The 72089-nt window shown below is 42.1% G+C and overlaps 2 non-coding genes across 2 annotated transcripts; both read left to right on the forward strand.

Annotated features, from left to right (window-relative positions):
- The first annotated feature begins 28956 nt into the window (after positions 1 to 28956).
- Trnav-aac (transfer RNA valine (anticodon AAC)) lies at positions 28957 to 29029 on the forward strand. The gene has a single exon. It is a non-coding gene; the product is annotated as a tRNA-Val (tRNA).
- Positions 29030 to 44957: 15928 nt separating this feature from the next.
- On the forward strand, positions 44958 to 45030 carry Trnav-aac (transfer RNA valine (anticodon AAC)). The gene has a single exon. It is a non-coding gene; the product is annotated as a tRNA-Val (tRNA).
- The last annotated feature ends 27059 nt before the right edge of the window (positions 45031 to 72089 follow it).

Here is a 72089-nt window from a genome sequence, read left to right on the forward strand (position 1 = left end):
AGCTTCGTAAGAAATAGCTGGAAAGTGTAGCTAGACGTAGCAAATAAAACATTTTTGATTTTCACTGTGGTCTCCATATCGCAACCGATTCAACGTTGAAGAAAAAAAAAAGAAATAGCACTTTTACCCTTAAAATGATTTACCATATTTAAAATGTGATTCATCGAAGCTGATCTAATGCCCACAAGCGTCAATGTAGTCCCTGAAAATGAGACTTGTAGCTCTGAAACGGATTGTACTTATGCAGGAAAATGACGTTGTGTGACTAAAGAACGCATACCAATAACAATATAACTGTTTTAGCAGCTACAGTCACGAACAGCCCACGACGAAATATTAGTTGATAATATATGCTGTATGAGACCTTTTATCATGCAATTACCAAAAAGTTGTTTGTCATTCAAATGACTTTCACAGGTAAACAATACAGCTACTGAATAAATATTAGATGCTTAGGATCAGCATGGGAAAGGATGGAAGGCTTAACGCACCTACAGTTTACAGGAAATTTAAGGTTAGCAGAATTAGGATGAAGATGTCAATCGTTGAAGATACCAGATTCAGTGAATTAGGATTGACAGAAGAGAGGTTTAGCAGTCTCCATAGCAAAAGACCAAGCTTTTCGATAACAGATCTTATTACGAGGTGTTCCATCATTCTGGAGCTGGGGGGGGGGGGGACATCAGAAACGAGGGGAACACCTAGTGTGGCTCTGAAAAAAGTGATGTAGTCCTATTATGAAAATATATATTAGATTAACTCTAATTTATCCACATTGCAGTGGAATTGGTTGATGCTTCCATTTTTTTATTTACACAGCTTGACAAGTTTTCTGATTCAATACTTTTTTTTATTTCCAATAATAATTTGGCACAATGCATTTCTGCTGTATCTACAGACGCCCATGTATTATTAACGTACCGTTTTCTGTAACGTGGTAACAGCACTGGAACATGAAGACGGCAGTGATGTGCTGAAAGGTTGTAACTGAAGCAGAAAACGTGTGAAATTTTGTAAGTATATTTAAATGACTTAATATATGATATCAGTAACTATTCTAAGACTGTATTCGACCGCTTTTGTTGTTGGTGATGGTATTTCGAAGTATCTGTTAGAAACTGAAATAAAGACTAGAGAAAAGAATGTTTGTTACCATGACCGGCAAATTTTTCCAAGTTCAGATGTTTTAGACTTGTAGTACACCACGTTTGTGAAATATTCAAGATTGTCCATCATTCGATCAAATGTTGCGATCATTTTTTGGACTAGAGAGGAAAAGCAACACCTAGATTGCTGCCGAATTGAGGAAACTGTGGAGAGGGGGAGGGAGGGAGGGAGGGAGAGAGGGAGAGGGAGAGAGAGAGAGAGAGAGAGAGAGAGAGAGAGAGAGAGAGAGTCTGTTCGAAGAAGAGATGTATGACTTCTGACCGGTTTTGTATTTTGAAGGGGCCTGGTTCAAATTCCCGTTTGCCTTGGACAGAACGGTTTTCGGTTTTCGCCGCTTACCTTAAAATCTTGCAACGCTGGTATGGTTCCTTCCTCCTTCTCGTCTGGTCAACGTGAAATTTTAACAACATATTTTACCCAACTAAGCCAACGGCCTTGCCGCAGTAGTAACACCGGTCGGGCTGGGGGGCTGTCGGGCTGGATGGGTGACCATCCAGTCTGCCGAGCACTGTTGGCAAGCGGGGTGCACTCAGCTCTTGTGAGGTAAACTGAGGAGCTACTTGATCGAGAAGTAGCGGTTCCGGTTTTATAAACTGACATACGGCCGGGAGAGCGGTGTGCAGACCACATGCCCCTCCGTATCCGCATACAGTGAAACCTGTGGGCTGAGGATGACACGGCAGCCGGTCGGTACTGTTGGGCCTTCCAAGGCCTATTCAGACGGAGTATAGTTAATTTATACCCAACTAGAAGAATATATCACAACAGCTACGTACACGTCGACTAAAGTCATCCACATATGTGTTCATAGACTCTTTTTTTTTTCCTTATCTATCTCGTGCCATGTAGTTGAAGAAAGAAGGCGGATGTTTCGGGAGTAATGAATCTCATTGTTCAGCTCGTGCAGTATGGATGTAGATGAACAGAGAGCTCTCATAAAGGAGCCATTTTGTACAGACACACATATTGGAGTTGCGCCCGTGCAGAAGAGCGGTTGAAGTGGAGCCGCACTTCTGTGAATGGAATTGCAGTTCATTCCAACGAAGGGCGCAAGTACCACACTTCCTGCATGCTCCGCGAAAAGATTGCGGTTACTGCTCCAGGACTTGGCCTCTTGCACTTTCTGCGCAACCGTCATTTCCACAAATAACGTGGAAGCCCCAACTAGGTCAGAGATCTCTCTTCGCTCTTTACTTCACTGTCCTCAATTGTTTCTTCTTGCAGCACACTGCTTCACTGCTTCTGCCATCTACATTAATAGTCTATCTTCTAAATGTGTACGTAATATATCTCTTATTTTTAATATTATCTTAGCTATTATTTATGATTTTGATTTTCTACACGAAAATGAGTTTTTCATTTAGCGATACACCACTTCAATTTTAACAATGGAAATATTAACTGGTACATTCTCAAGGGGTCTCGACGCGTAGCAGTGTAATTAATTACAATAGTTTAGTCCAAACGGAGTTAGGAACTTGAAAACTCTTACTTGTAAAGGTCTTGAATCACAACCCATAGAAAATGTTGACTCTTACTTTCGCGTTCGCTGCACGCCTGTTATTTTACGTACAATTAAAAACAATTACGTATGCGGAAGACGCTCCCGGTGAGAGATTAAATAAGATATAGGCCTACTGGTATTTTTAATTTTTGTTGTCCTCTTGTCTTCAGTTTGTGTAATACTACGCTGATGATTTTCACGTTAGGTCCGTTTAATTACAACAGAATTCAGCGAATTATTTTTTTTCGTGTCATACACGTTTCGCTTTTATTTTTTGCAAGCCATCATCAGTGCCTGAAATATTTACATATTTGTGTTCATACTGTTTTAACGATTAGACGACGTACTTTGAGATGAAATAGCTCTGGCCCTTTCTGATTTTCTACGACGTAATACAAGTTTAAATTTAGCCTTCACCGTGACTACACTTTACATTCTTGGGGGTGCAGGGAAAATGGCCCATGATGCTCGAAGGCAACATAGAAATCATCCGAGTCATCAACCATCTAACGAAATCACCGTCCCTACCAAAGGGCTTACATTTCATAAAATAGCTATGCATTCGCCATGTTTGAGGGAAACTGAACTACCATGTTTTGTTGGGTAAAAGGTGTCAGTTGGTAAGTCATACACCCTAGAAAATTTTATCTCCTTGGCTTCTGAAAATAGTTCCTCGATTTAAATAATTATTGACTGCGTTAACATCTGTCAGTGTGGCATACTCACCATGTTTGCATGTAGCTCCCAAAACTGGGTATTGTAAAACGATTTGCCAACATCGCTTCTGGTTGGTCATGTAAACACTCGAAAATCGAGTCTGGAAATCCTGCTCTATCTGCCGGTTTTCCACTTCCACAATCGATTTTCGCTACCATGAAAAGCAGAACCGTTTTTGAGATGTGCTTGGGTTGTCAGGTTACGTCCTGTTTACAAAAACTGTCGGCTAATGTGGACGGAGGAATTTTCTGTACAGTGAAGGAGATGTAAAAATATTGGATTGAGCACGAAGCTGTCTACATCTCTACTACTTAACAAAAGAGAAGCAGCGATTGTGCTGACTAAATCGGACTCTGGAACAGTTTTTTTTCCGGACGCCATATTTATGTGAGCTAGTAAATAGTATTCATGCCTTAACATGTAAACAAGACAGCGAAAAACTGTCTCCGAAGTTCAGTTTTAGTCTTCCGAAATATGTGGCGCATATAAACGTAGTGACAAGCTGATAGCCTTTACCCTAGAGAACATAGCAGTTCAATTTGCCTCAAGCATAGCGGACGTATAGGAACGTGTGGCCACTCTATAAAATTTAATGTCGTTGATCGTTACCAACGTTCTTTCATCATAGACATCGACATAATCTTTGTTAGCAGTGGAAGTTCCGTGGCCTTGTGACGTGTCTATAACATAAGTCGGCCAGGTAAATGAAATACGCACCAGCCTACTGAGATCCGACAGTGACAATGACGATGAAGGCGGAAGCCATCGAAAGCTCGTCACTTAATTCAAACCTGACGCGGCAAGAACTCCGAGGAGCATTTATTCAGCCCGAGAGCTCTGCGCTGGGAAAACGAAGAAGGAATTTGTGTTAACGCAACACATCCTAACCACTTTTATTTTGCTAGTGATGTTGCGCTGTTCGTCTCCCTGCAGTTAAACTTCAACAACGAACTGAAGAACGCACCAGATGTAGTTTGTAAGCCGATCTGAAAATCGGTCAAAGTAATGCTAATATGAGACTACAAAGAAAATAAAATTGTACAAATAAGTAATTCATAGAATCATTTGATGAAGTTTTGTATATGCTTCATGTGAAAAAATGGAATGTACGATGTAAACAGAATAACATGTCTTGAAGTAGTATTTGTAGATCTAAAAAGAACGTCACAAACTTAAGTTTTCGATTTCTGTGAAATGGAAATTTTAGAATTGCTGTGTGCAACCAGTGAGACAAGGAATCTGAATGAGACAACCCTTCAGCAACTCAGTGAGCAATGGAGAAACGTATGTTAGAAATTTCTGTGTGAGACAGGAAAATAAAATAATGTATCAGGGAACGGAATGGATTAGGAGCCTTATTTACGAGGGTAATGAAAAATAAAATGGAGGTGGGTAGCGTGTGTGGCCACGTAAATAGAAGGTTAGATGGAGAGATTATGATGTTTATCATGATAATGATCTGTTTGAGGTTACTCAGTAGTTAAGGTAACTTTCGTTTATTGTTCCGTTCCTGTTGCACAATTTCTTACTTAAATTACATGTTTCGATTACTCAAGATCACCGTCAGATACAAAGAAGTAATACAAAATATGTATCATCTAATATTTTAAATAAATAAAAAAGAAAAAAATTGTACACATATGCAGAATTTAGCAAAGTAATTGTGTCAGCAACTCGGAACCACCTATCAGAGAACAGTGTTCTGCAATTGCTGCCAATGTTTTAGATAGATACATGATGGTGGCGGCGGAGGGGGGGGGGGGGGCTGAATGGAGTAAGGCTTATAGGGGAAGGGGAAATGCAACAGGGGTGCAGGAGAAATGGTGGAGATGTCGTGCGTTTAACAAGAGGGGTGGTGCTAAAATTATAGAACGTGTAATTATGTCGTGCGTTTAACAAGAGGGGTGGTGCTAAAATTATAGAACGTGTAATTAAGAAAAATTTTCGTTAAAATACTAATAGTCCAGAACAGCGGGTACGTAAAAGGAGTCGCGCGGTTAGAGGCCCCATATCAAGGATTGCGTGGCCCTTCCCGCCGGAGGTTCGAGTTCTCCCTAGGGCTTGTGTGTGTGTGTGTGTGTGTGTGTGTGTGTGTGTGTGTGTTTTCTTAGCATAGATTAGTTTAAGTAGTATGTATGTCTAGGGATCCATGGCCCCAGCAGTTTGGTCCCTTAGGAATTCTTTGTGAACGGCCCTGTTCCTTGGGGTTGGAAGGTCACTAGACGGTGCCGCATCCAGAGCCATAATAGCTAGGAGCGCCGAAGCCTCCAGCTCAAGCAGGTTTCAGGGTAGGACCGCCATCCTGGACCCCGTAATATAGTCTGTAGAGGAACTGTAGCAAGAACGAACCTGCCAAATTTCACCTTAGCTCCTTTCCTGCATATAGAAAGGGCGTTCGACAAAGTGTGGCACAAGGGACTATATTACAAACCGCATCAAATGAGGATACCGGGCCAACTGACCATACTTCCGTCGAATGTCCTAGACAATAGGCCCTATAAAGTATTCCTAAATGTAACCCCATCTGAAGCATTTTACCAGAAGCAGGCTTACGTTGGAGACCGATCGCATAGCTACTGTTAAAACAGTGTATATATCTCTGACAGTATGAAATAAAGGGCTGGCACTCCAGGCAGATGATACAGCCTACTGGAGCCACGAAAAGTCTGTAGAGGAAAACAACATGCAGATATCGGAAGAAAAAATACAACCCAAGGACACCGCCATCTGTTTAGAAACAGCTGCGGACAAAACCGCCACATGGATCCCATACATACGAAATATGAAAGAAAAAGCTAATAACAGGTGCAGCCTAATCCGATTGTGATTTCCCTAAATCGTTAAGGGAAATGCCGGGATGGTTCCTTTGAAAGGGCACGGCCGATTTCCTTCCCCCATTCTTCCCTAACCCGAGCTTGTGCTCCATCTCTAATGACCTCGTTGTCTACGGGACGTTAAAAACACACTATCCTAACCTAATACGCTTCATAAGGGGCAGAAAGAACGGAGCTAACGACGATACACTGATTTACACTTACAAAGGATTCGTAAGACCTGTCCTACAACACCCAGCTCAGTCTGGATAGCAAGGAGATACAATACACAAAAATTAGTATCGCTCGAGAGAAAAATTCACCGAATACCAGGAATGTTCAACAGAAGAAAGAACAACTATCAAGTCTATCGGAGCACAAAAGTTTCTTCCACAAGAGAACGATGCAAAATAGGAACAAAAAGGACTACAAACAAAAGACTTACGACAGACTGACAGATACCACACCAACGGAGCTCAATTGCTCGCAGTACAGACATGCATGTCACCCAAGAAATATAACTCGATCGTAGAACAAAATAATACCCATAACCTAACAGGAATAATCGGTGTCTTACCAGAAGAAGAAGAAGAATAAAATGGAACAAAGGAAGGAGCACAGCCAACTACAAACACTACACATCGACCTTTGTTGAGATATTAGAGAGGTTTCCCTCAGCATTTGGACAAATGTCAGGGTTATCACGTCCTCTCCACAGAAAACGGAACTTAGGAATAATAAGAAAGGAAACCTCAAATTATCAAGTAAATTTAACCCCAACGGTTTAACATAAACTAAGCTAAGGCACCAAAGGACATTTGGCTTTCCATGATCCCGCCCTCTCTCATCCTGGGAGAGGGTGAAAAATGAAACAAATAAGTCAGCTGCAGCTACAGCTTCGATACGAGCAGATGCAGATTCGTCTCCTTCGCGGACAGCCAGCGAGGAGGAACCACACATCTTTACTGACAAGTATCCTCTTATGTAGTCACAAAATACTCGTTAGACTCTTTAGTATCAGTCTGTCATCACCGGACTGTCATTCTTTTCTGTGCCCCGAGTCAATGTGAGGGATTTCCCCCTTTGAACTGCAAGTTACTCCTCCTCCGATTAAAAGAACAAAAAAATTTCCTGATATGGTCAGCAGAATTTACGTAACGAAGAAACGTACGTCTCGTGATTAGGCTAATGGATTCAATCAGGAACGAACTTCTGAATCAAACGAATGCTACACAGTAACTATAATTTTTCAAAAAATAATGCAGTCAAACAAGGAAACATCACCGACCTGACCTCATAATTTATGGAGAAAATGCACACTTGCACGATATCACCCACTGGAACCGACCCCGCGCACAAAATTTGGGCCATAATTCTGACAGTGCTCAATTATGACCTTCTGAAAGTACAGCCTTTAAATTTTCCGTGCGCATCCGTTGTATGTAACTCGCTCCACCCCACTGCAGGCGTCTAAGGCCCGAGTGCAAAATGCAGTAATGTACAGTGGCGTGGGTAAGAGGAGTGCGTAATGTTCTGATTTGTTAACATTCTTTGTTTACTACGTCAAAATGAGCGGTTTCTGACCTGAGACCTCTTTGCCCTGAACATTTCTATGTTGGTATTCACAAGTGAATGACAAGTATTAGTGTGTCATTAAAGAAGTAGTGCAGTACTATTTAATTATTAGTATTACTGTTGAGCGATATTCTCTTTGGAATTTGAACTAGTACTGTTATAGCAAAGAATATTCACAGGAAACTTGAAAGTGACCGGGCCAAACATCTCACGAAATAAGCATCAAACGGAAAAACTACAAAGAAAGAAATTCGTCTAGCTTGAAGGGGGAAACTAGATGGCGCTATGGTTGGCCCGCCAGATGGCGCTGTCATAGGTCAAACGGGTTTTTTAAATAGGAACTCCCATTTTTATTACATATTCGTGTAATACGTAAAGAAATATGAATGCTTTAGTTGGGCCACTTTTTTCGCTTTGTGATAGATGGCGCTGTAATAGTCACAAACGTATAAGTACGTGGTATCATGTAACTTTCCGCCCGTACGGACGGTATTTGCTTCGTGATACATTACCCGTGTTAAAATGGACCGTTTACCAATTGTGGAAAAAGTCGATATCGTGTTGATGTATCGCTGATGTTGTGGTCTTCAGTCCTGAGACTGGTTTGATGCAGCTCTCAATGCTACTGTATCCTCTGCAATTTTCTTTATCTCCCAGTACCTACTGCTACCTACATCCCTCTGAATCTACTTAACGTATTCATATCTTGGTCTCCCTCTACGATTTTTACCCTCCACGCTCCCCTCCAATGCTAAATTTGTGATCCCTTGATGCCTCAGAACATGTCCTAACAACCGGTCCCTTCTTCTCGTCAAGTTGTGCCACAAACTCCTCTTCTCCCCAATTCTATTCAATACCTCCTCATTAGTTATGTGATCTACCCATCTAATCTTCAGCATTCTTCCGTAGCACCATATTTCGAAAGCTTCTATTCTCCTCCTGTCCGAACTATTTATCGTCCATGTTTCACTTCCATACAGGGCTACACTCCATACAAATATTTTCAGAAATGTCTTCCTGACACTTAAATCTATATTCGATGTTAACAAATTTCTCTTCTTCAGAAACGCTTTCCTTGTCATTGCCATTCTGCATTTTATATATTCTCAACTTCGACCATCATCAGTTATTTTCTTCTCCAAATAGCAAAACTCCTATACTACTTTAAGTGTCTCATTTCCTAATCTAATTCCCCCAGCACGACCCCACTTAATTCGACTACATTCCATTATCTTCGTTTTACTTTTGTTGATGTTCATCTTATATCCTCCTTTCAAGACACTGTTCATTCCATTCAACTGCTCTTCCAAGTCCTTTGCTGTCTCTGACAGAATTACAATGTCATCGGCGAACCTCAAAGCCTTTATTTCTTCTCAAAGGATTTTAATACCAACTCCGAATTTTTCTTTCGTTTCCTTTACTGCTTGCTCAATATACAGATTGAATAACATTGGGGAGATGCTACAACACTGTCTCACTCCCTTCCCATCCACTGCTTCCCTTTCATGCCCCTCGACCCTTATAACAGCCATCTGGTTTCTGTACAAATTGTAAATAGCCTTTTGCTCCCTGTATTTTACCCCTGCCACCTTTAGAATTTGAAAGAGAGTATTCCACTCAACATTGTCAAAAGCTTTCTCTTAATCTACTATGGCTATAAACGTAGGTTTCCTTTCCTTAATCTTCCTTCTAAGATACGTCGCAAGGTCAGTATTGCCTCACGTGTTCCAATATTTCTACGGAATCCAAACGGATCTTTCCCGATGACGGCTTCTACCAGTTTTCCATTCGTCTGTAAAGAATTCATGTTAGTATTTTGCAGCTGTGACTTATTAAACTAATAGTTCGGTAATTTTCACATCTGCCAACACCTGCTTTCTTTGGGATTGGAATTATTATATTCGTCTTGAAGTCTGAGGGTATTTCGCCTGTGTCGTACATCTTGCTCACCACATGGTAGAGTTTTGTCAGGGCTGGCTCTGCCAAGGCCGTCAGTAGTTCTAATGGAATATTATCTACCCCCAGGGCCTTGTTTCGGCTCAGGTCTTTCAGTACTCTGTCAAACTCTTCACGCAGTATCATATCTCCCATTTCATCTTCATCTACTTCCTCTTCCATTTCTATAATATTGTCCTCAAGTGCATCGCCCTTGTATAGACCCTCTATATACTCCTTCCATCTTTCTGCTTCCCCTTCTTTGTTTAGAACTGCGTTTCCATCTGAGCTCTTGATATTCATACAAGTGGCTCTCTTTTCTCCAAACGTCTCTTTAATTTTCCTGTAGGCAGTATCTATCATACCCCTACTGAGATAAGCCTCTACATCCTTGCATTTGTCCTCTAGCCATCCCTGCTTAGCCATTTTGCACTTCCTGTCGATCTCATTTTTGAGACGTTTGTATTCCCTTTTGCCTGCTTCATTTACTGGATTTATATTTCCTCCTTTCATCAATTAAATTCAATATTTCTTCTGTTGCCCAAGGATTTCTACTAGCCCTCGTCTTTTTACCTACTTGATCCTCTGCTGCCTTCCCTACTTCATCCCTCAGAGCTACCCATTCTTATTCTATTGTATTTCTTTCCCCCATTCCTGTCAATTGTTCCCTTATGCTCTCCCCGAAACTCTGTACAACCTCTGGTTTAGTCTGTTTATTCAGGTCCCATCTCCTTAAATTCCCACCTTTTTGCAGATTCTTCAATTTTAATCTGCAGTTAATAACCCATAGATTGTGGTCAGAGTCCACATCTGCCCCTTTAAATGTCATACAATTTAAAACCTGGTTCCTAAATCTCTGTCTTACCAGTATATAATCTATCTGATAGCCTTTTAGTATCTCCAGGATCCTTCCATGTATACAACCTTCTTTTATGATTCTTGAACCAAGCGTTAGCTATGATTAAGTTATGCTCTGTGCAAAATTCTACCAGACGGCTCCCTCTTTCATTTCTTAGCCCCAATCCATATTCACCTACTATGTTTCCTTCTTTCCTTTTTCCTACACTCGAATTCCAGTCACCCATGACTATTAAATTTTCGTCTCCCTTCACTGCGTGAATAATTTCTTTTATCTCATCATACATTTCTTCAATTTCTTCGTCATCTTCAGAGCTAGTTGGCATATAAACTTGTACTCCTGTAGTAGGTGTGGGCTTCGTATCTATCTTGGCCACAATAATGCGTTCACTATGCTGTTTGTAGTAGCTTACCCGCACGCCTATTTTTTTTATTCAGTATTAAACCTACTCCTGCGTTACCCTATTTGATTTTGTATTTATAACCCTGTATTCGCCTGACCAAAAGTCTTGTTCCTCCTGCCACCGAACCTCGCTAATTCCCACTATATCTAACTTTAACCTATCCATTTCCTTTTTTAAATGTTCCAACTTGCCTGCTAGATTAAGGGATCTGACAGTCCACGCTCCGATCCGTAGAACGCCAGTTTTCTTTCTCCTGATAATAACGTCCACTTGAGTAGTCCCAGCCCGGAGATCCGAATGGGGGACTATTTTACCTCCGGATTGTGATCAAAATGCCCAACGGGCGCGTGCTATGTATGCTGCTCGGTATCCTGGACGACATCATCCATGTGTCCGGACCGTTCGCCGGATAGTTACGTTATTTAAGGAAACAGGAAGTGTTCAGCCACATGTGAAACGTCAACCACGACCTGCAACAAATGATGATGCCGAAGTAGGTGTTTTAGCTGCTGTCGCGGCTAATCCGCACATCAGTAGCAGACAAATTGCGCGAGAATCGGGAATCTCAAAAACGTCGGTTTTGGGAATGCTACATAAAAATTTGTAGCAACCGTAGCATATTTCTTTTCTCCAGGAATTGCATGGCGACGACTTTGAACGTCGTGTACAGTTCTGCCATTGGGCACAAGAGAAATTACGGGACGATTACAGATTTTTTGCACACGTACTATTTAGCAACGAAGCGTCATTCACCAACAGCGGTATCGTTAATCGGCATAATATGCACTACTGGGCAACGGAAAATCCACGATGGCTGCGACAAGTGGATCATCAGCGAGTTAATGTATGGTGCAGAATTATGGGAGGAAGAATTAGGATTTTATCGATGGCAATCTAAATGGTGCAATGTATACTGATTTCCTACGTAATGTTTTACCGATGTTACTAAAAGCTGTTTTACTGCATGACAGAATGGCAATGTACTTCCAACATGATGGATGTCCGGCACATAGCTCGCGTGCGGTTGAAGCGGTACTGAATAGCATATTTCATGACAGGTGGACTGGTCGTCGAAGCACTATACCATGACCCGCACGTTCACCGGATTTCTTTCTGTGGGGACAGTTGAAGGATATTTGGTATCGTGATCCAGCGACAACGCCTGACAACATGCGTCAGCGCATTGTCAATGCATGTGCGAACATTACGGAAGGCGAACTGCTCGCTGTTGAGAGGAATGTCGTTAAATGTATTGCCAAATGCATTGAGGTTGACGGACATCATTTTGAACATTTATTGCATTAATGTGTTAGATACAGGTAATCACGATGTAAAAGCATGCGTTCTCAGAAATGGTAAGTTCACAAAGGTACATGTATCACATTGGAACAACCGAAATAAAGTGTTCAAACGTACCTACGTTCTGTATTTTAATTTAAAAAACCTACCTGATACCTACTGTTCGTCTATAATTGTGAGCCATATGTTTGTGACTATTACGGAAACAATAGTGAACGTATATGTGCATGAGGTTGACACCTTATGTACTCATATTAATTATTGCTTTTTCGCGTTGAATAACAGGTGTTCTCGGCCAAGATTTCAAGACACGTTGGTTACACATGTACCCTTCCCCCCCTTCTCTTCCCTTGTCTTCAACATTCCGCGAATAGCAGAGATTTGGTTGTTTCTTCCCTGTACAGTACTTCGCGCTCTGGCATTAGGCGGCTGCAGCGGGGCGGAGCGAATGACGAACAACCGGTCCTCGCGAACGTTTAAAAGTTGTACTTCCAGGTTATACGGTAATTGCATAGTGTCACGATTACGGCCCAAATTTTCGTGCGGGTTAGATTGCTGGTGCTGACATCTTGAAAGTGTGGTTTTTTTTATCTTAAAATATGAGGTCAAATTAGTGATATTTCCTTACACAGAGCTGTGTTATGTTTCCTGTGTCTCAGTTGTTCAATCCTCGTTTTAGATGCGAATAACAATATTAGTTTTTACTATCTCGGGATACGAACAATAAAGTCACAAGTGCTTTGTCTAATGTTGTGTGTTTCGACGTTAAGTTTTGACATGTTCTCCCAGAGAACTGAACCAGACTCCATCGACTACACATCGACCTTTGCGCAGCATGTTACTGTTTTGTGAGTTGAGTCGTTAGTCATCTAACGCTGGGGAAAGCCCGTCCCACACCGTCCATCTGTCACCGCGTGAGCCATTCGGAAACGTCACAGTGCTGACGATACGATCCATAAGTGTGAGTGACGCCAGAGGAGACGAAACCACTCAGTGTGAATGACGTGACGCTAAACTCTGTTTACTTTCCTTTTTACTAAGTGTGAAACGCTTGTGCGGCAGTAGGCCTACCTGTCAGTGAACGAGGACAGTTCGAAGTGAAAAGATAGGGTACAGGAAGAAGTAGAGTCTTACAAAATTTTTAATTGGAAAACTTTTTTGTGTTTCTGTGGCGAAATGGTAACATTTGCCGTTTTTCGAACTCTTAGCGAGGAAGCAGTACTGTACGATGGATATAAGCATTCACAGAAAGGAGTTTGGGTAAGCATGTTAGGAGGTACCATTGTTCTTGCAATTGGAGATAGAGGCCGGAATAACTCTCTACCAGGCCAAAGATCCCATTAGCCAGTATGCGGATTTACTCTGCGTCGCTTTCAGCTCCCTGACGCTTTTCAAGATGTGTAATCAAACTGAAACACACGAAAGAGAGAAACCCTACCTCCTAAACCTTATCGTTTCCTCTTTCACCACAATTTTATGCTGATTGCAGTATTGAGCTGTTATACACGGTCAAGTCACATTAATATGACAGTATGTCAAAGGCCTGAGTAACCAGCTTTTCCAGCTCGGATCGCTGCGAGACGTGCATAAAGAGTGTCAATAAGGTTCTAGAAGGTAACGACAGGAATGTGGAACCATGCCGACTGCACCGTTGCGGCCAGCTGCGCCAGGTTTCTCAGTAGAGGATTCAGCGCGAGAACTGCCCGATCAAGGTGGTCCCACAGATGGCGGTCAACTTTAAACACGACTTCGTCAGTCCATTCACGCTTCGCAAAACCAAACGAGTTGGTGGCGCACTGACCAACAGCATAGTTTCAAAATTTCGCGCCCCGTATTAAATTATAATCTTGTTTTGTTTTTATTTTGTTGTTGCGTAATTACGTCATAGATATTTGTATGACATCGTAAAACACAATGGAATAATTCACAAAAGAAATGTTGTTGTTGTTTGTGGTCTTCAGTCCTGAGACTGGTTTGATGCAGCTCTCCACGCTACTCTATCCTGTGCAAGTTCCTTCATCTCGCAGTACCTACTGCAACCTACATCATCCTGAATCTGCTTAGCGTATTCATCTCTTGGTCTCCCTCTAAATAAACGTTTCCGGAATTACTTTTAATGAAAATGTTGGTATTCCTGTTTCATTGACAAACAACCCCTTGTATAAGAAGTGATCGTTTTGCTCCTCCCACGAGTCACAATGTACAGAAACGGCTACATTTTTACGTAAGGTCGCCAAACTTTATCCAGAAACTGACAGTAGGTTTCTTTTGTGAGCTTTTCAGTTTTTGTGGCTGTTGCGTGCACGCTCTGACGTCATTCCATTAATTGATTTGCACCTTGATTGACTCCAAGGCCACGTTTATCAACAACGTCTTGGAGACAGAAGGGGACTGTTGGTAGTAGTTTTCTGGAATGTGTTAATCCGCATCAGTTGTGATTATAAAATCTATTTTTAATAAGCCCCATACACACTCTTAAACCCATACAAATAGTCTTGCAAATTTGTGCTTGTGAATTTTTAAAAGCTATGAAAATACTTGTAGAAATTAAAACGAAAAACATGGGATTGCAACAGATAATAGTAAGGAGATGAACTATTCATGCATCAGTTACGTATTGAGTGCGTTCCACGTTTTTCGTTTTAATTTCTACGAGTATTTTCATAGCTATTGAAAATTCGTAAGCACACATTTTCAGGATTATCTGTATAAGATTAGGAACCTGTATGGTTCTAGGAGAAATTATTTCATACTTTTTAGTCCGTTTTAAAAATGTAAGATATTTAACAGTTTTTTCTTAAATAATTATATTCTGCTTATTAGTCTTGTGCCTGCTCAATCTATTTGTCAAACACTTTGATGAGATTGCAACAGAGACATAAGGTAACTTTCAGGATTATTTCGATTTCATTTCACCTGTCTCAACCAATACAGTGCTTCCTCCTACGATTATCTCAGAGAAATGTCTCGAACGTAAAAATTAGAGAGAATTGAACTCACACCGGCGTTTAGTAACAACCGTTCTTACCACGAAACATTCACAACTGGTACAGGAAAAGTGGGAAATGGTATACAAAGTACTGCCCGCTACATACCAGACCTGAAAACGGGTTAAAATTTCGTTGTCATCGAGTTCACATCTAAGTTGAGAGTTTCAAGTCTCTAGCTCACTGGGCAATGATAGTGGTAAACAAAGTACCCTCCGCCGCTCACCAGGCAAGAAAGCTAGTTAATACTGCATTGTCATCAAGTCATGAGCTATGCTGAAAATTTCACATCTCTAGATCATAAGGAAATTAGTTTAAAATCAATTGCAACAAAAGAAAGGGAACTAATAAAAACATGGTAATACACGTAACATTGGATTTCAATACGGAGCGTAAAACTTCGAAGCTGTGCCTTTGGCTACATCGTTACCAGGGCACTTGATTTAATGCCGCGCGTGTAGACCGATAACCGTCACTTTTTCGGAATCTCTTGCGCGTTGGCACCTAAGTCAAACTAGGTGTCCCTTTAATCATCTTGTGGTATTGGAGTTGTTCTTATTTCCGTGCTTGCTATGAAAATAGGACGAAGAATTTCGCCTTATGCAAGACACCTTTTTAGTTTTGTTTTACCCAGAAATGATTCAGCACTTTTTGTGCTATCTTCAGTGGGTTATTTTTTATTTTCTTCATGTAAAATTGTTGTTACGTATTAACTTTTAGCGAAACTTTTGGTACATATATTTACAATTCTGAATAAATAATTCCTGTAAATAAAATACATCATTTGTTCATAGTTTAAAGTTGAGATATGTATTAACGACCTGGTGCACTGTGTGTTTTTTATAACATTATGTCTGAAGTTCTGGTTACAGCTTAACTCTCAAAAGAGTAGATGTATACATTAGTTTACATACAAAATTTTTATTTTTCTGTTTATTATGCATTTACAAAAGGAAATGAGTACATATGACGTTTGCATTTACAAACGGAAAAGAGTACATATCACGTTTTTTATGTGTAACTTACGGCTTTGATGTTGTAGTGTTTTCTCGTAAGTTGTTGGCGAGGTGAATAGGCTGATTTTGTAACCTATGGTCGCTTGACTGTGCACTTTCTCCGATTTTTCAAAACATGGGCAGAATTTTCGCCGCTATTACGTGTTGTCGTAGCTGTGCAGTATTCATTTGTTTCGTAATGTGTTTTGCTGGGTGAGGAGCGCAAGTTTGAAGTGTATTTGGCGATTTGGCGTTTGTGGTGTTTGGTTTGTGTGAGTGTGTGCATGTGTATATGTGTGTTCTCAGGACAGGGGAGGAGGGAGGGAGAGAATATTTTTTCTGTCATAAGTAGTTTTGATGTGACTGTTATTTGTATAGTTCTTCAATTGTGATAAAGAGGGTTTTATTGCACAGTGATGTGTATCCATTTAGTACTTTCTTTCCTTGGGCTATTGATTTTTGGATGTGGTAGTTTTCTTCTATAGTTAATTTTTGGTATAAGGATGTGTAAGTGTCCTTTTATTTTCATCCTTTTATCGCCCTGCCAAGTTTCGACTGTATCTGAGTTTGAGCTATGACGGGTTCCCCTTGCAAGACGTTCTCACGGAAGACTGTACAGTGAACAAAAGGGGAAGGTGCTGACTTAGTTGTACAATGGAACATTAGCAAATCCTGTATGATCCGTTCCTGAGTAGTCTGAAAAACTTTAGCGTCAACAGGGAACCTGTTACTTGAAAGAGGAAAAACGACATTGGAGGCTGAGGCTTTCATTATAAATAGACAAGACCAGACTTTAAGGACGAAAATGTATGAAAGAGTAATTACGAAACTGACTCGTGATGACAGGTGTCAAGTGTTGTGGAGTCCACTCCAACCACTGATAACACACTCGTAATATCAGATAGTCTACTCGTTACAAAGAATGAATACCTTAAGAGAGACAGCCACGTGTGAGAACTTGAAAGTTTCATCAGTGGCAAAATAAATTGTAAATAGTTGCTCTATGACAGGTTAGGAAGTAAAATGCACGTTTTGTTAAAAACTTATGCTGTACTGAATGCATTTTCTATAAATAGTAAAAAGACTTAAGGAATGCTTGTCCTATAGTAGTAAAGATATTTAGTGCAATGCTGTCGGAAAACGTGTACTGCGTTTGGTTTCTTAAAACAGAACAAGGGAGTGATACAAGAATTGGACATGAGACGATAGTAAGGATCGAAACCTAGCCAATGGCTGAGCAGTCTCGTGCGCCATCATCCACACTATGAGAACAACTGACACTAACTGCATCTGGTCGCTCGCTTGAATTCGTGTAAGCAAGGGCCTGATTGGCTAACTTCAATGCTAATTAACTCCGTAACGACGCAACGTACCGAATTTTTTTTCTTAACAATTGCTTCTGAGAACAGCCTACCCTGCAACACATTTAAAGCTTTTCAGACACTTTCTCAATACCCTTTGTACTCGTAGGTACAACATTGTGCTACAGTGTTTACGGGATATTAAAACAAATCTTTTTTATGGGCCGAAAATGTCAAAAGTGCACCGTTACCCCGATGGAGGCACGTGAAAGTTTTGACACTAGACTTGTTCAGAATTGTCTAAAACGTTCAAAACAACCACCTATTTCACGAGTAACGGCTACACCTTCAGCGAAACAGCAAACCAGTTCTTCTGTCTATCGGCTCTCGTTCACCAAATGCTTCATCTACCCCTTTCCCTCCCTCCCTCCCTCCCCCCACCCCGAAAAAAAGAAACCCACAGGAGCGTTTCACGAAATGTTTAAAATTCGAAATGATATGGCAACTACCCACCTTGAAACAGTCCTGCATACAGATGCCCTGCTTCACTAGTATTATAAATAATATGCATGTTATCTGTCTCGGTTAGAGTGTAATCAGCCATCAAGAACATGTCACAATATCAGTTACAGATTTTCATGTAAACAAAACATAACAAACAATAATAATGTTCTTTATCTACGGACATGAACACTGCCAACAGCAATGAGAACTTACCCTTCCTAGCAGTAGGATATAACTGTGTTGCATATCAGATTCTAGTGTCGATGTATTTTACACGAAGCCGTCAGCACAATTGTGAACATTGACCTAAAAAAAAGTTTAGCGTCAAACTATTCAAGGATCCCTATCAAGGAAACCGAGCATCTGTGTCATTCTTGTCGAGTGGAAAGGTGTTTCTTTCATCTTCTCCAAACCCTCTAAAATTCAGCATACATTGTTTTCTTACACCCTGCATGTGTCTATCTCGCCATCGTCTGAGGACTTTTGCCCGGTCATTAGCGACGTGGTTCGCCCGTTTTTATCTGCAACGATCGTTTACTGAATCACTGGAATCCATAAACCATTTGCCTTGAGGGTCTCTTCTTTCTTATTACAATTATTGTCATGTTTACGAATTTCTATGGATTCTCTGAATAAGCGAGCGTGGTATCTCTTTATCGGGAAAACCTTTATGTCGGCAAATTTTACTGTGTGGTCGGTCTCGCACAGCGCATGCTCCGCCACGGCCGATTTCTCCACCTGTCACAACTTGCAGTGCCCCTTATATTCGTCGATGGTGGTACTGATCCTCCTCCCCCCCCCCCCCCCCCCCCCATGAACCATGGACCTTGCCGTTGGTGGGGAGGCTTGCGTGCCTCAGCGATACAGATAGCCGTACTATACGTGCAACCACAAGGAAGGGATATCTGTTGACAGGCCAGATAAACGTGTGGTTCCTCAAGAGAGGCAGCAGCCTTTTCAGTAGTTGCAGGGGCAACAGTCTGGATGATGGACTGATCTGGCCTTGTAACACTAACCAAAACAGCCTTGCTGTGCTGGTACTGCGAACGGCTGAAAGCAAGGGGAAACTACGGCCGTAATTTTTCCCGATAGCATGCAGCTTTACTGTATGGTTAAATGATGATAGCGTCCTCTTGGGTAAAATATTCCGGAGGTAAAATAGTCCCACATTCGGATCTCTGGGCTGGGGCTACCCAAGAGGACGTCGTTATCAGGAGAAAGAAAACTGGCATTCGACGGATCGGAGGGTGGAATGTCAGATCCCTTAATTGGGCAGGTAGGTTAGAAAGCTTAAAAAAGAAAATGGGTAGGTTAAAGTTGGATATAGTAGGAATTAGTGAAGTTCTGTGGCAGGAGGAACAAGACTTCTGGTCAGGCGAATACAGGGTTATAAATACAAAATCAAATAGGGTAATCAGGAGAAGGTTTAATAATGAATAAAAAATAGGCGTGTGAGTAAGCTACTAAAAACAGCATACTGAACGTATTATAGTGGCCAAGATAGACACGAAGCCCATGCCTACTACAGTAGTACAAGTTTATATGCCAACTAGCTCTGCAGATGACGAAGAAATCGAAGAAATGTATTATGACATAAAAGAAATTATTCAAGTAGTGAAGGGAGGTGACTGGAATTCGAGTGTAGGAAAAGGGAGAGAAGTAAGGGAGAGAAGGAAACATAGTAGGTGAATATGGATTGGGGCTAAGAAATGAAAGAGGAAGCCGTCTGATAGAATTTTGCACAGAGCATAACTTAATCATAGCTAACGCTTGGTTCAAGAATCATAAAAGAAGGTTGTATACATGGAAGAATCCTGGAGATACTAAAAGGTATCAGATAGATTATATACTGGTAGGACAGAGATTTAGGAACCAGGTTGTAACTTGGAAGACATTTCCAGGGGCAGATGTGGACTCTGACTACAATCTATTGGTTATGAACTGCATATTAAAATTGAAGAAACTGCAAAAAGGTGGGAATTTAAGGAGATGGGAACTGGATAAACTGACTAAACCAGAGGTTGTACATAGTTTTAGGGAGTGCATAAGGGAACAACTGACAGGAATGGGGGAAAGAAATACAGTAGTGACGAATGGGTAGCTCTGAGCAATGAGGTAGTGAAGGTAGCAGATGATGAAGTAGGTAAAAAGACGAGGGCTAGTAGAAATCCTGGGGTAACAGAAGAAATATTGAATTTAATTGATGAAAGGAGAAAATATAAAAATGCAGTAAATGAAGCAGGCAAAAAAGAATACAAACGTCACAAAAATGAGATCGACAGGAAGCAAAATGGCTAAGCAGGCATGGCTAGAGGACAAATGTAAGGATGTAGAGGCTTATCTCACTAGGGGTAAGATAGATACTGCCTACAGGAAAATTAAAGAGACCTTTGGAGAAAAGAGAACCACTTGTATGAATATCAAGAGCCCAGATGGAAACCCAGTTCTAAGCAAAGAGGGGAAAGCAGAAAGGTGGAAGGAGTATATAGAGGGACTTTACAAGGGCAATGTACTTGAGGAGAAGATAATGGAAATGGAAGAGGATGTAGATGAAGATGAAATGGGAGAGCGCACTGAAAGACCTGAGTCGAAACAAGGCCTCAGGAGTAGACAATATCCCATTAGAAGTACTGACGGCCTTGGCAGAGCCAGCCCTGACAAAACTCTACCATGTGGTGAGCAAGATGTACGACACAGGCGAAATACCCTCAGACTTCAAGAAGAATATAATAATTCCAATCCCAAAGAAAGCAGGTGTTGACAGATGTGAAAATTACCGAACTATCAGTTTAATAAGCCACAGCTGCAAAATACTAACGCGAATTCTTTACAGTCGAATGGAAAAACTGGTAGAAGCCGACCTCGGGGAAAATCAATTTGGATTCCGTAGAAATGTTGGGACACGTGAGGCAATACTGACCTTACGACTTATCTTAGGAGAAAGATTAAGGAAAGGCAAACCTACGTTTCTAGCATTTGTAGACTTAGAGAAAGCTTTTGACAATGTTGACTGGAAAACTCTCTTTAAAATTCTGCAGGTGGCAGGGGTAAAATACAGGGAGCGAAAGTCTATTTACAATTTTTACAGAAACCAGATGGCAGTTATAAGAGTCGAGGGGGCATGAAAGGGAAGCAGTGGTTGGGAATGGAGTGAGACAGGGTGGTAGCCTCTCCCGGAGGTTATTCAATCTGTATATTGAGCAAGCAGTAAAGGAAACAAAAGAAAACTTTGGAATAGGTATTAAAATCCAGGGAGAAGAAATACAAACTTTGAGGTTCGCCGATGACATTGTAATTCTGTCAGAGACAGCAAAGGACTTGGAAGAGCAGTTGAACGGAATGGATAGTGTCTTGAAAGGAGGATATAAGATGAACATCAACAAAAGTAAAACTAGGATAATGGAATGTAGTCAAATTAAATCGGGTGATGCTGAGGAAATTAGATTAGGAAATGAGACACTTAAAGTAGTATAGGAGTTTTGCTATTTGGGGAGCAAAATAACTCATGATGGTCGAAGTAGAGGATGTAAAATGTAGACTGGCAATGGCAAGGAAAGCGTTTCTAAAGAAGAGAAATTTGTTAACATCGAGTATAGATTTAAGTGTCAGGAAGACATTTCTGAAAGTATTTGTATGGAGTGTAGCCATGTATGGAAGTGAAACATGGACAATAAATAGTTTGGACAAGAAGAGAATAGAAGCTTTCGATATGTGGTGCTACAGAAGAATGTTTAAGATTAGGTGGGTAGATCACGTAACTAAAGAGGAGGTATTGAATAGGATTGGGGAGAAGAGAAGTTTCTAGCACAACGTGACTAGAAGAAGGGATCGGTTGGTAGGACATGTCCTGATGTATCAAGGGATCACAAATTTGTCATTGGAGGGCAGCGTGGAGGGTAAAAATCGTAGATGGAGACCAAGAGATGAATACATTAAGCAGATGCAGAAGGATGTAGGTTGCAGTAGGTACTCGGAGGTGAAGGAACTTGCACAGCATAGCTTAGCATGGAGTGCTGCATCAAACCAGTCTCAGGACTGAAGGCCACAACAACTGGTACCGATGGATCGTCCAATCATTTCAGCATAGACTTTCCCACATGTACGCGATACTCAGGATATTCCCGATATTGCAAGTAGGCCCCAGTTGTCCTTTGCCGATAAGAGACTCCCTTTGATCTTCTTTGTTGGTTTGTAAATACTCTGTATGCTATGTTTGCGCAATATATGGCCGATTGTGTCCGTCATCACAGGGATGTATGGATGTGTTAAGTTTCGTGACACTTCTTATACAAATGGTGGAGTACCCACCAATGTGTGCTGATTTTCGATACACATTGTGGCTGAGGTTCTCACTATTCCTTGGAGTCAATTCATCTAGAAACAACAGCTGTTTGTCCCTTCCTATGTCTATAGAAATGTTTATGATGGCATGAAGATTTCTCACATGCCTTTAGAAGTCACCGAGCTGTTCCTCACCACGAGTCCACTAGATAAAGGTGCCGTCGATGTAACTGTACAACTGTAAAACTAGGTTTACAAGGTGTCAGGTCCAGCGACTGTCTTTCGAAATGCTCCATGAAGAAACTGACAACTACTGTACTAAGCGGACCACACTCACTGATGCCTTACAATTGTTCGTAGAATCGCCATTCCACGTAAAGTAACTCATGTTAACACGTGCAGAAAAACTCTTGATGTTGTCCAGTGGAGAAGTGGAACTGTAATTCTGCAGTGTGTCACTGAGTGGAACTCCGGTAAACAAAGAAAAAACATCAAAGACGACCAGGATGTCATTCAGAGCGAGTTTTACTTTCTTCAGCTTCTCACTGAAATGTCCTGAGTCTCTACCACGTGCTGCTACAGCAGAGAGGTCAAATATTTCGCCAGTTTATACATCGGTGAGCTAGGATCCCTTAAGATCTGTCCTATTGGTACATAAAATTTATCCGTACAGCAGAGGTGGTAGCGTTTCTGTGTTGCGCAAACTTCTCTGCACTTCCACGAAGAGATGACGCTTTGCCTAAGCGATTCGTATTGTGTGTGATCTGCTGCATAGGAAATGCTACAAAATAACCGGGGTTATCCCAAAGCAAGCAGACCATCTACGTAGCAGAATAACAGATGCAATGTTACACAATTTCTGCATAAAAGAATAACAGATGCAATATTACACAATAATATGCTTTTATTTTGACATTAACAAACTAGTAAGTTACTACTTGTACAAATTTTGCTCACTCAACTTCGAATCCGATAAGCCGTAATGCTTACAGAGCTGTCAGACAACTTGCTGTCTCCTTTTCAGTCTGGTGTTTTGTCATCACAGAAGATGACGACGTAAATCTTATTGCTTAGGGAAGCCTGTGGCAAAGTTTCCAAAGTAAAGAGCAGAATTCTCTGTTACAAGCTAAATCCTTCTTTAAAACTAACTTTTTCACTGCAACTACTATTTCATTTCTCCAAACTCTATATTTGCAGTTTTGTTCAATAAAATTAAGGACGGAGATTATGACGCACCAGTTATCAAAAGTGTGATATTTTTAATTTATAAACACAACTTGTTTCGGGAAGATATGATCCTATTATAAACACCCACAAAAAAGGAAGACATGAATCATTCTTTCATATTATGTCAGATAGTAACGTGCACGTAATAGATAAATTATTATGTTCCACATACAGTATTGTGTACATTAAAGTAAAATTGTAAATGATATATGGCATTGATCATAGAATGAAGGCTTTCACGGCAGGTGTTGTCATCACTTAAAATTTCCGGGCTGAGATGTCGTGGTCCATACATAGAACTCTCCCCTGATGTTTCGCCTTCGACTGCGGAAGGCATCCTCCGAGGACAATCGGCGAACTGCGACGAGAGCGCGAGTGAGTGCTATATAAGACATCCAGAGGGCGCCGCTGTCAATCACGTGACGTCGGCTGGGCTATGATGTCTGATATTGCCAACTTTCTCAATTGAAATTAATTGATTGTCACGCTGTTGCTCCAATGTTGACATCCATATCTTATCCAGCTCAATGCCTTCATCTTTTCTATTGAAATTATTGTAGTGTTTGGCAATCTCTATCTCTGTACATTCGCGCATAATAATGCGACGTCGTTGCTACGACAGTCGTCTCACTAAACTTTATTTCATAATCACCTTCCTTAAACACATGTTCCGCTACAGCCGATTTATCAATATGTCCGAGGCGGCAGTTCCTTTTATGTTCACCCAGACGGGTGTTGACGCTTCTTTTTCTTGTGCCTATATAGACCTTTCCACAACGGCACGGAATTTTATAGACGCCTGGTGTAGCTAGAGGATGTCGTTTATCTTTTGCGAATTTTAAACATTCTTTTATTTTCGTGGTGGGTCTGAAGACAGTTTCCACATCGTACATGCTTAAAATTTTTCCAATGCGGTCAGTGACCTGACTGATGAATGGTAAGGACACTTTCCCCTTGGGTTGGTGTCGATTCTCGTCCGTCCTGGTTGTCAGTCTAGGGCATAGTGAACGGTCTATCTCTCTGTTCGAATAACCATTCTTCTTGAAGATCACTAAGATGTTCAATCTCATCATCCAAGTCAGCTGCTTCACATATTTTAAAAATGACCAATCAGATGGTGAAAGCGTCTTCCGTCTCTTCAGACGATAAGAAGCAACTCTTTAAATCAGAAGCTTACTCGCCCAGACTCTGTGGGTTACCCAAGGTACATAAACCGCTGGTACCTTTGTGACCTATACTCAGCGCAATAGGCTCTCCCATCCATGAATTAGCTGGACACCTTGCCTCGTTGCTATAACCTCAAGTTGGTGGAACAGACAGTCATGTCAAAAATTCAGATCACTTCATCGATATTATTATTAAGGAAATTCGTGTGGGCCCTTATGGTATCCTGGTCAGTTTTGATGTGGTGTCGTTGTTTACCATGATCCCGGTGAATGAAGCGATCACATGTATAGCGGATATTGTTCCTAGCGATATGTTGACATTATTCAGACATTGCCTTACAACAACTTATTTTTAATATAATAATGTTTTTTATGAACAGATTTATGGGATGGCTACGTGAAGTCCTCTTAGTCCAGCTGTGGCTAACTTGTTCATGGAGAACTTTTAACTACGGGCGCTGCAAACAGCTAGAAAAAGGCCAGCCAGATAGTATCGTTATGTACACGATATATTTGTTATATGGACCCACGGGGAAGAGGAACTAGATGCTTTCCAGTTACATCTGAATAGTATTAATCCAAGAATTTAATTCACTGTGGAAAAGGAAATCGATAGTCACCTGATCTTCTTAGATGCGACCGTAATCAAACGAGAGGACTGATTATTGACTCATAAGGTTTTCAGGAAGGACAGACAAACTGATCGTTATCTGCAGAAAGATTCTAACCACCACCAAAGACATAAAGGAGGATGATTAATACATGAATAGACAGGTCACACAAAATATGTGAACCAGTTCACTTAGATGATGAGATTGAACATCTTAGATTGATCTTCAAGAAGAATGGGTATTCCAACACAGAGATAGACCGTTCACTATGCCCTAGACTGACAACCAGGACGGACGAGGATCGATAACAACCCAAGGGGAAAGTGTTCTTACTATTTATCAGTGAGGTCACTGGCCGCATTGGAAACATTTTAAGCAAGTACGATGTGGAAACTGTCTTCAGACCCACCACGAAAATAAAAGAATGTTTAAGATTCGCAAAAGATAAACGACATCCTCTAGCTACACCAGGCGTCTATAAAATTCCGTGCCGTTGTGGAAAGGTCTATATAGGCACAAGAAACAGAAGCGTCAACACCCGTCTGGGTGAACATAAAAGGAACTGCCGCCTCGGACATATTGATAAATCGGCTGTAGCGGAACATGTGTTTAAGGAAGGTGATTATGAAATAAAGTTTAGTGAGACGACTGTCGTAGCAACGACGTCGCATTATTATGCGCGAATGTACAGAGATAGAGATTGCCAAACCCTGCAATAATTTCAATAGAAAAGATGAAGGCATTGAGCTGGATAAGATATGGATGTCAACACTGGAGCAACAGAGTGACAATCAATTAATTTCAATTGAGAAAGTTGGCAATATCAGAGCTCATAGCCCAGCCGACGTCACGTGACTGACAGCGGCGCCCTCTGGATGTCATGTATCACTCACTCGCGCTCTCGTCGCAGTTCGCCGATTGTCCTCGGAGGATGTCTTCCGCAGTCGAAGGCGAAACATCAGGGGAGAGTTCTATGTATGGACCACGGCATCTCAGCTCGGAAGTGTTAAGTGATGATACATGGCACTGTCATCTGCGATTTCCGACGCATTGGATTCAACTGTCTGTCCGGAAGTGTGTTCATTCACGCACAATGGCCCCTCTCCTTGTGGATATGCGAGAGTGGTATTATGCCATTACACACAGTAAAAATGCGCAAATCCATCATCGAACATAACAGATTCCTCCGTATACAATTCCTGTACAACAATATTAATTATTGCAACAAGTTTATTTAAATATTTAGATTTGCAGGCAGTGAAAACGATGAATTGTTGTTAATAAGTTTCATTCATAATAACTATTTCTATGTGTATCGAACTGGCTTGCTATCAGTATCGTAGCTCCCCCATTGAGCATTGAAAATGACACTACCGAGCCGAAAGAAGGGTTCAAGCGCTGAGAGTTAGGGTAATTAGCTTTTTTCATTTGCAAAAAAGTGCACCCATAAAACTGGTTTATGGTGCTTATCGTGCGGATGTAGCAGCAGAAAGAGACAACATACCGTCTCTTCAGCAGTTTTATTACTGCGGATATCCTGTGATAAACGGCTTTCGGGTGTTAACGGAGGCCGTATAGACTCCTCAGAAAAAATTCAGTTGATGCAAGCTATACTTTATCAGCGCTTGCAACAAATGAAACATCGTGTACGGAAAAGTCTCTAGTGACGGCCCTTGTACCAGTTTATGCCAATATTTATGGGTAAAAGACTCTTCCCAGTTCAGATTGCAGAATTTTCCTTTCCAAACTTGAGACGTACTAAACACAGACCTTCAGAGAAACATGAAGCTAATTTTGCATGAAGATCATAGCTTTAACTTTTTGACTGACTTTCCAGAATACTAGCAAGAATCGCACAACCTGATGGCGATTAGAATACGTATGTGGTAACAGTGGCAATGTTATGTACAGTATAGACGCTCAGTGGTGGCTCGTAAGTATACATTCTGGGTGTTCACAAATTTTTAAATTCAGATCAATAGGAGAGTGTAAAATTAATAGCATCTATTGTATAACATTCTATTGTATAACATTTATGCTCAACAACATATTTATATAACTTCAGCCACTGTCAATAATAATAATAACAATAATAATCATTATATGCATAACATGTGGAATTTTGTTGATTTGTACATAATTATGTACAGTTTATGGCAAGAACCAAATAAAGTTTCCGTTTCGCATTTTTGTGTAAGATGGAGTTTTCGTGTTTTTTTTTTTATTTTGTCAGGCAAATGTACAAGATCCCTAACAAATGTATTAGTTAAAGAATGAATTTCCAGGCAAAAAGCAGATATTCTTATGTTGCACTCACACAACTTACGCTTATTATACACTTTTCTGTTAACTGTTAGCTTGTAGTCACGCTTATTTCATTTTGTCACTTACTCAGACAATGGATCTGCCCTTGGTGGCCCTAATTCCTTTGCAGCAAACTTTTCCTGGTAATTTTCTTTTCTGCAAGCACTTAAATCAGATTCAACATAGTTTAGGTTGACAATGCACAGGAAAACCGATTCATGTACAGTAGACAACCAACTCCAAATACGAACCGCCGATTGCGGAAATGATTAAATTCAAGTAGTACTATCTACCGACAAGGTCACTTAACTAGAATACAAATGAGGCGCTCAGAGCCAAAAGCACACAGTCTTCGAGCCCACATTTAAGTGAATGTCAGAGAAACCAATGTTCATAAACACATACAATGTGGGCCTACGGTACAGATAACCCTGACTCACCACAGGATCAACAGATGTCAGACGCATGAATAAATGCTATAGTCTCACAATCGACGATGATGTGCTTCATGTTCTTAGCGCCTCAAATGGATTACTACACTATAAAATGCAAAACCTAGTGTATTATACCTCACTTAGAATACCACAAAATAGATTATTCTATCCTATAGCTATAAAATATACTGATGTCCGATCTAATTTTGCTATATAGAGAGTGAATTGGCGTATCTGAGGAATGTACTACCGTTTAGTGGGAGAATGGTAACCTGTGCACGCCGCGAACCATGCACATTGTTTATCAAAGCAGCATGTATTTGGCCCCTAAGACAATTACGTCATGCCAAGTACGCATGCGCAAAAGCTCCTTAAAACGTACAGAACTGCTGTGCTCGCGACCCAGATGCCAAGTTTCACCGAATCTAGAGGAGCAATATAGTACAGCGCGGTAGATTTAGTGCCGTGTATTTCAGATTACCGCATCTACATTACATTTAACAGCATTCAAAGAAAAATAACCAATAAATTCGCAAGGTGTCAAAAGTTATGGTGCTTACTGCTCTTACACAACAGCCATCACTGTAGATACTGTAGTAACAGACTTTCTGTAGCTCGCAGGCACACTGATAAATTTAACAATATCCTTTCAAAATATGGGGCACAGATAGTAACACTGAATCTTACTTATCATAACCAAATCTGAACAAAACATTGCCCACCGGACTGTTAAAATGTTGTATGCTTTGCAGTCCGTAAGACAGGTTTCGCCGCTTGCGTCCAGTCACAGCTGGCTGGGTCTCACTGGCTACAGAGTGGGTCAACGTCCAGCGGGGTTTCATCAGCATACTTCCAGCACCCGCTCCGACAGCAGGTTTCCGTGGTGTAGTGGTTATCACATCCGCCTAACACGCGGAAGGTCCCCGGTTCGATCCCGGGCGGAAACATTATTTTCTTCCTTAGTTTTCCAACTATTTTCCGAGCAGAGGTCGCATTTAATGAGACAGTTATGTAAGAAGCCCCCCCCATGAACCATGGACCTTGCCGTTGGTGGGGAGGCTTGCGTGCCTCAGCGATACAGATGGCCGTACCGTAGGTGCAACCACAATGGAGGGGTATCTGTTGAGAGGCCAGACAAACGTGTGGTTCCTGAAGAGGGGCAGCAGCCTTTTCAGTAGTTGCAGGGGCAACAGTCTGGATGATTGACTGATCTGGCCTTGCAACATTAACCAAAACGGCCTTGCTGTGCTGGTACTGCGAACGGCTGAAAGCAAGGGGAAACTACAGCCGTAATTTTTCCCGAGGACATGCAGCTTTAAAGGAGAAAATATAAAAATGCAGTAAATGAAGCAGGCAAAAAGGAATACAAACGTCTCAAAAATGAGATCGACAGGAAGTGCAAAATGGCTAAACAGGGATGGCTAGAGGACAAATGTAAGGATGTAGAAGCTTATCTCACTAGGGGTAAGATAGATACTGCCTACAGGAAAATTAAAGAGACCTTTGGAGAGAAGAGAACCACGTGTATGAATATCAAGAGCTCAGATGGCAGCCCAGTTCTAAGCAAAGAAGGGAAGGCAGAAAGGTGGAAGGAGTATATAGAAGGTTTATACAAGGGCGATGTACTTGAGGACAATATTATGGAAATAGAAGAGGATGTAGATGAAGACGAAATGGGAGATACAATACTGCGTGAAGAGTTTGACAGAGCACTGAAAGACCTGAGTCGAAACAAGGCCCCCGGAGTAGACAACATTCCATTAGAACTACTGACGGCCTTGGGAGAGCCAGTCATGACAAAACTCTACCAGCTGGTGAGCAAGATGTATGAGACAGGCGAAATACCCTCAGACTTCAAGAAGAATATAATAATTCCAATCCCAAAGAAAGCAGGTGCTGACAGATGTGAAAATTACCGAACTATCAGTTTAATAAGCCACGGCTGCAAAATACTAACGCGAATTCTTTACAGACGAATGGAAAAACTGGTAGATGCAGACCTCGGGGAGGATCAGTTTGGATTCCGTCGAAATGTTGGAACACGTGAGGCAATACTGACCTTACGACTTATCTTAGAAGAAAGATTAAGAAAAGGCAAACCTACGTTTCTAGCATTTGTAGACTTAGAGAAAGCTTTTGACAATGTTGACTGGAATACTCTTTTTCAAATTCTAAAGGTGGCAGGGGTAAAATACAGGGAGCGAAAGGCTATTTATAATTTGTACAGAAACCAGATGGCAGTAATAAGAGTCGAGGGGCATGAAAGGGAAGCAGTGGTTGGGAAAGGAGTGAGACAGGGTTGTAGCCTCTCCCCAATGTTATTCAATCTGTATATTGAGCAAGCAGTAAAGGAAACAAAAGAAAAATTTGGAGTAGGTATTAAAATTCATGGAGACGAAGTAAAAACTTTGAGGTTCGCCGATGACATTGTAATTCTGTCAGAGACGGCAAAGGACTCGGAAGAGCAGTTGAACGGAATGGACAGTGTCTTGAAAGGAGGATATAAGATGAACATTAACAAAAGCAAAACGAGGATAATGGAATGTAGTCGAATTAAGTCGGGTGATGCTGAGGGAATTAGATTAGGAAATGAGACACTTAAAGTAGTAGATGAGTTTTGCTATTTAGGAAGTAAAATAACTGATGATGGTCGAAGTAGAGAGGATATAAAATGTAGACTGGCAATGGCAAGGAAAGCGTTTCTGAAGAAGAGAAATTTGTTAACATCGAATATAGATTTATGTATCAGGAAGTCGTTTCTGAAAGTATTTGTTTGGAGTGTAGCCATGTATGGAAGTGAAACATGGACGATAACTAGTTTGGACAAGAAGAGAATAGAAGCTTTCGAAATGTGGTGCTACAGAAGAATACTGAAGATAAGGTGGATAGATCACGTAACTAATGAGGAGGTATTGAATAGGATTGGGGAGAAGAGAAGTTTGTGGCACAACTTGACTAGAAGAAGGGATCGGTTGGTAGGACATGTTTTGAGGCATCAAGGGATCACAAATTTAGCATTGGAGGGCAGCGTGGAGGGTAAAAATCGTAGAGGGAGACCGAGAGATCAGTACACTAAGCAGATTCAGAAGGATGTAGGTTGCAGTAGGTACTGGGAGACGAAGCAGCTTGCACAGGATAGAGTAGCATGGAGAGCTGCATCAAACCAGTCTCAGGACTGAAGACAACAACAACAACAACACGTAAGAAGCTTTGAATGTGGAACAAGTATTCAGTGAACCGTCGGAGATCGCACATGCAATCAGAGGACCAATGTATTGATTGCTGCGGCGGCGAAACCCTTAACTACTTATGGACGAGGTCTCGTACATATGGACTGGCTAAAATATATGGTTCTTTGGAATTTCAATACATTTTTAGTTTTATTGGGCTTTCTACTATAAATGTGCATGCTTCGGCATTGATAGTGTTAAATCTGAAACTTCACTTTGATAGCAATTATCGCCGGAAGAATTGAAACGGAATTCTGGTATTCAAATACATATACCGGTAAGCAAACAAGTGATCTTGATGTTTCAATTAAATCTTTTTCATTTAAACCTGAAGAAACACACAGAACACAAGAACAAAGCAAGATTTAGTGTTTATGGTGGAATACACTGTGACACAAACTGAAATATGGAGACTTACATAGTTCACACATTACCCTCACCGGAATCATATGCTCAGAGTGATTTCCTGATTTACCTTCATGAAAATCCTTTATAACAACACAATATACAAAAATAATAGGACAAAAGTGTAATCTCAGTCATCGTCAAAATTTAGTTATCATCAACTGCAGATTCGTCAAGGACTTTAATCACTTGCAAATTTTGAACACAATATCAACACTAAAGCATACAAAACGCTTGAAACGGGGGGAACTTGAACGTCAGCTAATACCCGTGAAACAAGAGACGATAACGAAGATCCAAAAACGACGAATGTTTCCATCACTGCCTGGTGAAAACTGCGAACCCAAATTCTGGCGTTCCCCGAGGTAGTGTTATAGGTCCTTTGCTGTTCCTTATCTATTTAAACGATGTGGGAGACAATCTGAGCAGCCGTATTCGCCTGTTTGCAGATGACGCTGTCGTTTATCAACTAAAAAAGTCATCAGAAGATCAAAACAAACTGCAAAACGATTTAGAAGAGATATCGGAATGGTGATAAAAGTGGCAGATGACCTTAAATAACGAAAAGTGTGAGGTCATCCACATGAGTGCTAAAAGGAACGCGTTAAACTTCTGTTACACGATTAATCTGTCTAATCCAAAAGCCGTAAATTCAACTAAATACCTAGGTATTACAATTACGAACAATTTAAATTGGAAGGAACACACAGAAAATGTTTGGGGGGAAGGCTAACCAAAGACTGCGTTTTATTGGCAGGACTCTTAGAAAATGTAATAGACCTACTAAGGAGACTGCCTACACTACGCTTTTCCTTCCACTTTTAGAATACTGTTGCGCGGTGTGGGATCCTTACCAGATAGGACTGACTGAGTACATCGGAAAAATTCAAAGGAAGGCAGCACGTTTTGTATTATCGCGAAATATGGGAGATAGTGTCACAGAAATGATACAGGATTTGGGATGAACATCATTAAAAGAAAGGCCTTTTTCGTTGCGACGGATTCTTCTCACGGAATTCCAATCACCAACTTTCTCCTCCGAATGCGAAAATATTTTGTTGACACCGACTTACGTAGGGTAGGAACGATCACCATGATAAAATAAGGGAAATCAGTGCACGCACGAAAAGATATAGGTGTTCATTCTTCCCGCGCGCTGTACTTGATTGGAATAGTAGAGAATTGTGAAGGTGGTTCGATGAACCCTCTGCCAGGCACTTAAATGTGATTTGCAGAGTATCGATGTAGATGTACGGTTGGCACCGTGGTAAATCATCATATTTGGCGTGACGTAATATTACATCCACTGCACATTCGCATTACCCAGAAGAGCTGTAATACTACGTCAGCCGCGCGCTAGGGTTGAGAGTGAAGCAAGGTGATCTGCGTACTATCAGTTGAGGAAAGTGTTCTGGCTCTAGTTGACCTGAAAACAATTTACGCAGTGCTACTTCTTCATAAAGCCAGCAAACGGCCTGAACAGTTTCACGGCGGTATCTATCGACCAGTTCCGTCCAGACCGTAAGCAAGCCACAATTAATGTCGGATACGTGGCGTTAAGTGCATAACAGCTCTGTGTCGTACTCTACGAGAAGAAACTAATCAACAATTAAATACATTGAAACCGAGAAATTTCCAAACTAAAAAAGGGGGAGCACATCCGAGAAAATATAAATGAACTCATTGTGCCATACAGTGAGGGAAAGACGGTACAAAATAATGGATCAGACGGTACCAACTAATGAGAAACTCCTGAACAGGGAACTCTGACAACCCGCCAGAAATGGAACTAACTGAGCAGTATATAACGCAATTGTCTGTGCATGGCGCTCGCGATGCTCACAATCCCTGATCTAAATCAAAAAGCCACGCTGGGAAGGCAGAATTACATGGTTATTTCCGATGACGACTCAAGCCGTCGTTCCAAAAGACATACAGACAAATCAGAGTATGTTGTACAATTGTGCAAAACAGGTCAGAAGATCCCAGGACCACTTGCAAAACTCCTTACAGGCACCACTAGATTCCATCTTTAAGAACGCTGCCTCTCCCTGCCCCCATAAACATTGAGACGTGAAATCCAGTGTTCAAAACGCCTTAACGATTACAAAATTTAACAACCACGTTGATTTTCACGTATGTTTTCTATTACGCAAATAAACTCCCTTCACTTGGCTTAGCATCAGGTAGTTATGCTTATTTTAGCTGTTTAAGCTTTTATTAAAATACTTGTGTACCCATTTATTATTTTTAATTTTTATTTTATCACACAGCAGTGTTTTCCATGCGGTAAATAGAAAAAAATTATAATATGTAAATAATGTTGCAGAAGAAGTGCTAGTTTCGACAATTTGTGCATATTTGCACAAACTGTACCTTGCAATGACAAAGTAAGAATTAAATCGTGCGCGTCAATACTTGAAACGAAAAATGGTCCATATAAACAATATGACGCCGAAAAACTTAAGTACAGTTATTGAAATACAACGACAACAAATCAATGGCAATAATGGAAGACTAAAACTGTATAAGTAATATCCGTATCCTGTGTGAACTGATCAAAATGTATTGCGCTGGCCGGTTGGAGTGGCCGAGAGGTTCTAGACGCTACAGTTTCACCCGGGAACCCTTTCAGAAACAAAACAAATCAAAGAGAGCTCCAGAAGCAAAGCACTGCAGAGCGAGCCGGAATTCAAAAACCACTCATCAGTGACGTAAATGCCCGTAAAAGGTATAGGTAGGCTGTTTAGGTTTTTATGTTGGTAACGCCACGTAGCGCTCTGTATGAAAATCACTGGCTGTGCTGTGTGCAGTCTGTGGCTGGTTTGCATTGTTGGAATATTTGTTATTGTAGTGTTGGGCAGTTGGATGTGAACAGCGCGTAGCGTTGCGCAGTTGGAGGTGAGCCGTCAGCAGTGGTAAATGTGGGGAGGGAGATGGCAGAGTTTTGAGAGAGGACGATTTGGATGTGTGTCCGTCAGAAAAAGGAAATTTGTAAGACTGGATGTCATGAACTGATATGACTTTTGAACACTAATAAGGTAAATACATTGTTTGTTCTCCATCGAACTCCTTTATTTGCTAACTATGCCTAACAGTAGTTAGTGCCTTCAGTAGTCAGAATCTTTTATTTAGCTGGCAGTATTGGCGCTCGCGTAGTTTGTGTAACGAAGATTTTTGTGAGGTAAGTGATTCATGAAAGGTACAGCTTATTGTTAGTCAGGGCCATTCTTTTGTAGGAAATTATTGAAAGTCAGACTGCGTTGCATTAATAAAAAAAATATTGGGTGTCAGTTTAATGTTGATCAGAATAAGTAAAGAGAGAAATGTCTGAGTACGTTCAGTTTTGCTCAGCTGTTTGAAAATCAAATAACATAAGAGGTTTACCAGCACAGTAATTTATAAATTTTTCTAAGGGACGTTTCACAAGGAAACGGTGTCGAAGCCACAAAACCTCTATTATGTAGCAATGGAAGAATGTCATGTGATCAGATGAATCTTGTTGTACATTGTTTCCATATTCTGGCCGCGTTTACGTTCCAAGGGTGAGACAAGGCGCGCGTTTCGATGATGATTTGGGCAGCCGTTCCGTAGTATTCTATGGGCCCCATGGTTACTCTGCAAGATCGTATTACAGCCAAATATCATGTGACATTTTAGCTGATCAGGTGCGTCTCATGGTACAATGTGTTCCATAAGGACAGGGCCCCCGTTGACACAGCTCGCATAATCAAGGACTAATTTTACCCATATTTTGCAGCTTCAACCGTGACTGTTTTCAATACACTGGAAGTAAGGATTAAAAAACACCTTCAGTTCACAAAGTTTCATGTTTTATTAAATACACGATGCATTTCGGACCTGTGGGTCTATCGACAGGCGTAGCTTGTCTTAATACATGATTTATTTTTGCTCCTGAGTGAGGTGAAACACACATTCAAGTCATTAAAAGGTTTCAGGTGAGGTTACGAATTTTGTAAGTTAAAAGCCGAAAATATGTGCAAAATAGTGGCAGAGGAATAAAACTATTAACCCTCAACTTTTTTAAGTGTTCCAAAATAATTAAAACAGAAGCCTTCCTTCCCCTACCCCCATTAAAAGAGAGATAAATCGTGGTGTAATGCCTTACACGAAGCGTATTTTTTTTTTCCACAATCGACTTTGCGTTAGATTTCCACTACTCGTTAAGTTGCTAATTATAGGAGCCGAGTTGTGGAGAAGAAGGGAGTGGGGGGGGGGGGGGGGTCGAAACAGATTAATGGTCGCCGAAAGTGCAAAAGATTACCAGTACCAGATATGATACTTTAAGTGTTTATATCCCACGCAGAGAATTTATTCAAGTAATGAATAAATGTCGAAATCGTGCAATAAATGTGACACACAGAATACCGCACGTTATTATAAACCGATAATTTCATGCCTTTTTATGTTTTCATGTCTAGACAAAAATGCGCAGATCACTACTGTCAAGAACTGAGCCATTAAATTTTCTCATTTCCCATTTTCTTGTGACTCCAAATGCATCAAAAACCGAACAAATTATTCTCAGATAATTTGTTTGTTGATTTTTCTGTAAAATTAAACATTTTGATACTGACCTCAATCATGTTTGATCTTATACAATTGTATTTAAATTTACAAAATCTGCAGTCGTTAGCAATCGTATGTGTAAGCCCACTGTAACGTTTTGTTAGCTGAAGTCTCCTCTACCTGTAAGAAACTTAACAGAGATTTTTATTGTATTTTAGCTCGGAAAATCGTATCTGACTGCATATAATTTGACAGTCCCAAGCAATATACGTATTCTGCAGAGCATCCCTTTTAAAAAAGTGACTTCTACAATGTTACCAACAGGAGAGCCTAAATTCCTGCAGTGTGAGAACGGAATCGTTGTTTGTTCTACCCGAAGCTGATAGATTGGTTTTTTCCTAATCCACTCAAAGTGAACTCTATCGGAGATTCACAGTGCAAGCTGAGTATTGTGGTGGTAGTATACTAGGCTGGTTTAAGGAACAGCAGGCGGTTTCCAGCACATACCCAGTCTGGAATTACGTTGTAGAATGTACTGGCGGAAAGCAGGGTTTCTAGAGGGTTTCTCGTATCGGAGTAGTAAACGGCCATTAAGGATTCCTGAATTCTGCTGTCGGCTGGCTGAAAGCCCTAAATTGGTAATAAGTTTAGAAGAGCCTTGAAGCTCGAAAAATCGATTATTTGGTCTCCTGGATGTAGGAGTTAGTTGCTCTCTGAAGCAAATGTGCTGTTTCGACTAAATTACTGATTTATGAGCTCTGACAGCAGTGATAGAAAATTTGCTAGTGCGTTCCAAGGTTCATGAGGTTTCACAGCCAATTTAAGACTCCGCAGTATGTCCAGGAATGTTGTGTTACAAGACATAAGATAAAGACAAAAAATCCCCTCCGATAGCGCAATATTTGTTTTGGTGCCACTCGAGTTAAGGACTTCGAGGAACTTCCTCTGGATTTCGTATGGGTACTCCGTTTCGTGCGGTTCTATGGGCTAGACTGTTAGGAAACAGCCACTGTAGGCACTATTGGACGTATGAAAAATCGCGCTAGCAAACGAACAGAGCAGCCTACCATATTCCACATTTATGTCTGTGTGTGACATTTGCAATCAATCGTTATGGAGATGACGCAAACTCATGCGTATTTGTTTGTTTAAGGTCGTACGCGACATACATATTTAATTAGAGAGCCATAAAAATCAAGAGTTTTTTACATGGTGAATAGACTCCGGTTTCTTCACAAGAAATGTTAGTCATACGGAGAGGCTTTGTATTTCATAACGTTTCTTCTCTAAGCATAAAACATCACGTACAGTGTCCACCTCCATAATTTTTATCCGTACTTCATTTGTGGTGGAATGTTCTTTGGTGGCATTTCTATATAGCATTAAAGTATCCGGCAATGAGCTTCCCAGTCGCCGAAAAATTTCCAAATCTATTGGAGAACGGATAGGAGACTTTGAGTCATGCAGAAAAACTTTCATGGCCCGACCGACGAACAAGATACTATCCCCTGATGCACTGTACCACCAGTCGTAAGAACTTGGGGAGTCTGCCTTTGGTTGACAGGACAGTCCACTCCTGGTTGCAAAAGGAATAAATTGTTAGTACTCTGGTCTTCATGAAGTTTCCTGACGTAGATGGTGGTTACATCCATGTATACAATCTATGTTGTTTGTTGTGGTCTTCAGTCCAGAGACTGGTTTGATGCAGCCCTCCATGCTACTTTATCCTGTGGAAGCTTCTTCATCTACAAGTAACTATTGAGCACACATCCTTCCGAATCTGCCAAGTGTATTCATATCACGGTCTCCCTCTACGATTTTCACCCTCCACACTGCTCTCCAGTACAAAATTGGTGATCCCTTGATTCCTGAAAATATGTTCTACAAACCGATCCCTTCTTCTAGTCACAAATCCTCTTTCCCTCAAGTCTATTAAGTATCTCCTCATTACTAACGTGATCTGCCCATCTAATCTTCAGTATCCTTAAGTAGCACCACATTTCGAAAGCTTCTATTCTCTTCTTGTCCGAACTAGCTATCGTACGTGTTTCACTTCCATACATGGCTACACTTCATACAAATACTTTCAGAAAATACTTTCTGACACTTAAATCTATATTCGATGTTAACAAATTTCTCTTCTTCAGAAACGCTTTCCTTGCCATTGCCAGTCTACATTTTATATCCTCTCTACTTCGACCATCATCACTTATTTTGCTCCCCAAATAGCAAAACTCCTTTACTACTTTAAGTGTCTCATTTCCTAATATAATTCCCTCAGCATCACCCGACTTAATTCGACTACATTCCATTATCCTCGTTTTGCTTTTGTTGATGTTCATCTTATACCCTCCTTTCAAGACACTGTCCATTCCGTTCAACTGCTCTTCCAAGTCCTTTGGTGTCTCTGACAGAATTACAATGTCATCGGCGAACCTCAAAATTTTTATTTCTTCTCCATGAACTTTAATACCTACTCCGAATTTTCCTTTTGTTTCCTTTACTGCTTGTTCAATATACAGATTGAATAACATCGGGGAGAGGCTACAACCCTGTGTTACTCCCTTCCCAACCACTGCTTCCCTTTCATGCCCCTCGACTCTAATAACTGCCATCTGGTTTCTGTACAAATTGTAAGTAGACTTTCACTCCTGTATGTTTCCCCTGCCATCTGCAGAATTTGAAAGAGAGTATTCCCGTCAACATTGTGAAATGCTTTCTCTAAGTTTACAATTACTAGAAACGTTGGTTTGCCTTTCCTTAACGTATGTTCTAAGATAAGTCGTAGGGTCAGTATTGCCTCACGTGTTCCAACACTTCTAACCCAAACTGATCCTCCCTGGGGTCGGCTTCTACAAGTTTGTCCATTCTTCTCTAAGAAATCGTGTTAGTATTTTGCAGTCGTGACTTATTAAACTGATAGTTCGGTAATTTCCAGACCTGCCTTCTTTGGGACTGAAGTTGTTATATCCTTCTTGAAGTCTGAGGGTATTTCGCCTTTCTCATACATCTTGCTCACCAGATGGTGGAGTTTTGACAGGACTGGCTCTCCCAAGTCTGTCAGTAGTTCTAATGGACTGCTGTCTACTCCAGGGGCCTTGTTTCGACTTAGGTCTTTCAGTGTCCTGTCAAATTTTTCACGCAGTATCGTATCTCCCATTTCATCTTCATCTACATGTTCTTCCATTTCCGTAATATTGTCCTCAAGTACATCGTTCCTCTTTTCTCCAAAGGTCTCTCTAATTTTCCTGTACACGGTTTCTACTTTACGCCTAGTGATATATGCATCTACATCCTTACATTTGACCACTAGCCATCCCTGCTTAGCCATTTTGCACTTCCTGTCGATTTTATTTTTGAGACGTTTGTATTCCTTTTTGCCTACTTCATTTACTGCATTTTTATATTCTCTCCGTTTATCAGTAACGTTCAATATCTCCTCTGTTACCCAAGGATTTCTAGTAGCCTTCCTCTTTTCACCCACTTGATCCTCTGCTGCCTTTACTACTACAACCTCTGGTTCAGTCAGTTTATCCAGATCCTATCTCCTTAAATTCCCACCTTTTCGAAGTTTCTTCAGTTTTAATCTACAGTTCATAACCAACAGATTATAGTCAGGGTCCACATCTGCCGCTGGAAATGCCTTACAATTTAAAACTTGGTTCCTAAATCTGACTTAACCATTATATAATCTTTGTGAAACCTTCCACTGTCTCCAGATCTCTTCTATGTTCATGCTTTTTAAACCAAGTGTTAGCTATGATTATGTTATGCTCTGTGCAAAATTCTACCAGGCGGCTTCCTCTTTTATGCCAAACCCCTATTCTATATTTACCTACAACTTTTCCTTCTCTTCCTTTTCTTACTATCAAATTCCAATCCCCCATGACTATTAAATTTTCATCTCCCTTCACTATCTGATTAATTTCTTTTATCTAATCATACATTTCTTCAATTTCTTCGTCGTCTGTGGTGCTAATTGGCATATAAACTTGTGCTACTGTGGTAGGCGTGGGTTTCGTGTTTATCTTGGCTACAACAATGCGTTCAATATGCTGTTCGTAGCAGCTTACCTGCGCTCCTGTTTTTTTTTATTCATTATTAAACCTACTCCTGCGTTACCCCTATTTGATTTTGTATTTGCAAGCCTGTATTCACTTGACCTGAAGTCTTGTTCCTCCTGCCACCGAACTTCACTAATTCCCAGTACATCTAACTTTGACCTATCCATTTCCCTTTTTAATTTTTCTAACTTACCTATCCGGGATCTGACATTCCACGCTCCGATCCGTAGTACGCCAGTCTTGTTTCACCTGATAACGACGTCCTCCTGAGTAGTCCCTGCCCGGTGATCCGAATGGGGGACTATTTTACCTAAGGAATATTTTACCTACGGTAGGGCTGTTAAATCGTTTCAGGCAAATGCCGGGATGGTACCTTTGAAAGGCCCCAAAGATCAACAAACGACCATCTGTGCGGAACGACTTGCGCGTTTCGAGGCTAATCGTGAAAACTTTTTGTCCAACATCGTCACAGGCGATCAAACATGGGTTCATCATTACGAACTGAAAAAAGAACCGGCAAATCATGGAGTGGCTCCACACCACCTCTCTTCCGTAGAGGAAATTCAAAGCCGTACCCTCAACTGGTAAAGTCATAAAGAAAGTCTTCTGCATCTGAGAAGGTGTTGTTGTTTGGTGTCCTTCCTCAACGCTCAACTCTGAAGTGTACTGTGATACTCTCAGGAAAGTGAAGAAACGACTTCAGCGTTTTCGTCGCCACAAAATTGCAGACGAACTTCTCCTTCTCCATGACAAGGCCTCACACAATTCACAATCTCACAGCTCACAAAACTTCATTGGACTATTCTTCCTGATCCTTCTTGCAGTCAGGAGCTCACCCCTTTCGACTTCCATCTGTTTGGTCCAATAAAGGATGCTCTCCTCTGGGAGCAGTACTTGGTTGATGGAGAGGTTACTGATGCAACAAGACGTTGAATTCGGCGTCGACCAGCAGAGTACAGCCATGCGGGCATATAGGCCAGCCAGTGATGTCAGGCAGTCACATTGAAGGGAGATTATGTTTAAAAATAGGGCTTGAGCTCCGTCTCTAATGATTTCCTTCCCAATCCTCCCCTAACCCGAGCTTGCGCTCCGTCTCTAATGGCCTCGTTGTCGACGGGAAGTTAAACACTAACCACCATCACCACAAGTATCACTTGTCCCTTCGTCAGGTAGCTTGAGTAGCGATCCCTCGTACTACTTCTGTCCACTTTCAGACCGCCATCTCCACATCTTACTCGATACAACCAGTACGTAAGGGACCTTCTTCTTCTTCTTCTTCTTCTTCTTCTTCTTCTTCTTCGACATCTTGGCGAAATACAGAGCTTCTCTTCCGAAATTGAAATATTTGTAACTTTTGGGAAACAAAAGCAATACTGACAATTATGTCAGTATGTAATTAGTCCTGCCAGGTTTAAATATAGACCCCTCTGTCTGTACGGTAGCTTCCTTTCACGCTTACTGATTGCGATAGAAACAGTCCATCACCATGGGAGCAACAAGAAAGGAACGATGTAAAGAGACTGCGAATGTACGCTAATCATTTCTTTTTCATCATTGCATTTGTGCTTACTTTAATACCACAACTGCATGCCCGAAAGACAATAAGGAAAGAGGAACTGGGTATGTAAATGTTTGAAAAGAAGAACGACACATTCCATATTAATTTATTCTGTAAAATCCGATATCCCTTGCGGGCGAAACATTAGTTAATAAAGTGTAGCGGGACAATGTTCAAAACATGACTGAAAATACGTTCACTAAATAGAGATAAGAACATCTACGACTGACATGGCATCTAAAGTCGACGTACAATTTTAAAATGTTAGAAATAAGGAAATGAAGTAATACAGAACGCTATGCTTGTAACGTACGTTGTTGTTCTACATTGTTTAGCTCTGGTATTTACAGGGTCACAGAGAAGCATCTTAGGTTTTGGAGGGAAAAACCGTAATTGTAATGATCTGCACTGCAACAGAAACAAGAAGCACAAGTTAAGGAAAAATAATGTAATGTGTGTTTCACCTCACAAGCGACATTGAAGCACATAGTTCCTGTGAATTAGGTGGAGGTGACTTAGGTGGAGATTATATTCGACAACCGGAATAAATTAATAACTGGCTCCTTTTACCGGTCTCAGATGAAACAGTTGCTGAACAGTACAAAGAAAATTTGAGTCTCATCAAAAATAGGTACCCTACTCATACAATTATAGTTGGCAGTGACTTCAATCTACCTTCCGTATGTTGACAAAAATACTTTTTCAGACCCTATTGTAGACGAAAAACAACTTTCGTAATTGTTCCAAATGATTTTTTTTTTTTTAATTTTTTGAACAGTTAGTTCACGAGGCCATTCAAATTGTAAATGGTTACGAAAACACACTTGACCTCTTAGCCACAAATAATCCTGAGCATCACGACGGATGCAGGGATTACAGACGTAGCGAGGCTCAATCCCGTAACAGAAATCACCAAAACTAGACGCGAAATATATCTATTTATATAAGCAGCTAAAAATTCGGTTGACGTCTTTCTAAGGTACAGTCTACAATCCTCCCAGATTATTGAAGTGAATACCATATGTGGCTTACGTTCAAAGAAATAGTATCAACAGCACTCGAGAGATTCATACCAAATAGATTAAGAAGCGACTGAACTGATCCCCCGTGGTACACAAAACACGACAGAAAGCTGCTGCAGGAGCACCGAAAAAGGCGCGTATAATTTAGACGAACGCAAAATCTCCAAGATTAGCGAAGTTTTACTGAGGCTCGAAATTTGGTGCGGATTTCAATGCGAGATGCATTTAATAGTTTCCACAACGAAACTCACTCTAGAAATTTGACAGAAAATCCAAAGAGATTCTGGTCCTATGTTACGTAAACCAGCGGAAAGCCTCAGTAAGTACCTCTACTGCGCGACAGCGACGTAATGTTACTGATGACAGTGCCACTAAAGTGGAGTTACTAAATGAGGAGGAGGAGGAGACAAGGTACCCAACCCTTCGGAGCAGGTAAAATCGTGGCAAATGTCCGCACACCGCTGAGGCACGCAAGCCTCCCCACCAGAGGCAGGGTCCACGGTTAATGGGGGGAAGACACAATCCATACTATATATATATATATAGTGTCTCTCTCTCTGTCTATGTGTGTGTGTGTGTGTGTGTGTGTGTGTGTGTGTGTGTGTGTGTGTGTGTGTACTCCTCATGACGAGTGGCAGGCATAGGCATGGAGCTGACCCGGTTTATATATATCGTCCTGAACAAGCATTGAGTGAGTGTTGCTCTGATTTAGGGGCTAAAAGAATCTGTCGGATAAATTCTTCAACGCATTTGCAAAATTCCTGGTTTCTAACATATCTCCTCACTTACACCTTGGTGGTGATGTGTCTACAATCTCCGTTGAAAATAGCGACTTGATGAGTTCGCTTATGAAAGGTATGCGAAGGAAGGAACGAGACTCGAATCTTATAGGCGGAATATCGTTGTAGCGAAGTCATACGAAAGAACGAAGAGGAAAATCCGCTGCAACACTTAAGGAAACAGCCCAGCATTCATACATAGTAACCCGGAATCTCCACAAAAGTAGGAGTCAGTACGACCAAAAGCATTTTTTGTGACAGAAGTCAGAAACAGCGTGCTAGAACTTCGTCACAGCCTTCTTTGGTTTAGTTTCATCACATGGTCATAATTCCCCTTAAACCATATAGTTATATTCTCATGCAGTTTCTTGCGTTGTCTTAACAGGGAACATATAATGAGTAACTTTTAGTCCACGAAATCTTACCATCCTTAGTATTATTTCTGGAACTGGAAGTTGGTTTTCTGTAAACCTAAGGATGATTTGTTTGTTTTTCGGTATATGTTACCTGTTAGAGGAGTCGGAGAAAAGCGACATATTATGTGCCAAAAAATATACGGCTACCAGAATAAAATTCCTGTTTGCTTTCTGGGAACTTGCAAATCCAGAGGTCTAGCATTGCTGTCAAAGCTCGTTATTATGTCAATCCTTACGACTCATAGCAGTTTACCATTTACTGGAAATAAAAAAGGAAAGCAGGAATGCCAGCAAAGGATGAGTTGTCTAATCGATGTTTTGGCTTTATCACATGCCAGTTGCTTGCTATGATTTCGTCCGAGTTCTTACTGACACAATTCATCTATCTTTGAATAAAAGCCGGAAAATGTGAGAGCTTAAATCCGCATTATCTATACTCCACAAGCCGTCTTATGGTGTATCGAGGAGGGTAATTCCTTTCATTTCAAATCTCGAAGTAACTTCAGAAAACTCTGAAGGGGACAAACGGGAGAAAATAGAATATTTTTCTGGTGTTCTATAACACATAAAACTGTGCATTCAATATACTTCCAGCCGATCGTCGTCCATTTACAGCACAGAAATTTTGTGCTAATTGATTACAGCTTTTGACAGTAATTTGGTACTGTCGAAAAAGTGGACTGTCGACGGGCGCTTAACTAAGTTGCAGAAAATCCAAACCGGGCGAACTCAGTCTCAGCGGAGCGTCGGCGTCAGCTTTCTAACCGCCCGAAGGAGGTCAGTCCTCCAGATCTGCCGCCAAAGATAACGAGGGGCCGAGGGGCTCACTGGCCAACAGCTCTGGCTCATAATCTGTATACACAAGCAACTGGTTTCCGTGGTGTAGTGGTTATCACATCCGCCTAACACGCGGAAGGTCCCCGGTTCGATCCCGGGCGGAAACATTTTTCATTTTTTTTTACATTTGAGTGTACATATAATAATATACCATACTTGAACGATTTCTTTGCAAACATGAAAAATGTTAAGTTCTACTGGGGTTCGGAGTCCACTTTACATCGTTGGGCAAGACCTTTCGAAGGATTGAAGGTAAGCGCATATTACCTGCAATAAGACAATGTCTACTAAAGCACTGTGGAGTTCAAACTAACTTTCGGATTGAGGTGAACATGACCTCTACTTTTAAACAGTTCCGTAGAAGAATAATCATACTGAACAACAAGGGAATGAACTTTTTCTATAAGGGGATTTACATACAGTAGAAAAAAAATTATAAGTGCTGTAATCTTGCGTTTGCGGCTGATTAAAGAACGTTCAACATATCGGCATCATGTGAGACATAGCCCCAACAACTCTACATTTTTTTTTTTAAATTTAGCAACCATGTTTGCTGCTCGACATAAGTTACTAGTGCTCAGTTACACAGTTCTAAACCAATCTCGCACACTATGGCAGCTTAATCATATTACCTATAATACTGTTGATTATGTATTCTAATTATTGTATATAATACTGCCCCTTGCTTAAAGTTTATTTTAGAATATTAAAAACATGTTCGTTGCACAACATAAACAAAGAGAACTCAATTCAACAGTTTCTCAGCCAATGTTAAGATAAAAAAATACTGTAGTACCGTGTAGTTTAATTATTTATTGTGCATATCATTGTGCATTCTGTAAAGTGTAACTTCAACGTTTAGAAATAAGACTGATACACAATACCCGATGCAAGTGAGTGTATCTTTGCCTATAATGTTTGGTTACTAAAGAAACAGTGTCCGTCCAGACGTTAGTCAGCTGTTTCCTGAAAACGGCCTAATGCGCCGAAAACTAGCTTGAAATGAACAAAAAATCCGTAGAACAAAAACAGTGTGTTTGTTATACAATCTTAAACATGAAACCTCTTCACAAAGAAGTCAAGGAAAAATCGATAAACAAAGCAACAAAATGTTAGATGACGGAAATGGGGCCTTTTTCTAAACTGAACAGAAAATAGTAAGTCAGATGTTCTCTAACTTTTTGTGCCACTGAAACCATATGATTTTCGCATCTCTAAACTACCGACACAAGAAACGAAAGCATAATTCCAGAAAAAAGATGCGTTTTTGGTACAGAAAAGTGACTGCAAAGAGGGATAGATTAGTAGCGATCACATACATACAGATGAAAAATTTCATGGGAAATCTTTTCACGAAGAACAGTGACGAAAGAGGTCATTATACTGTAGGGTACGCCGACGTAAGTTGGGGACGTTGGCAATTAACAATTTTTAATAAGTTCATTTTCGGAGACAGTTTGTTTTCCTTTGTATATATTGACAGAAATGACTTATTGTGTCGTGCCTACTGGTGTAAATGTCTATCTTAAGACAATTAATATTATTTTGCCAATTTTAAAAACTAATAGAAATGTTTCATCTTGCGCCAGTACCAAAGCGCAAGGTGACACTTTTTTATTCTTAGAAAGTATGACATAGTCCACCGATTAAGCATTGCTAATTATTTCTTAATAGTGTTTAATCAAAGGATGTGTTGAAAAGTAATATTAGTAAATCTAGACCAGTCTATCTACTAACGAAAATCGCACACAAAGTTTCCTCCTTCGAAGTCTCCGCACTCCTTATCCAACCACGTCTTTTATTCCAACAGGCCCGCCACATCAAAAGGGGGGCGGCAGGGGGCCGCCCCTCCCCTCCGGAACGTTTCGGCTTACACTAGACGCAACAGAAATTTTCTTATACGAAAATGCTTCCTTAACATTATTCATTTTAATTATGACAAACTCAAATGAAAAGAGTTTCATGTATAAAGTTGATCAAAAACAGCACAGGAAGATTCACGTAACTATATGAGGCTTCGGCTCTTGTAGAGCAGAGTATATGTGAGAAGTTTCATAACCTCTATTTGCGTAAGATTTGAATGCTTTTCACGTATAACAGAAATTGAGAAAGGTTTTGACTTTACTTTTTAGCTTTTGTTAGTTTCTTTGAATTTTTCGAGGTATTTGCCTTTCTCTTGCGTACTATGTAAGGCTAACTTCAGTAATGTTCATGTAAATTAAATAAATGTGGATCGAATATTTTTGCGGAAATTTGAGCTATTTAGCCTCTCCCCGATGTTATTCAATCTGCATATTGAACAAGCAGTAAAGGAAACAAAAGAAAAATTCGAAGTAGGTATTAAAATCCATGGAGAAGAAATAAAAATTTTGAGGTTCGCCGATGACATTGTAATTCTGTCAGAGACAGCAAAGGACTTTGAAGAGTAGTTGAACGGAATGGACAGTGTCTTGAAAGGAGGGTATAAGATGGACATCAATAAAATCAAAACGAGGATAATGGAATGTAGTCGAATTAAGTCGGGTGATGCTACGGGAATTAGATTAGGAATGAGACACTTAAAGTAGTAAAGGAGTTTTGCTATTTGGGGAGCAAAATAACTGATGATGGTCGAAGTAGAGAAGATATAAAATGTAAACTGGCAATGGTAAGGAAAGCGTTTCTGAAGAAGAGGAATTTGTTAACATCAAGTATAGATTTAAGTGTCAGGAAGTCGTTTCCGAAAGTATTTGTATGGAGTGTAGCCATGTATGGAAGTGAAACATGGACGATAAATAGTTTGGACAGGAAGATAATAGAAGCTTTCGAAATGTGGTGCTACAGAAGAATGCTGAAGATTAGATGGGTAGATCACATAACTAATGAGGAAGTATTGAATAAGAGTTTGTGGCACAACTTGACAAGAAGAAGGGACCGATTGGTAGGGCATGTTGTGAGGCATCAAGGGATCACAAATTTAGCATTGGAGGGCAGTGTGGAGGGTAAAAATCGTATAGGGAGACCAAGAGATGAATACATTAAGCAGATTAAGAGGGATGTAGGTTGCAGTATGTACTAGGAGATGAAGCTTGCATATGATAGAGTAGCATGGAGAGCTGCATCAAACCAGTCTCAGGACTGAAGACCACAACAACAACACGTTTGTGGACCTTTTAAGGCGGGTCAGAACAGCATATCATTTTTGTCCGCAGGTGTGATATATTAAAAGGTTTAATCAAATCCTCATTTATATTATAACATAAAAAGTCACACAAGGTAAAATAAGATTTCTGATTTGGTCATCCCCACTCCACGCAAAAAAAACATCCTGTGTGCGTGCCTGTTGCCTTATTTCCTGTGGAGGGTCAGCGTGGATCTCATCACATGCAGGACACGCTACTATACTTTCTTTGGAAGTTATCTTCGTTGCTTTAAATGTTCTTTTTCCACTTTCTGTGCTTCCTTGTCAGAAAAAACCGGTTTTATGAGTGAGGATGCTGAAACTATTGCATTTTGCTTAATGCGACTTCTCTCTTTTTCTTTATAATGACCTTTCTTTTCGTAGTAGTTTAAATTCGAAAATACTTCGGCATTGTTCTGGCTCAATGGAATCAACAGTTTGGTTCTTAATTTAGTGCATCGTGATGTTCATCAGAAGATTCGTCAGACGTTTCTGCGGGGTGACTAGGTATGCCGCCGGAACAGGAGAGTTTTAGTTCTGGCATAATCTGGAACAAGATTCCCATCTGTGCATTTTTACAACAAAATCATGGTCATTAAATACAAAGGCATCATAAGTTTCGAACTTACATTCTTTGAATCAATCAACTGAATTAATGACTGTAGCAGTTTTGAAATAAGGAATGCTCAACACGCGACACACTCGCTCCCGTCGGCTGTTTGAAAAGTGTTAAAGTTTTGGATTAGGATCAAGAAGACATGAGAAATAGTCACTCTGAACCTCATTTTGTCTATCTAGTCATGGTGTAACAAATATTAGCCAAATATCTTACCAGTTACTCAACATCGTACGTCGAATGCTTTGAACATTATTGCACGTCAGGAAAAGTAGGCGTTAATTATCTGACGCACAATGGATCGGCAGCACCGGCTCCACTGTGTCTGTTTCTAGTGTCTCACTGCGTGAAACGTTATTAATAGTATCCGTGCAGTGATGGTTACAAGCATGGACTTAATTGAAGTGGTTAGGCATCTTACCCCGCTCGTTAATTTGCCCTCGGTCTCCTGTATACGGGGTGATTTTTTCCAACGTGTACAAACTCTAGGGATTGATCGCTGAGAGGAACAAATGGATCTAATCGACTTATGTCCGGAAAAGCATGGTTTCCATGCTAGAGACACAATACATTACAGTTCGCATGGCCGTACATGAAATTCACGTCTGCCTGCTAATCATTATCGTGCCACGTTTACAGGAAACACAAGCGAGGAAACAGGGTAGTAGCTGCGACTGTGCTGTGAAGCCTATGAAGGTGTATGTGAACATCACATACTTAGTGTTGTTGTTGTCTTCAGTCCAGAGACTAGTTTGATGCAACTCTCCACGCTATTCTATCCTGTGCAAGCCGTTTCATCTCCGAGTAACTACTGCAGCATACATCCCTCTGAATCTGCTTATCGCATTCATCTCCTCTACGATTTCTACCCCTCACGCATCCCTCCAGTACTAAAATGGTGATCTCTTGATTCCTCACAATGTATTCCACCAACCGAACCCTTCTTTTTAGTCAGGTTATACCACAAATTTCTCTCCTCCCCAATTCTATTCAGTAACTCCCTATTACTTATTTGATCCACCCACCTAATCTTCTATAGCACCACATTTCAAAAGCTTCTATTCTCTTCTTGTCCAAACTGTTTATCGTCCATGTTTTACTTCCTTACATGGCCACACTCCATACAAATATTTTCAGAAAGGACTTCCTCACACTTAAATCTATACTCATTGTTAACAAATTTCTCTTCTTCAGAAGCGTTTTTCTTGACATTGCCAGTCTACGTTTTATATCTTCCCTACTTCGACCATCATCACTTAGTTTCTTTTCAAATGGCAAAACTCATCTACTAATTTAAGTCTCTCATTTTCTAATCTAATCCTCTCAGCATTCCACTATCCTAGTTTTACGCTTCTAGATGTTCATGTTATATCCTCCATTCAAGATACTGTCCATTCTGTTCACCTACTCTTCCAAGTCTCTTGCTGTCTCTGACAGAACTACAGTCTCATCGGCAAACCTCAGTGTTTTTATTTCTTCTCCCTGTACTTTTCATTCCTACTCCACATTTTTCTTTTGTTCCTTTACTGCCTGCTCAATATACAGATTAAACAACATTGGGAATAGGCTACAAATATGTCTCACTTCCCTCTCAACCACTGCTTCCTTCTCGTGTTCCTTGACTCTTATAACTGCCATCTGATTTCTTTACAAATTGTAAATAGTCTTTCGCTCCGTGAATTTTACCCCTGCCACCTTTAGAATTTGAAAGAGTATTCCAGTTAACATTGTGAAAAGTCTTCCCTAAGTCTACAAATTATATACGCGTAGGTTTGCCTTTCCTTAACTTATCTTTTGTGGTCAGGGTCAGTATTGCCCCGCGTGTTCCTACATTTCTACGGAATCCCAACTGATCTTCCCTAAGGTCGGTTTCTACCAGTTTTCCCATTCGTGTTAGTATTTTGCAGCTATGACTTATTAAACTGATAGCTCGGTAATTTTCGCACCTTCAGTACCTGCTTTATTTAGAATAGGATTATATTCTTCTTGAAGTCTGAGGGTATTTCGCCTGTCTCATACGTCTTGCTCACCAGATGGAAGAGTTTTGTTACGGTTGGCTCTCCCAAGGACATCACTAGCTCTAACGGAATGTTGTCTATTCCCGGGGTCTTGTTTCGACTTACGTCTTTCTGTGCTTTGTCAATTTCTTCACGCAGTATCATATCTCCTTTCTCATCTTCCTCTACGTCTTCCATTTCCATAATATTGCCCTGAACTGCAGCTCCCTTGTATAGACGCTCTATATACTCCTTTTTGCTTTCTTTTCTCTGCTTAGGACTGGTTTTCCATCTGAGGTCTTGGTATTCATACAGGTGGTTCTCTTTTCTGCAAAGGTCTCTAATTTTCCTGTGGGCAGTATCTATCTCACCCCCTAGTGATGTATGCTTCTGCATCCTTATATTTGCCCTCTAGCCATTCCTACTTAGCCATTTTGCACTTCCTGTTGATCTCATTTTTAGACATATGTATTTCCTTTGGCCTGCTTCATTTATTGCATTTTTATATTTTCTTCTTTCCTCGTTTAAATTCAATATCCGCTGTTACCCGAGGATTCCTACTAGCCCTCGTCTTTGTGACTACTTCATCCTCTGCTTCCTTCACTATTTCATCTCTCTAAGCTATCCATTCTTCTATTGTATTCGTTTCCCCTGTTCTTGTCAATCGTTCCCTAATACTCCCTCTGAAACCCTCTACAACCTCTGGTTATTGAAGTTTATCCAGGTCCCAATTCCTTAGATTCCTGCCTTTCTTCAGTTTAAATGTGCAGTTCATAACCAATAAATTGTGGTCTGAGTCCACACCTGCTCCTTGAAATGTCTTACAATTTAAAATCTGGTTCCTAAATCTATAATTATATAACAATTTGAAACCTCCTGGTGTCTCTAGGTTTCTTCCACGTATAATACCTTTCATGATTCTTAAACCAAGTGTTAACTTTGATTAAATTGTGCTCTGTGCAAAACTCTAACAGGCGGCTTCCTCTTTCATTCCTTTCTCCCAATCCATTATCCCTTACAAACTTTCCTTCTCTTCCTTTTCCTACTAGCGAATTCCAGTCCCCATGACTAATAAATTTTATTTTCTCTTAAACGCCTGAATAATTTCTTTTATCTCACCACACATTTCCTCAATCTCCTCCTCATCTGCGAAGCTAGTTGACATATAAACTTGTACTACTGTGGTGGGTGTGGGCTTTATGTCTATCTTGGATACAATAATGCGTTCACTATGTTGTTCATAGTAGCTAATCGGTGTTTTTCTTTTTTTTCCCTTTTTTACTTATTATTAAACCTACTCCTACATTACACCCACAATACTGTAAGTTATAGTGATGAAACACAAGCAGAGAATATCTTCCTTACCATACTAAGGGACGTTGTCTCGATTTGAGATTAATCAGAGCCTAGACGTGCCAATTCATTATGAGAGCTCTTTTCGTGCAGCAAATCATCGCGATGTATACAGCAACTGCAATATAATAATGGAAAGATACATCATTTTGCTACCACGAGCTTCGTTTGTTGCTGAACATGAACACAAAATTGTGTAGGTGAAAAGAAGATTACATCCGCTGACAAGTTAACAAATTAAAACAAAAAAGTTAATCACTAAGTGGGGTGTACGTACAGTGCGACTGAAACTTGGTGCCCATGCGCCGATCTCAGTTTTCGGCCTGGCATAGTCTATTTCCACAATGTGGTGTTATTTATACGCCAGTGTGGGTGACTCAGACCACGTGCACCCCCTGCCACCCATACAATGTTTGCTCCTTGTGACAGTGTTTTCGAATGTGGGACGTGAATATTACTTCGAAGTAAGGCGTGTGATATATTGCTTTTAAATGAGTGTAGCTCTGTTTGTGATGAAATGTGGAAAAAAAACTGTGCATCGCCCGAAAGTAGATAATTATGTTAGTAATGAACTTGCAAGAAATCATTTGGAAAGCGATTTAATAACAACTCTCAGTCGGAAACAACTGAAGCAGACGATGGCAGTGACAAAGAAATATAAGCTTGTTTAATAACAAATAAAAATACTTGTAGCTATGACAGCTTTTCTCATTTCTATTTCTATATAGTTTGTGTTTTTGTCTCGAATACACTGAAGCGAAGATATGGTGATTTTTAACGCCTGGAATAGTATTCCTGACTCAAAATGAGCTGAAAAAACTAGCATTTCTCGTTCTTTCGCGAGCGCGCGGAACAGTATTCCTGACTATATATATATACGCACACGCACACACGCACAGGCCACGCGGGTTAGACTTCCCCTTGGGAATAGCAGTTTCAAGAATGAACGTTTCATGACTTAATTGAGAACTCGTCTTTCTGATAAGGATCTGGGATCAAGCCTAAAATTAAAAACAGCATACAAACTTCCGCCAAACTTGCCACGGAGATGAAGGCCATTATTCACACTAGTCCCTCAGTCATTGTCATGATTTACTTTTATGGATACCTTACAATTTATTTTCATCAATAAATAATTTTGTTATTAAATACGATATCAAATTTTATTCAACGTACTACAAAAACATTAAGTATAACTTGAACTACCAACTAAAATTTGGAGCGTTGCGCAGAGACAGAAGGTATAGAATCGAGTATGGAGAAATGTGTGCTGATACGGTTTGGACATATAGAGAGGATGAACGAAAGGAAATAGACGAAAGAAGTATACAAGACAATTGTGGATGGAAGAGTTGGAAGGGATCGACATTGGCGAACGTACCTCACTTACATTGAGGACGTTCTTAGCAAAGACCAGCTTAAGAGTGCCTTAATTAAGCTGATAATTATGTACCTATTTATACAGGGTGTTACAAAAAGGTACGGCCAAACTTTCAGGAAACATTCCTCACACACAAATAAAGAAAATATGTTATGTGGACATGTGTCCGGAAATGATTAATTTCCATGTTAGAGCTCATTTTAGTTTCGTCCACCTACTCTCAATGGAGCACGTTATCATGATTTCATACGGTATACTCTACCTGTGCTGCTAGAACATGTGCCTTTACAAGTACGACACAACATGTGGTTCATGCGCGATAGAGCTCCTACACATTTCAGTCGAAGTGTTCGTACGCTTCTCAACAAGAAATTCGGGGACCGATGGATTGGTAGAGGCGGACCAATTCCATGGTCTCCACGCTCTCCTGACCTCAACCCTCTTGACTTTTATTTATGGGGCCATTTGAAAGCTCTTGTCTACGCAACCCCGGTACCAAATGTAGAGACTCTTCGTGCTCGTATTGTAAACGGGTGTGATACAATACGCCATCCTCCAGGGCTGCATCAGCGCATCAGGGAGTCCATGCGACGGAGGGTGGATGTATGTATCCTTGCTAACGGAGCACATTTTGAACATTTCCTGTAACAACGTGGTTGAAGTCACGCTGGTACGTTCTGTTGCTGTGTGTTTCCATTCCATGATTAATGTAATTTGAAGAGAAGTAATAAAATGAGCTCTAACATGGAAAGTTAGCGTTTCCGGACACATGTCTTAATAACATATTTTCATTCTTTGTGTGAGAGGAATGTTTCCTGAAAGTTTGGTGGTACCTTTTTGTAACACCATGTATAGCTCAGCTTTGAAAATTTTACCTCTCAGAAGACATTTCAATCTTTGTACTGTTGAATTTGGCTTTTTTGGATAATGAGTTTTCCGATCATTTGTCTAGGTAAGCGCGGCAAATCTCGTAGAACTGCACTGCAATTGGCCAATAGAACCTTAACTACAAAGACTGAATCAAGATATCCACATACAGCCAGTTTGGGACGGGTGCAGCTTTACCATTGAGTTTCAGAATTCGTTATTCTGAAACTGCATATTGAGTGCTACCGCCATCCTGTCGACCTCGAAGAGGAGTCAACTTATGGAGATTATAATTTTTCGAACTCCGCAGTAATTTCGCACTGGTTTGATTAATTCACTAATAATGCTGTCTTTCCGATTGCTGCGTTTGGGTGCTTAGGTGAAACGTAGAGGAAAAGTCTACCATACAACACGGGTGCATTCTTCTGAGTCTACTCTGCTACAAACGATCTCATATACAACTGAGTGTCGTGTCAGAAAACTACCGCAGCTCTTGGCTGTGCATGGATGAAAAGTATATCCGGTAAGGCGTGGGGCTGTCTGAGGAACTGGCCACAGATGCCTGCCAGGAATACGACAGCGATGTTTGTCTTAAATTTATCCTTGTTATTTGTTAGTGCATTTAATTACATTTTTATTGGTAATTTCGTCGCCTGGCACACAGAACACAGTAACAAGTACAACACAAATTAACAACAATTTCCCAATCATTTGTTTACATCAGTTCAGAGAGTCTTAAAACCTAATCTAAACTGGTGGCTATTGGTAAAATGGCAGGATACGGAGAAGATGAAAAATTTGTGTCTAGATGCGTTTATTTCACGGCGAATATTAGGTGAACAACTGGTAAAGACAAGTTTTTTTTCAATAAGATAGGCATTCAACATTGTACAAGTTTTCAAAGATGTTCATTTTTTTACTTCCAAGTTTATCGTTGAGTAATATGCCTCCGTGTACTATGCCAAGAATGAATATTTCTAATTCTTCGTGTAGTCTCTCTTGTCCAGTTCTTGTAATATATGAAGATTATGTGCAATAACATGGAATGGGTGGCCTGAGTTTATGTGGATGACTATTGCTAATTTATTATAGTTATTAGTGCAGTAGACATTTATATTTTCATCGGTCAGTTTGGCCTACAAAGAGGGCTTTGCAGGTACTACATATTTTATATGGGCCCGATTGTGAATGTTTATCTGTATGTGTGTTAATTTTGTGTTGCAGTTTATCTGTTGCGAAGGTAGTGTTAATGTTGTGTAGTCTGAAGATGTTTGCTGTTTTGTAGGAGAGTTTGCCTATGGAAGGAATGGTTGGTTGGTTGGTTTGTGGGATTAAAGGGACCAGACTACTATGGTCATCGGTCCCTTGTTCCATAAAAACTAAAACCACCCGAAGAGTAAAAAAAACGAAGAACAGGAAAGACAGCAGACGAAACAGGACATGAAATACTCTGACAGAGACCAGACAAAACAAATTAAAACACACAGTGTGACGGTGGTTGGCCGACCGTAGAGAAAAAGAGGAAAAGCCAACCACCAAGAACACTTTAAAAACTCAGTTTAAAATCAGAGGCTAAAAGCCAGAATCAACACTAAAAAACAAACACTCAGATTAAAGGATAAAAACCAAGTCCACCATGGCAGAGTTATGTGATAAAAGAGCAGAGAGCGTGTCAGGCATTGCAAAAGTCTGCCTGAGCACGGTTAAAAGGGCGCACTCCGACAGAATATGGACCACCGTCAAGGACGCCCCACAACGACAAAGAGGGGAATCCTCACGACACAGTAAATAACTGTGCGTGAGTCGGGTGTGGCCAATGCGGAGCCGACAAAGGACGACTGAGTCCCTGCGGTTGGCTCGCATGGATGACCGCCACACAGTCGTCGTGTCCTTGACGGCACGGAGTTTGTTAGGGGTGGTCCGATCCGCGCCATTCAGCATCCCAAAACGAGAGAACTTTGCGGCGTAAGACTGCCCGCACATCAGCCGCCAGGAGGCCAATCTCCAGAGATGGCGCACTAGTGGCCTCTTTCGCCAGGCGGTCAATAGTTTCATTGCCGGGTATACCAACATGGCCTGGGGTCCAAACAAAGACCACAGACCTGCCGCTACGGGCGAGAGTATGCAGGGACTCCTGGATAGCCATCACCAGACGAGAACGAGGGAAACACTGGTCGAGAGCTCGTAAACCGCTCAGGGAATCGCTACAGATAACGAAGGACTCACCTGAGCAGGAGCGGATATACTCTAGGGCACGAAAGATGGCGACCAGCTCAGCAGTGTAAACACTGCAGCCAGCCGGCAACGAACGTTGTTCAGAATGGTCCCCTAGAGTTAGTGCATAACCGACTAGACCAGCAACCATCGAACCGTCGGTGTAGACAACGCCAGAGCCCTGATACGTGGCCAGGATGGAATAAAAGCGGCGTCGGAAGGCCTCCGGTGGGACTGAGTCCTTCGGGCCCTGTGCCATGTCGAGCCGAAGGCCAGGGCGAGGCACACACCATGGGTATGTACGCAAAAGTGCCCAGAAAGGAGGTGGTACAGGGAAACACCCAAGCCTGTAGAGAAGCTGTTTGACAAGTACGGCGATCAGACAACCCGAAAGGGGCCGACGTTCTGGCAGATGGATGACTGACTGCGGGAAGAGGACACGAAAATTTGGATGCCCGGGCAAGCTAAAAACATGGGCAGCATAAGCAGCCAGTAATTGTTGGCGTCGTAACCACAGTGGAGGGACACCTGCCTCCACAAGTATGCTGTCCACAGGGCTGGTTCGGAAGGCACCAGTGGCAAGGCGTATCCCGCTGTGGAGGATTGGGTCCAGCACCCGCAATGCAGATGGGGATGCTGAGCCATAAGCCAGACTCCCGTAGTCCAGACGGGACTGGATTAACGCCTGATAAAGCCGTAGGAGAGTAGATCGGTCGGCGCCCCACCTGGTGTGGCTCAGGCATCGCATAGCATTTAGATGCCACCAACACGCCTGTTTAAGCTGCCGAATATGAGGCAGCCAAGTCAACCGGGCATCAAAAACCATCCCCAAAAACCTATGTGACTCCACCACTTTAAGAAGCTCGCCGTCAAGATAAAGCCGCGGCTCCGGGTGATAGTGCGTCGCCGGCAGAAATGCATAACGCAGGTCTTGGCTGCGGAAAACTGAAAACCATGCGCTACAGCCCAAGACTGCGCCTAACGGATTGCGCCCTGTAGCTGACGTTCAGCAGCTGCAATGCCAATAGAGCTGTAGTAAAGGCAAAAGTCGTCAGCATACAGTATTTCACACGGCCGCAGCGGGCCCGTTAATAGCTATTAAAAACAGACACACACTGAGAACAGAACCCTGTGGCACACCGTTCTCCTGGACTCGGGAGGAACTATATGAGGCCGCGACGTGCACGCGGAAGGTACGATACGACAGAAAATTGCGGATATAGATCGGCAGAGGGCCCCGAAGACCCCATCAATGAAGCGTAGAAAGGATGTGATGACGCCATGTCGTATCATACGCCTTCCGCATGTCGAAAAAGACAGCAACCAGATGCTGACGGCGGGCAAATGCAGTACGGATGGCCGACTCCAGGCTCACCAGATTGTCGTCGGCGGAGCGGCCTTTACGGAACCCACCCTGAGACGGAGCCAGAAGGCCTCGAGACTCCAGTACCCAATTCAAGCGCAGCTCACCATCAGTTCAAGCAACTTGCAAAGAACGTTGGTGAGGCTAATGGGACGGTAGCTGTCAACCTCCAAAGGGTTCTTCCCTGGTTTCAGAATGGGGACAACAAGACTTTCCCGCCATTGCGACGGAAACTCGCCCTCGACCCAAATGCGGTTGTAAAGATCGAGGAGGCTTCGCTGGCAGTCCACTGGAAGGTATTTCAGCATCTGAGAGTGGATGCTATCTGGCCCTGGAGCGGTATCAGGACAAGCGGCGAGGGCACTTCGAAATTCCCACTCACTGAATGGAACATTGTACAATTCAGGATGGTGAGTGCGAAAAGAACGACTCCGACGTTCTATCCGCTCCTTAATGGAGCGGAAGCCCAAGGGGTAGTTGGCAGAAGCGGAATTCATAGCAAAGTGCTCTGCCAAGCGGTTTGCAATGACGTCGGAGTCAGTACAAACTGCTCCATTCAGTGAGAGCGCAGGGACACTGACAGGGGTCCGATAGCCATAGAGGCGGCGAATCTTGGCCCAGACCTGCAATGGAGTGACATGGAGGCCAATGGTGGACACATACTGCTCCCAGCACTCCTGCTTGCGTTGGCGGATAATGCAGCGGGCTCGCGCACGCAGCCGTTTGAAGGAGATAAGGTGGTCGATTGAGGGATGTCGCTTGTGATGCTGGAGCGCCCGCCGGCGAGCTTTAATCGCTTCAGCGATCTCAGGCGACCACCAAGGCACAGTCCGCCGCCGAGGGGACCCAGAAGAACGGGGAATGGCAGATTCGGCGGCAGTAACGATGCCGGTGGTGACCGATTGAACCACTGCATCAGTGGCATCGTTAGAGAGAGGCTCAATAGCGGCAGTGGAGGAGAACAAGTCCCAGTCAGCCTGATTCATAGCCCATCTGCTAGGGCGCCCAGAAGACTGACGCTGTGGCAGTGACAGAAAGATCGGAAAGTGGTCACTACCACACAGGTCGTTACGCACTCTCCATTGGACAGACGGTAACAGTCTAGGGCTACAGATGGAAAGGTCAATGGCGGAGTATGTGCCATGCGCCACACTGAAGTGTCTGAAAGCACCATCATTTAAGATCGAGAGATCGAGCTGCACCAATAAATGCTCAACGATGGCGCCTCGACCTGTTGCCACTGACCCACCCCACAGATGGTTATGGGCGTTAAAGTCGCCCAGTAACAGGAAAGGTGGAGGCAATTGAGCTATCAGAGCAACCAGGACATGCTGCGCGACATCATCATCCGGTGGAAGGTAAAGACTGCAGATGGTAACAGCCTGTGGCGTCCACACCCGAACAGCGACAGCCTCTAAAGGTGTGTGGAGAGGTACAGACTCACTGTGAAGAGAGTTCAGGACATAGATGCAGACGCCACTGGACACCCTTTCATAAGCTGCCCAGTTCTTATAATAACCCCGATAGCCACGGAGGGCGGGGGTTCGCATTGCCGGAGACCAAGTTTCCTGCAGAGCAATGCAGAGGAAAGGGTGAAGGCTGATAAGTTGGCGGAGCTCAGCCAGATGGTGGAAGAAACCTCTGCAGTTCCACTGGAGGATGGTGTTGTCCATGGCTGAGAAAGGCTTGACGGGACTGGGAAGGGAGATTACGTCGCTGGGTCACCTGCTGCCTCCGATTTAGCACCTGTGATAGTGCTTTCCATGGCGTCTGATGGACCGGCGAGATCGAGATCCTCAGCGGACGCCAGAATCTCCACCGCATCCTCAGACGCAGAGCTGGAAGGTTGCGGTGCGATGGCTGCCACCGCGAGTTCCTTGGGCTGAGAGCTCTTCTTGGGTTTCTCACGCCGTTCCTTGGGTCACACCGGCTGGGAGGGCTTCACCGATTCAGTCTCCGGGACGGAGGAGGATCGTGAAGCCCTACGACCAGCTGATTGCGGGCACTTACGCCATTGTCGGTCGTCAGGCTTCTCGCTGGCGGAAACCTGGGAAGTGAGAGACCCAAGGGACCCCTTGCGAGCGTGAGAAGCCGAAGAAGTTGGACACTTCTCTGGCTTAGAAGTGGGGACGGACGTCCCCGATGGGTGGGATGGTGTTGCTCCTGAGGTAGGTGGCGCAGGAGCAACGCGGTGGGTAGAGCCCCCCACTGGCGAGGGGGCAGGAGGAGTTTTATTACTCGTCGATTCGGCCACAATTGGAGAAACAGAAAGGGCTAGCACAGGTGTTGTAGCAGCAGCGTGGGAAGATGTCATTCTCACAGGATGGAGTCGGTGGTATTTCCTCTTGGCCTCAGTATAGGTCTTGTATTCCATGATTTTACGCTCTTTCTGGAAAATTCGGCAGTCTGGCGAGCAAGGTGAATGGTGCTCCCCGCAGTTGACACAAATGGGAGGCGGGGCACATGGAGTATTGGGATGTGATGGGCGTCCGTAATCTCGACATGTGAGGCTGGAAGTGCAGCGAGAAGACATATGGCCGAACTTCCAGAACTTAAAGCACAGCATCGGGGGAGGGATATAGGGTTTAACGTCACATCGGTAGACCATCACCTTGACTTTTTCCGGTAACGTATCCCCTTCGACGGCCAAGATGAAGGCACCGGTAGCAATCTGATTTTCCTTCGGACCCCGATGAACGCGCCCGACGAAATGTACACCTCGGCGCTCTAAATTGGCGCGCAGCTCTTCATCAGACTGCAAAAGAAGATCCATATGGTAAATAACTCCCTGGACCATATTTTTCAACTTATGGGGTGTTATCGTAACGGCAACATCCCCTAACTTGTCACAAGCGAGTAACCGTCGTGACTGGGCAGAGGATGCCGTTTGTATCAGGACTGATCCAGAGCGCATTTTTGACAAGCCCTCCACCTCCCCAAACTTGTCCTCTAAATGCTCGAAGAAGAACTGAGGCTTTGTGGAGAGAAAAGACTCCCCATCAACCCTCGTACAAACTAAGAAGCGGGGCGAATAACTGCTACTGCCATCCTGAAACTTACGTTCCTCCCACGGTGTGGCCAGGGAGGGGAACGTTTTCGGATCGTACTTCTGAGCGTTAAACTGAGCCCGAGAACGCTTAGAGACTGCTGGCGGCTGGCCACCAGCGAGAGACGATGTACCACGCTTCATTGTGGGTCATCCGCCCTGATTCCACCTACTTCGACCAAGGGCCCTCCCCACGGGCGCCACCCGCCACGGCAAGAGCCACCTGGCAGGATGGCCGTTGCCGGGAGTCCCGATACCCCAGGAGGATAGGCATCTACTCCTTGGCATACGTGGGGAGTTAACGGCGCAGGCATCAGTAGAGCGATCCCTGTGTTGTCAGGGGGCTACAACCAACAGGGTACATGACGGCCCCACCACAACGGACTGGCTACCGTGCTGGATGTTAGGTAACATGTGGTCCATGGTCGCCGTCGGTGCAGAAAGAGGCACTGCACAGTGCAAGGTGTTATCTGCACGCAGAAAAAGTCATGCCCAAGAGATGGAGAGCGGACAGGACTGCAGTTCAACGGTGTATAAGCTGGCGAAAGGTCTGATCGCAAGATGGACACAATGCACCAAGTAAGGCGCCCTTCCCCAATCGGCTCGCTCTTCGGAAAATTTTGAGAGATGGAGGTCAAACCCAACAGGGGACCATCATATAAGGCCGAAAAGTTTGAGACTCCTTTTAGTAGCCTCTTACGACAGGCAGGAATACCGCGGGCCTATTCCAACCCCCGAACCCGCAGGGGGATATGAAAGGAATGCAAGGAGTGAGTTTCTTTTCCATTTTCTGTCCGGAAGATGGTTTCATACTGTTTTTTTTTTTTCTTTTTTGTGTGAAGCTGTGAATTAGTGAGACATCGTAGTATTACCTATAGCTATTTGTTTGATCGTACTGAGCTCACCATAAAGGTATAATCACCATGGTGGACAAAGGCAACAAATTAAGTATATTGAAAAAAGAATAATACATAAGGGAAAAATTGAGGATCTTTACTGAAAACGACATTGCTGAAATACAAAAATACCTCACAAAAGCATTTCACACAAAACTCAAATCGCTGATGAAAAACACACAGTTCCTGCTAGACGAGTGCGAGAAGAAATATACCACAGTTATGAAACCTCAGGCACCAAAGCTAAGATCACACGCAAATTACACACAGGAGGTTGTCCTATTCGCGTGACTATGAACTCAAGAAACGACCCAAGTTGTAAAATTACAAACTTAACCAGAATGTCACCACGACATATATATATATACTAACAACTACACAGTAAAAATAATAGCAATTAATAGAAGAAATAAACATCTCCCATTCAGCCCATCTAGTATTATTTGACACCACAAACCTATACACAAACACACTCATCCCAGAAACATTCCACGTCATCGGGTCAAACATCATAAAACACCAAAAACTATCAAAGGCAGAACTACCACTAAAGTTCAACTACTTTACATTTGTTAATGAAATGTATATGCAACATCCAGTTCTCACTATGGGCTTAAGTACAGCTGGTGCAACTGTCAAAATATACAGTATATTAAACACCTTGAACAAGAATCTCTTGCTATAAAATCAAACTTTATGGGTAAAATTATTTATTACAAACGTTATGCTGATGATACATTGCTCCTGGTAGGTGGAGATACAAATGACATAAACAACATACTACACACAAGTACATTCAATAAGCAGGATAGAAATATAAACTTCATGGTGGAACATGAAAACAGTGGTAGCATAGATTTCTTAGAGCTTAACAGCAGCAAAGAAAAACAATTCACAATTCACACATCTTTAAAGTTTACAGAACAATAACAGCAACGTATACCAGCTCATCCTGCCTCCCCATGATACTCAAGAATCCTGCGTACAGAACATTACTTAATAAAGCCAGCAGTATAACAATGGATAATATGCAAAGCTTAATGAGCTCAGTACAATCAAACAAATAGCTACAGGAAATACTACAATGACCCACTAGTCGACAGGCTCACACAAAAACGAAAAAAACTGTATTAAACCTACTTCCACGCAGAAAATGAAAAAGAAACTCACTCCTTGCATTCCTTTCACAGTCAAACTCTCCTACAAAACAACAAATATTTTCAGATCACACAAAATTAACATTGCCTTCACAACACAAATAAACTGCAACGGACACCGAGACAAAATATTAACACACACACACACACACACACATATAAACACTCACAATCAAGCACCCTCTATGTAGGCAACACTGGGAGAGACTTCCATAAAAGATGAAACGAACATATAAATACCTTCCATGCTAACAACTATCTTAAATCAGTAATAGCCACCCACATAAACACAGGCGAACCATTCCATGATATTGTGCATGATATTCACATATTACGAAAAATGGACAAGAGACACCAAACGGACTAACCTGAAGAATTAAAAATATTCACTCTTGGCACAGTACACGTAAATTTTAAAGTAATAATATTAACCACTTTAAAAACTTTTCCATTGTTGAATACTTGTTTCACTGAAAATAAAATGTCTTTACCAACTACTTAACTAATATTTGTCACGGCCTAAATACATCTAGATATAAATATCTCATCTTCACTGTGTACTAGCGTTTTAGCAATAGAAACTAGTGCATCTTAGCTTTTAAGAGTCTTTGGACTGATGTAAACAAATTGTTGTGAAAGTGTTGAGTTGTGATGTACTAGATAGTGTGTTCTGTGCGCCAAACAACGACATCAACAATAAAAATGAAAGTAAATGAACTAAAATGACTGATCATCCTCATCACATAGTGTACACATTATAACACATTTATGTTGCTGAATAGACGTCTGTTTTGACATACAACACCACTGACACACACAGGAGAGGAAACAACCTCACTTCATATAAGTTGCAACGTGAAAGTTATTATAAATGCACCTGATGATGGCAGCATGCTGCCAAAACACATCGTTCTAATGAAATATTACTAACAAGTGACTGATGCAGTCTGTTATTTCATAAAAACTCATATTTGTGTCGTGCTGATGAAGGAGGAGAGAGTTCTCCAGGGAAATAATAATTTTGCTTGACAGGGTGCTGGACGGGTCCATTCTTGCAGCTCGTTTAGGACGTAGTCTATAGGTGGAAGCGTCAGAGAAAAGTCTGTGGACACAATTTCGGCGCTGCTCTGCAAATTTTCGCATTTATCTACACACACGATAGCGATGAAACAAAAAAAAACATAATTTTCCGCGAACTGTACGTCAACCAAACACACATGTTATGCAACAACTGTCAAAGCCACTGTATTGCGGGTCATACTTGGCAACGCAATTCCACAAAAGATTAAATGCACAATTGAGCAGAATTACAATAACTTTTGTAAAAGGAAGATTACCTACCTGCGGTGAATATGAATACAACAAGTCTCTACTCCTGGGAAGCGAGGGGCGGGTGTGTGTGTGGAGGGGAGGGGGGGAGGGGAGTGGCCAGTGTCCACTCTGCTCTTCCCCACATAATTGATGGCACTGAGCAACCAGCAACCAGGTAATGATAAAGTGCTTCAATGCAATAGCAGATGAGTTTAGCGGGTAGTAACTGTTTCACAAATTATTGCGGTAGTCGAACTGCTGGGAGTGTTTCCACATCAAACAACTTAGAAGCCCTTCCCCTTGGCTAAAGGTGTGAAAAGTCACCAATGTAATCGTTATTCCATTCCAGAGCACGAGGAACGACCCTGGTTCAAAAGCTGCCTCAACGTCTACGGATGTCAAATAGATATCGAGTAATTTAAAACTCGATTTGTAACAAACTGATTCCTTGGCCAGTCATGACTGGAAAATTGGAGGGCATAGAGACTCGGTGGCGCGCTGTTGTCGGTCTCAAGCACTGAGTAATATAACCTGCAGTGGATCATTTCAGAGCAATCTGCGCTATGAACCAACAGAAAGGAATCGACGGAACATACAGCGAACGACGGACTCGTATGCCACGGCTAAAACAGGCAGGGGTGCGCACCCAGGGAAAACCAGGGTCAGCGCAGGTAGGAAATCCCTCCCACTGGACAATGGACAGATGCGCTGTCCTCGGGAATCAAAACAGGAATGGCAGCATGCTAGAGGTGTACACATTCCGCTTCTAACCTGCCCATGCTCGCCTGTTAGCTAGGCAGGCAAGCTTCCGCACGATATCAGCAGAACACGCAGACTTCTTTATTCCAATCCAAGCCAAGCTGTGCCCAACCAGGCTAAAAGAATCTTGCGTGCCCTCCTTCCCACTGTGCTGCACTACATAGTGGTTTATTCCGTATGCTTCATTGTAGTGTTATCAGTAAGCTTCGGAAGATGATGAATGGTCTTTTCTTAACCAAATAAGACGAGACGGGGTCCAATCAAATACATAGACATTGTGGGTGGTGGTGGTGGTGGTGGTGGTGGTGGTTAGTGTTTAACGTCCCGTCGACAACGAGGTCATTAGAGACGGAGCGCAAGCTCGGGTTAGGGAAGGATTGGGAAAGAAATCGGCCGTGCCCTTTCAAAGGGACCATCCCGGCATTTGCCTGAAACGATTTAGGGAAATCACGGAAAACCTAAATCAGGATGGCCGGAGACGGGATTGAACCGTCGTCCTCCCGAATGCGAGTCCAGTGTGCTAACCACTGCGCCACCTCGCTCGGTACAATGTGGGTCACTGTAGGCCAGAAAAAGGTGGATTTTATTTGTCATTTTTTTTCCCTTTTCGGCGTACAGCGAGCTTATTTATTCATTTCGACATGAAGTGTTTCCTCCGTAACTTCACTCGCTTTAGACTAGTTCTGGCTAATCTCAATTCGAACCACCATCAGGTCACCTCTAATATACAGGGTGAGTCAGCTAACGTTACCGCTGGATATATTTCGTAAACCACATCAAATACTGACGAACCGATTCCACAGACCGAACGTGAGGAGAGGGGCTAGTGTAATTGGTTAATACAAACCATACAAAAATGCACGGAAGTATGTTTTTTAATACAAACCTACGTTTTTTTTAATGGAACCCCGTTAGTTTTGTTAGCACATCTGAAAATATAAACAAATACGTAATCAGTGCCGTTTGTTGTATTGTAAAATGTTAATTACATCCGGAGATATTGTAACCTAAAGTTGACACTTGAAACCTCCGACGTTCAGTTGCGTGTTGTAACAAACACGGGCCACGGTCGGCGAGCTGCAATCTGCAGGGACATGTTTACGATGACGACCGTGTTTACGAGTGTGGCTGTAGTGCACTGTTGTGGTTTAGTCTAGCTGTCGCAGTGTCCGCATGTAGCGCTTGCTGCTATTGTTACTCTGCATTCGTCTCCGCACGCAGACCAAATGTAGTACACCGTGTTACCAGACGTCTGAGTTAGTGTAGTGTTGTAGGAACTGTGACCATGGCGTATTCGAACTCTGAAAAGGCGGAGATGCTACTCATCTATGGCGAGTGTCGACGAAATGCATCTGAAGCCTGCAGGGTGTATGCAGAACGGTACCCGGACAGAGAGCATCCAACGTGCCGCACATTGCAGAACATCTACCGCCGACAGTATGCAAGAGGTATGGTCATAGCACGCAAAACGGGTCCGTAACAGGCCCGTCACAGGAGAAGCGGGTGCAGTTGGTGTGTTAGCTGCTGTTGCCATGAACCCACACATGAGTACACGGGACATTGCGAGAGCCGGTGGACTGAGTCAAAGTAGTGTCATGCGCATACTGCATCGTCACCGCTTTCACCCGTTTGATGTGTCGCTACATCAGCAATTACATGGTGATGACTTTAATCATCGAGTGCAATTCTGTCAATGGGCATTAACTGAGAATGCGTTGCAGTTCTACCTGTTTATCGATGAAGCGGGTTTCACAAACCACGGGGCAGTGAATCTACGGAACATGCATTACTGGTCCGTGGACAATCCTCGCTGGCTCAGACAGGTAGAGCGACAGCGACCGTGGACTGTAAATATATGGTGCGGAATCATTGGCGACCACCTCATTGGTCCTCACTTCATTGCAGGGGCCCAAACAGCTGCAACATACATCGCGTTTCTACAGAATGATCTGCCAACGTTGCTCGAAAATGTCCCCACTGGAAACGCGTCGACGTATGTAGTATCAGCATGATGGTGCACTTGCACATTCCGCAATTAACACTAGGCTGACCCTTGACAGGATGTTCGACGGGCATTTCATAGGACGTGGAGGACGCATAAATTGGCCAGCCCGTTCTCCTGATCTTACACCTCTGGACTTCTTTCTGTGGGGTACGTTAAAGGAGAATGTGTACCGTGATGTGCCTACAACCCCAGAGGATGTAAAACAACGTATTGTGGCAGCCTGCGGCGACATTACATCAGATGTACTGCGGCGTGTACGACATTCATTACGCCAGAGATTGCAATTGTGTGCAGCAAATGATGGCCACTACATTGAACATCTATTGGCCTGACATGTCGGGACACACACTATCCCACTCCGTAATTGAAAACGGAAACCACGTGTGTACGTGTCCCTCACTCCTCATGGTAATGTACATGTGCGTCAGTGAAAAAGACCAATAAAAAGGTGTTAGCATGTGGAAGTAATGTGCTGTTCCAGTCTCTTCTGTACCTAAGGTCCATCACCGTTCCCTTTGGATCCCTACGTAATTCGGTGCTCTCCGATACACACGATCGAACAGCGGAGGAGTGGTACTCAAGCGTCAACTTTAGGTTAAAATATCTCCGGATGTAATAAACATTTTAGAATGCATCAAACGGCACTGATTACGTATTTGTTTATATTTTCAGATGTGCTAACAAAACTAACGGGGTTCCATTTATAAAAATGTAGGTTTGTGTTAAAAAACACACTTCCGTGCATTTTTGTATGGTTTGTATTAACCAATTACACTAGCCCCTCTCCTCACGTTCGGTCTGTGGAATCGAATCGTCAGTATTTGATGTGGTTTACGAAATATATCCAGCGGTAACGTTAGGTGACTCACCCTGTATATTTCCTGCAGTAAGCAGAGCCATCTCTGAAGGTCGAGACCCTTTGCACCTAATTACGTGAAGATGAATTCCTCCTAAGTGACCAAAATAGGTCATATATGAAGTACTCTCTGTAAGACGAAGCTTTTCTTCCATACTAAACTTTCTTCGCACTACACCGCATACCATCAACATGTGGTTTTTAATATCCACTGAGCCATGTAGTTTTCCTACTTCAATCAATGTTTGGCCAAAATTTAGAAACACTATTTACTGCTAAACGGCCTTCAAATCTTTAGCACACGCTTCCACACACATGTAAGCCACCAAGGCTTTGTCCTCTTTCAAAATATTTATGGAATAACGAAACTGCTGGTGAAATGTACAAACATGTCTTACTGTAGGTTGACGAATTACTTTTAGTAACTTTTTACACAATGTGCACAGAGAGTCATCTGCCCACTTTTTTGAAGCTGCCTCATAAACGTACAAAATGTTTCCCCTGCTCGATTTGGGCTCTGTTTCGTGATTGTTATACATAGCCCAATTCTTAATTTCTCCTCAGTCGCCTTGAGTTTCGTCTGTTCATTTTGCTGTTCCCAACGTTACGTTAAATGAGATGCAATGAAACTACGTACGTAAACGTATACCTGACTGCACTATAGTAACATTGGATTGAGAGCACCTTTTGGCAGATGCAGCAGGTTCAACACGTCCTTGAAGGTTGCCAGGCTCGCGGAAATCATAAATGGCCTGCTTTAACCACTTTGCTTCGGTACACATGTTCTCTTGACTCTCTACTGCGGCAAGTTGAACTGCTTTAATGGCTGAAGATCGGGGTGGACAGGCTGGAAGGAAATTTTTTTACACCTCTGCCGCATACGCAGAGCCACACACCGCAAGTCTAGCTGCGAGTAGCATCGCAGGGAAACGAAGGCTCAGTCGTGCCAATTCAAAAGACAAACAAGAAGTGATCAATGCGAAGCATCGAAATCGTTGCAATACATTTGCGGAAACAATGTATGCAAAGAGAAAGTAGGAGATTGTGCCCAAACTCCTACCTCTTGTGAGTAAAGTCCGCAGGGACACACAACTGTAATGCAGTTGGCAAGCTCGACTGCAAAGACTTTTTCGCTAAAACGCGCTCAATATGGCATTGCAATACAGTCAAACGTTCAACAACGAACACATACCAGGATATGGACTGCAGAACTGATGCGGAGACGAAATGGGACACTGCAGTATAGACCAGACGGAGCACGGAAACATGGCGTGGAGCTGGCTGGTTCAAATGGCTCTGACGACTACGGGACTTAACTTCTAAGGTCATCAGTCCCCTAGAACTTAGAACTACTTAAACCTAACTAACCGAAGGACATCAGACATCCATGCCCGAGGCAGGATTCGAACCTGCAACCGTAGCGGTCGCGCGATTCCAGACTGTAGCGCCTAGAACCCTCGCCACACCGGTCGGCGGCGTGTAGCTGTTGTCCTTAAGAGGAGAAACGGCCATGGCTATACAGGGTGTCACAGAAATGTCGCGAGAAATTTCGAGGGGTTGTAAGGAGTGTCTTGAGGCACAAATCGAGGTTAGGAACCCGTGTACGGAAACGTCATCCAACAATGCTAAAGAGCGTCGAAGGCATAAATGCCAGCGCCTGCGACAAGGCCATGTCTTTGGCAGCAGACGTGGCTTTGTCCGCTGACGGACCGTAGCGGAAAGTCTCGCAATGTTGTTTGTTGTTCAGCGATCGCGACTGATTGCCACGATCGCCAGTGAAGAAGATGCAGCTAACTGCTGCATAGAAAGGCCTTGTCACTTTTGAATACCATGCTCCGTTGCATTGTTGGATGACGGTTTCGGACATGTGTTTCTGTCTGATGTTTATTTTTCTCCTGTATATCGCACAACGTTGGAGATTTCAGAAGGTTCCAAGAGAAAAATAAACTGCGGATGGAAACTCGTGTCCGAAAGTGTCATCCACCGAAGCGACTAAGCATTCATGGGGGATAAGGCCTCTCTAACACAGTAGCTAGCTCCAACTTCTCCACTGACAATCACCGAATAAGAAACAACTCTGTGAAACACAAAATGAAATTTTCACTCTGCAGCGGAGCGTGAGCTGATACGAAATTTCCTGGCGGATTAAAACTGCATGCCGGACCGACACGCGAACTTGGGACTTCTGCCTTTCGCGGGCAAGTGCTCTACCAGCTGAGCTGTCCAAGCACGACTCACGACCCGTCCTCACAGCTTTGGTAGATTACTTGCCCGCGAAAGGCGAAGGTCCCGATTTCGAGTCTCGGTCCGGCACACAGGAAGTTTCATAACAGTGCGAGACGTTCCAGCTACGTTTCGTCAGCGTACAGTCACGTTTGGTGCTGAAGGGATGGGCTAGTGGCAGGCGCCAGCGTCTGTAACATCGACGCTCTGTAGCGTTGTTGGACATCTCCGGACAGGGTTCCTATCCTCAATTTGTTCCTCAAGACACCCTCTAACGACCGCCAGAAGTATGTCTTCACATTTCTGGAACACCCTGTATGAGGCACGCTCTATTTTCTAAGACGAGGACGCTGCTAAGAAGGGAGAACTAACCAGCCGCAGACAGCATCTCTCATGAAGGCATATCCTATGTGTACTGCTGGAAAAACATCACCACCACTACTTTAATATCTGGGAACAGAAATTTCCATGTCAAAAATAAAGACCAAATTCCCGTAGCTAACTTATTTATCAAAATGGAATACCTAGTGAAGCAACTGGGACTGAGGAACTCATGTTGCTCATTATACACAATCCAAATAAAATTCATTCTGTACTACATAACACTATGAGGCAAAAGCAGTCCCATATAGACGTCAGCAGAGAAACAGCCGCCATCAAGTGACAGAAGGAGTCTCTCCACACGTCTTCTCAGACCACCGCTGCTGAGTGGAAACAGCGGGCGCCAGAGGCAAGTGGAAGCTGAACTTGTGCCGTCTGTGATGGAGTTGTGGCAACATACTCTGTACTGAGGATCAACGTTTCTCGATTTTCTTGCCGTGACAGATTTGTTTATATAAAGCTTCCAACGGCTTCCTCTGTGGTCATCATCTGGAACTGACTGTCGCGCTAATAGTTCGCCGAATTATGTCATAGAGACGTCACGAATTCACGAGACTTCCATTTCGTACTAGAGAATGTGTAAGTGCCTGTGATAGACGAACATTAATAGCAACTAGTAATCGCACTTCCGATTCTTAAAAGAATCTATCTTCCTACGATTGACACACTACAGTCTCAACCCCGACTAATTGAAGAATCGAACTCCCAAGTATAAAACAGCATCAAATGTCTGATTATTTTCAAATAAGTTAAAGTGTTAAGATATTCAGTATATGAAAGAGAAAAAGTTTAGAAAACGTTTGAAATTACATTTAAGCGTGTTGCAATTCGCTAAGTGCTCTCCTCATGAGTACTGAATGAGAATGGACTGGGTAATTTGTGCTCAGTTTTAAGAAAACCTAGTTTCTCACGCATCTCAATGTTTATGATGTCATATATCCTGAGCTGTGTGTCATATATAACTGTGAAGATACATTAAGTTTTATATGTTAATACCGTCTGTAAAGTAAGTTACGAAGGGAGTTAGTAGCAAAAGGATAATAAATTGACTTACGACTTACGGTATGAGCAAATGAAGTAAGTGAAAAACTTTATTCCTTTCATTATTTTGTGAAGGGCCATCGAGACAAAGTTTCCAGAAGGTTTGAAATTATGTGGAAAGTGCTCTCATTCTCAAATAGTGGATGAGTATAGTCTGGGTAATTTGCGTGCTGTAGGTTACGGTGCCTCAGGGTGTACACACATTTTTTTAACTTTAATTCTTGACTTATTGTGTTCAACCTTTAACGTAGCAGATTACGGTACCATTTTAAATATTTGAATTCAGTTAACAATGTATGGAATAGTGAAAGTCAAATTTTTGTTGCCCATGAAACCGTTAAGACGGACAACCTGCAACTGTTATTGGGAGATCCGAAGAACGTTTTGGCAGTTTGTGACATCGATGCTCATTACAGATGCTGATTCCGTTAGGGAGTGGATGCTCAGTTTGTATAGCCTTTCAAGCTCCAAGCGCTCGTTTCCCAGCACTACCGCATTCCCATGATACATTGGTCAGTCTACACGTCCGACTTCAGAATG

Source organism: Schistocerca gregaria, chromosome 2 (genome assembly GCF_023897955.1).
Source record: "Schistocerca gregaria isolate iqSchGreg1 chromosome 2, iqSchGreg1.2, whole genome shotgun sequence".
NCBI lineage: Eukaryota > Metazoa > Arthropoda > Insecta > Orthoptera > Acrididae > Schistocerca > Schistocerca gregaria.